General features: G+C 36.8%; 3 protein-coding genes and 1 pseudogene across 3 annotated transcripts; 3 read left to right on the plus strand and 1 right to left on the minus strand.

Moving 5' to 3' along the window:
- Positions 1-1,568: 1,568 nt before the first annotated feature.
- LOC103444843 (UBP1-associated protein 2A-like) lies at positions 1,569-2,150 on the minus strand. Its single transcript, XM_017332023.2, has one exon. The coding sequence runs from the start codon at positions 2,148-2,150 to the stop codon at positions 1,569-1,571; it is 582 nt and encodes a 193-aa protein (XP_017187512.2).
- Positions 2,151-13,301: 11,151 nt separating this feature from the next.
- On the plus strand, positions 13,302-14,041 carry LOC103440231 (B-type cell cycle switch protein ccs52A-like; annotated as a pseudogene).
- Positions 14,042-26,025: 11,984 nt separating this feature from the next.
- Positions 26,026-27,800, plus strand: LOC103408654 (2-oxoglutarate-dependent dioxygenase 19-like). Its single transcript, XM_008347488.4, has 2 exons — positions 26,026-26,410; positions 26,681-27,800. The coding sequence occupies exons 1-2, from the start codon at positions 26,162-26,164 to the stop codon at positions 27,491-27,493; spliced, it is 1,062 nt and encodes a 353-aa protein (XP_008345710.1). The 5' UTR covers positions 26,026-26,161; the 3' UTR covers positions 27,494-27,800.
- Positions 27,801-29,216: 1,416 nt separating this feature from the next.
- Positions 29,217-40,118, plus strand: LOC139189350 (uncharacterized). The gene is made up of 2 exons (XM_070808216.1): positions 29,217-34,050; positions 38,951-40,118. Exons 1-2 carry the CDS (start codon positions 32,121-32,123, stop codon positions 39,022-39,024), a joined length of 2,004 nt encoding a protein of 667 aa, XP_070664317.1. The 5' UTR covers positions 29,217-32,120; the 3' UTR covers positions 39,025-40,118.
- Positions 40,119-61,448: the final 21,330 nt, after the last annotated feature.

Below are 61,448 nucleotides of genomic sequence, written 5' to 3' on the forward strand. Positions count from 1 at the left end.
ATCAAAGAGGTAAATCCGGTGGCAGATACACTTGCCGACTCAGGGCTTACAATAGGTTTCAAGTAATGAAAATATAACCATATTCAATCTTGTAGGTGGTGGCCACTATTCGATTGGGTCGTTCTTTCTTCTTTAGTATCAAAATTATGATGATGATACATCAATATTAGCCTTAGTTCTTTCTCCCATTCTTTGTGAGTCTTCCTCTTTTATCACCTTAACAAATTTAACTCACCTTAAGACTTAGTATTTTCTAACCACCAAGTAGAGTATAAAGGTTGGGATGAAGTTTCAGTGATCGTAGGTTGAGCTTGGATGAAGTTTTGGTGATCGTAGGTTGAGCTTGGAGGTGGCAGGGATTGATATTTCTCGGTTTTCATCTTCATGCCTTTTTGAAGTTATTTTTATTATTATTTGTGCCCAAATAAGCTAAAGTAGGCACATTGTTGCCACAGGTACATTTAACACAAAAATTAACTTGGATTTAATGGAGGTGACATTTTTGGAATTGAATTACTAGGGTTGTGGACCCTACAATTGACCTTTGATCGACGGTTGACTTTTTAGTCAACGTGTCCCAAATTAGCCTAGGGTGTTGTTTATTTTTAGAATGTTGTTGAGGCTTGATGGAGCTTAGTTGGCTCATCATGATGACATGTCGTTCCCGGTTACCATTCATCTCAATTTACGTACAAGTGGCACTATGCCTCGCTTTGCATGCTGATCTGACTAAGTTTTCTAAGTGGGGTATTGTGTATTGTATTAGGTTCCTTGGAGCAGTGCCGCTGAATCTAGAAGTGCGAATGACTCTAGGTATCAGAGCCAATCCCTAGTCGAAAGTGTGCCGATGAGGACATCGGGCCCCTAAGGGGGTGGATTGTTAGATCCCACATCACCTAGGGGAGTGGATCCTCTATGCCTTATATGTACATGCCCACCTCCATTAGCACGAGATCTTTTGGGAGCTCACTAGCTTTGGGTTCCGTAGGAACTCCGAAGTTAAGCGAGAATGGGCCAGAGCATTGCTAGGATGGGTGACCTACCGGGAAGTTCTGCTCACGTGAGTTCCTAGAAACAAAACCGTGAGGGCGTGGTCGGGGTCCAAAGCAAACAATATCGTGTTACGGCGGAGTCGAGCCCAGGATGTGGTGGAGCCCAAGTCGGGATGTGACACCAGGTGAGTGACTTTAATCTTATGTGAAAGGGTCATTACCCATGAGAACTTCCTTGTTATATACTATGTGGATATAATTTGAATTTTCAAATGATTTTATGGAAACGGGTGATGCTATGCTATATTTACTTGATGGTGGTCAAGGTCTTAAATATCGATATTATCGGCGAAATATATTTACTTGATGGTGGTCAAGGTCTTAAATATCGATATTATCGGCGATATTTCGCCGATAATATCGTTTTTTTGAGAGGCCGATATTTTCACACTTATCCACTTAATTATCGTCAATATATCGATATTTTTGTCAATATTATTGCAATAATATTGGAGACGATATTTTCAGCATTTTAATACATTATTTGGGCAATATATCACGATATTATCGATAATATCATGAGATGAAACCCAAAAATACTTGAAAAATGGACTTACCAAAGACCTTATCGCAAACAGCTTTGCAATCCTCAATCTCACCGTATTCCTTAAACACACAGGTTAGGGTTTCGGTGTTGGTGTCCCATCCGAGACCATGGACGAAGATCTTGCGGTGGATTGGGTCCTCATCCACAACCTTCCAGATTCGATCTGCCACGTCGTCGTGGTTATCGGCAGCTTCGAGGAGCAAGGAGATAAGTTGTTCCTTGGTGAATGGTTCTAGAAGATTCTGGATTGGCTCATCCTCATCATCACCTGCACCGGCTTGATCCAAAGCGGCTGAGGCGGACATCGTGGTTATGTTACCGGTTTCCTTATACTCACCGCCTAGCCCCACTTCGTCCTCTCCCTCTTCCTCTTCCTCTTCGTTGGCTCCTTCATCTTCCTCCTCCTCCTCTTCTTCGACTTCTTCTTCTTCCTCTTCGACTACTTCCTCTGCTGGTTCGTTTTGGGGTTTGGGTTCCTCAACTACGACATGTTGTTGCTTTTTGGTGGGTTTGGAGGGCTCGAAGGAGCTAATCTTTTGTTTTTTCGCCATTAAAGGAGGGGTGCAAGCGTCGTGGATAGAGAGATTTAAAGGTTAGGGTTAGGGTTTCTTTGAAGAACTGCTGCCAGCACCCAAGTGAAAACGCAGGAACTGATTGGGAATCGAGAGAGATGCAGGGTAAAAGTATCCTTATCTGTTTAGGTTAGGGGTACTTTCGTATTTCAACCTAACATTTTACACTTACTCTACACCAAGGGGATTCAAACCCCTCCCATTTTACACTTACTCTACACATAGAGATGATGAAGATAGTGAAAATTTTGAACCTCATAGGAACTCTATGTGGTACTAAGTCACTCATGTATCTTACCATGCAATGTATAAAGTCTAAAATATTGTACTAATTCATCATATATAAATGATTATGGTGTGTTTAAACTTCTTTCATTTATTACTACATATTGTCTAAACTCACAATGTTTGCCAGCTTGCTATATAATCAATTTAAATCAGTTAAATCCATCATGCAATGCATTTCCTTCCAAATTTTTGTGATAAACTAATAGATAATTGACTAAATAAACATCCTGCAAAGTTTCAATAAAAATTTCCAAGTTTTTCTTACAATTTCCGTGGTTTTTATTCAATTTTTATCGATATCGATAATATCCCGATATTTTCATCGAAATTTCCGTGTTTTTGGACTACCGATATTTCCGATATCATCGATATTTTAGACCTTGACGGTGGTACAAAAAAAATAATAAATATATATATATATGCTATATTCCAAATGAATGAGGCTTATGGTGGTTATTCTAAAATATGTGTCTATTGGATCCTTATGATCATTCGAAAAAAATGATGAAAGGCGAGTGGTGAGCCACAATCTAATGAGAATGATGGAATGATAATGACGGTGATCAAAATGACAGATGTGTACATAGCCACTGCTTTTACATTTAATCATTTTATTTTGCTTATATTCACATATGTTGTATTATTGTCACTCACATGAGCTTCACATCTTATCTAGGTTTTGCTTTGCCTGGTGTGTCATTCCCACGGCGTAGGGTTGTTTTGCAAAGTAACATGTAGTGGTTAGAGATGAGATCTAAATTGGTATAGTCGTGTGAACAGTTATTTTTTTATTTTTTTCTATTGATATCTAAAGAAACTGTGAAAAGATTTTGGGGGATCTCTAGCATAAAAGTGAAATCATTTCGATAGATCTCTACCATATGCAGCTATTTTATTTGGTATCTACCGAAGTTTCTAAACAATAGTTTTAGTAACTTGTTGAAACATTGCTTCTGTAGAACTGTGTTGAAAATTCTAAACAATTATGACAAAGCTATCCTAGAACTTTGCGTGCTTTCATTGAACTTACTGGCTGTTTAAAATACTAGGGAGTATGAGGTGCTAGGGTAATCTGAGTAAGTTAAGTGTGTCTATCAAGATAATTATTTGTCTCAAAAGTAGATATGAGGTGTTTCCAGTAAGTGGAGTGTATTCAACAAATTGTAAACCACAAAAAAAAAAAAATAATAAAATAATAAAAATAAAAAAGTAATATACAATCCATACATTCTATACTATATGACTTCGAATGATAGCTTTAGTGTTTTTAGCTCACCAAAAAGATTATTAATTCTAGAAATACTTTTATAAACGGTAAATAAAATACTTTCTGTTGTAAAGGAAAATAGTTTGATAGAAAATGATAGAATTTTATTGGAGAATTTCTTAGTGTTACAGTATGACGCATAGCCACCTTTATATTGTAGTGTGACTATCCTCTCAAATTACAAATATTCATATTGCAATGGGGAGAATCAATTGCCTAATCAATTGAGGAATGAATGACCTATTCATTTGAGGAATCAATGGCTCGATGGTTACCCCAATTAGTGGACGAACATAAATATCCTGCAACACTCCCCCATGGACGTTCATGAATTGCTTAGCTATGTAATCAGTGAAACTTGTAACACCCCAAAAATTTAATCAGAAGCTAAGCTCGGTGATAGGCCAAAAATAAGATCTTGGTTAATCACTACTATTAACCACAATTAATTTCTTGAAATTTGCCATTTACTTACAACATTTATTTCATTCCTTTTATGGCTGCATCTAACTCCTGTTAGACTGCCTACGTATCCTCGAACGGGATCAAGCCTTCCATAGTTCATAATTCATTTTTAAACGGTTTTCTAAAATACTCAAGTGGCGGACAAATATGTAACTAGATCCACACGATTGAATCACATCAAATGATTATCACACATGGATTTAGAACAACGAAATTAACTTTAAAATGCAAAGTTGGCCCGCTAGCTACGTGCCACTTAGGCCTGGCAAACGGGTCGTGTCTGTCATATTCGTGTCGTTTTCGTGTAACACCTGTTATCTTAATGGGTCTTGTCGTGTCACACCTGTTATCTTAACGGGTCCTTAACAGGTCGGGTCACTTTACCCAACGGGTAAAGTGACCCGACCCGTTAAGAAAAATATATTTTTTTCTTAAATTTGCACATATCACACATTACCACATAAATATTACTTCTAAACATTAAAACATATTTGTCATTAAGTACTCCATCTACACTCGAAAATAAGAGCCTAATAAAAAACAAGTTTGACGGTTGGATTGTTAAAATTAGTTTCATATAATTCGTATCCCATCAAAACAATAGATTCACTAACACTTAGAGTTTATTTATACTTTCATTAAGTATAACATAAGATTTTGTGGTATCCACTTGTGTGAATATTTTAAATTGATGATCAAATTCATTCATTGTATTCGTATAGGGTCAAGGAGTGTAGTTGGAAAAAATCATCAAAATCAGAGTTAAAATAACCGTTAAATCGTGATTTTTTGTTTTATAACCGTCCAAAAGTTTTGTCTCATTACTTGATCTTTGAATGTTTGTTTTTTGTGATTTTTGGCGTATGCGATCTCGAACCATATACAAACAAGTTTGGCGGTTGGATCATTAAAATTAGTTTCATAGAATTCGTATCCCATTAAAACGATAGATTCATTAACACTTAGAGTTTATTTATACTTTCATTAAGTATAACATAAGATTTTGTGGTATCCACTTGTGTACATATTTTAAATTGACGATCACATTCATACATTGTATTCGCATAGGATTAAAGAGTGTAGTTGTAAAAAATCATCGAAATCAGAGTTAAAATAACCGTTAAATCGTGATTTTTTTATAACCGTCGAAACTTTTTATCTCATTACTGGATCTCTGAATGTTTGTTTTTTGTAATTTTTGGCGTATGCGATCTTGAAGCATATACAAACAAGTTTGACGGTTGCATCGTTAAAATTAGTTTCGTAAAATTTGTATCCCATCAAAACAATAGATTCACTAACACTTAGAGTTTATTTAGACTTTCATTAAGTATAACATAAGATTTTGTGGTATCCACTTGTGTAAATATTTTAAATTGACGATTAAATTCATTCATTGTATTCGTCTAGGGTCAAGGAGTGTAGCTGTAAAAAATCATCAAAATCAGAGTTAAAATAACTGTTAAATAGTGATTTTTTGTTTTATAACCGTCGAAAAGTTTTGTCTCATTACTTGATCTCTGAATGTTTGTTTTTTGTGATTTTTGGCACATGCGATCTCGAAGCATATACAAACAAGTTTGGTGGTTGGATCGTTAAAATTAGATTCATAGAATTCGTATCCCATCAAAATGATAGATTCACTAACACTTAGAGTTTATTTATACTTTCATTAAGTATAACATAAGATTTTATGGTATCCACTTGTGTAAATATTTTAAATTGACGATCAAATTCATTCACTGTATTCGTATAGGGTCAAGGAGTGTAGTTGTAAAAAATCATCAAAATCAGAGTTAAAATAACCGTTAAATCGTGATTTTTTTTATAACCGTCGAAAAGTTTTATCTCATTACTGAATCTCTGAATGTTTGTTTTTTGTAATTTTTGGCGTATGCGATCTCGAAGCGTATACAAACAAGTTTGACGGTTGGATCATTAAAATTAGTTTCATAGAATTCGTATCCCATCAAAACAATAGATTCACTAACACTTAGAGTTTATTTAAACTTTCATTAAGTATAACATAAGATTTTGTGGTATCCACTTGTGTAAATATTTTAAATTGACGATCAAATTCATTCATTGTATTTGTATAGGGTCAAGGAGAGTAGTTGTAAAAAAATCATCAAAATTGGAGTTAAAATAACCGTTAAATCGTGATTTTTTTTATAACCGTCGAAAAGTTTTATCTCATTACTGGATCTCTGAATGTTTGTTTTTTGTAATTTTTGGCGTATGCGATCTCGAAGCATATACAAACAAGTTTGACGGTTGGATCGTTAAAATTAGTTTCATAGAATTCGTATCCCATCAAAACCATAGATTCACTAACACTTAGAGTTTATTTAGACTTTCATTAAGTATAACATAAGATTTTGTGGTATCCACTTGTGTAAATATTTTAAATTGACGATCAAATTGATTCATTGTATTCGTATAGGGTCAAGGAGTGTAGTTGTAAAAAATCATCAAAATCTGAGTTAAAATAACCGTTAAATATTGATTTTTTGTTTTATAACCGTCGAAAAGTTTTGTCTCATTACTTGATCTCCGAATGTTTGCTTTTTCTGATTTTTGGCACATGCGATCTCGAAGCATATACAAACAAGTTTGACAATTGGATCGTTAAAATTAGTTTCATAGAATTCGTATCCCATCAAAACGATAAATTCACTAACACTTGGAGTTTATTTATATTTTCATTAAGTATAACATAAGATTTTGTGGTATCCACTTGTGTAAATATTTTAAATTGACGATCAAATTCATTCATTGTATTCGTATATGGTCAAGGAGTGTAGTTGTAAAAAATCATCAAAATCGGAGTTAACATAACCGTTAAATCGTGATTTTTTGTTTTATAACCGTCGAATAGTTTTATGTCCTTACTGGATCTCTGAATGTTTGTTTTTTTTAATTTTTGGCGTATGCGATCTCAAAGTATATACAAACAAGTTTGACGGTTGGATCGTTAAAATTAGTTTCATAGAATTCGTATCCCATCAAAATGATAGATTCACTAACACTTAGAGTTTATTTATACTTTTATTAAGTATAACATAAGATTTTGTGGTATCCACTTGTGTAAATATTTTAAATTGACGATCAAATTCATTCATTGTATTTGTATAGGGTCAAGGAGTGTAGTTGTAAAAAATCATCAAAATCGGAGTTAAAATAACCGATAAATCGTGATTTTTTTTATAACCGTCGAAAAGTTTTATCTCATTACTGGATCTCTGAATGTTTGTTTTTTGTAATTTTTGGCGTATGTGATCTCGAAGCATATACAAACAAGTTTGATGGTTGGATCGTTAAAATTAGTTTCATAGAATTCGTATCCCATCAAAACGATAGATTCACTAACACTTAGAGTTTATTTAGACTTTCATTAAGTATAACATAAGATTTTGTGGTATCCACTTGTGTAAATATTTTAAATTGACGATCAAATTCATTCATTGTATTCATATAGGGTCAAGGAGTGTAGTTGTAAAAAATCATCAAAATCGGAGTTAAAATAACCGTTAAATCGTGATTTTTTGTTTTATAATCGTCGAAAAGTTTTGTCTCATTACTTGATCTCTTAATGTTTGTTTTTTGTGATTTTTGGCATATGCGATCTCGAAGCATATACAAACAAATTTGACGGTTGATCGTTAAAATTAGTTTCATAGAATTCGTATCCCATCAAAACGATAGATTCACTAATACTTAGAGTTTATTTATGCTTTGATCAAGTATTACATAAGATTTTGTGGTATCCACTTCTGTAAATATTTTAAATTGACGATCAAATTCATTCATTGTATTTGTATAGGGTCAAGGAGTGTAGTTGTAAAAAATCATCAAAATCGGAGTTAAAATAACCGTTAAATCGTGATTTTTTGTTTTATAACCGTCGAAATTTTTTGATCATTACTTGATCTCTGTATGTTTGTTTTTTTGTGATTTTTGGCGTATGCGATCTCGAAGCATATACAAACAAGTTTGACGGTTGGATCGTTGAAATTAGTTTCATAGAATTTGTATCTCATCAAAACGATAGATTCACTAACACTTAGAGTTTATTTATACTTTCATTAAGTATAACATAAGATTTTGTTGTATCCATTAGTGTAAATATTTTAAATTGAAAATCGAATTCATTCATTGTATTCATATAGGGTCAACAAGTGTAGCTGTAAAAAATCATCAAAATCAGAGTTAAAATAACCGTTAAATCGTGATTTTTTGTTTTATAACCGTCGAAAAGTTTTGTCCCGTTACTTGATCTCTGAATGTTTGTTTTTTTCGATTTTTTGTTGATGCGATCTCGAAGCATATACAAACAAGTTTGACGGTTGGATCGTTGAAATTAGTTTCGTGTATCCCATCAAGTTCAATGGTGTATATATATATATATTATGTAAATTTAAATCTATTTTGTTTTGTACGTATAATTATTATAGTTTTTAGGGGTATAAATTTAATTTAAAACTTAATATATATATATATATAATTATTATAGTTAATATTTTGGGGGTATAATTATTATAATATATATAATTATTATAATTATTTTAGTTAATATTTTCGGGGTATAATTATTTTCGTTAATATTTTGGGGGTATAATTATTATAGTATATATAATTATTATAGTTAATTAAATATAAATATAAATATAAATATATATATATATATATATAATTATTATAGTTTTAATCTTTTTAGGGGTATAAAATTGTTAAATTAATATATATAATTATTATAGTATTTTTTAGGTTATAAAATTATTAAATTAATATTCTGCTTATCGTGTATCGTGTTACCCACGTGTATACCCGAACCAACCCGTTATCTTAACAAGTGCTTATCGGGTTACCCGATAACACCTGATTAGTTATCGTGTCGACCCGAACACCTGTTAATTTCGTGTCGTGTCGTGTCGGGTTATCGGGTCGTGTTAGGAATTGCCAGGCCTAGTGCCACTGCCGCCAGGTTTCCGATGAATGAAAACTCAATTTTCCAACTAACTCCAAAAATTACCAAACTTCAGAGGATTGTAGAGCACATCAAGGGGAAGAACTTTCATACCTGGGCCAAAGTCCAATTCCGCCCAAAAATACCTAAAATTGCCCTCGATCCATCGGAAACCCTAAAAATGGGTGTTCCTAGTTCGACACCAAAACGAACTCTAACGCCTCAACCAACGCATGGGCTTTGTTCCTGAGGTTGAAGGGAAACTATTGATGGTGATAATCGATAGGAATAGTTGTAGGAATGGCGGATCTCTGCCGTGCACCCACGAAACCGTACGATTTCGTTCTTCGCGATTTAGGGATCAAACGAAGTGGGATTTAGGTGTAAATGGGAAAGGGAAGGTCGTGGAGTTATTTCCATATGGTGGCTTACCTTAATTCACTAGAGAAAAAATGAAAAGCAGTGGGATTTCATTGTTATCGTTCGGGTCGGGTCGTAGAAGGAAACCGGGTCAAAAGGGATCCGCCCAGTTCCCTATTTCTCTCTTATCTCCTTTCCATCATTTCTCTCCTTCACCATTCGCCCACTTACTCTCTCCTTTCTCTCATTTCTCCTCTCCTTTGTTCATCAGAGCCACACACGTGGCATCACAGATGGTTGCTCCGCAAAGCTGGAGCTTTCCAGAGAAGTGGTCAAATGACCATTTTGCCCTTGCCTTTGTTCGTTTATATCTCATTCGTTATAAATTCGTTTTGCGAATTGTTTTCGTCTACACGCTCGTAGGATCAACCTATATCCAAATATGTCAAGAAATACGACGAAGCATATAAGGATAAAATACATCCCCGAATAATCCGGTTTAACAACCTAGGGGCAATTTCATCTTTTCCACTTATTAAATAATTATATGACATAAATAATAATAAATTCTGAGAACAGAATTTCATTTTCTCCCATTCAAATTTCATAACCATAAATCGATTTATTTTCTGATTCCCTCCACATAATCATAAACATAAATAACTAATTCTTATATTTAATTTTTTTCAGGGTATTATAAAACTCCATGCCAATACCTTGTCTTCGTATTTCTCAATAATGAAATATATGATCTTCATGGGGACAACCCAAAAACCGAAGTGGGAGAAAAACTAGTAGTATGCATTGTTGAAACTAAGTAACTCTAAGGATTTCTCCCCTTGAGAATGACAAAACTTCTTAGGAGAACTTCTATGACTTCAAGCATGGCTCAAGTGACGGATGACCATTATTGTCCGGTTGAAATACCCAAATTAGTGCCTCATTAAAACTTTTCTAAGTAAAACTTGTACGATAAAAACTTAGCAAATGAAAAAAGAGTATGCAGGCCAAAGCGTCTCGAGATGTCTCCCCCTAACTAGCACACGACTGGGTGTTTTCCTTGAATATAGATATCGATGAGACACTTTACGCTAACTCCAAAGCCTACGTAACCTAGTACCTTTAACGTGCTTTTAAACTGAGCTCTTAGGTAAGGATTTGGTAAATAGGTTAGCATGGTTATCCTGGGAACCCATATGACGGACCTCAATCTTATTCTCTTACAATGATTCATGTGAGATAAAACCTAGCTTTATGTGTTTGGTGGCATCATCCTTGATAAAACCTAGCTTTAAATGGTTGGTACATGCAATGTTGTCATCATAGGTAATCGATATGTCATCGGTAGCAGAGGTTAACTTACATGTACTTTGAATATGCTTGACCATAACTCGTAGTTAGTGTAGCTTCATAAAAGGCTATGAGTACGGCATGATTAGTCAAGGTAGCAACTAAAGTTTGTTTTGTAGACGGTAAATGCCTAACCTGTCTGGGAACATACCTTGTGCAAGTCTAACAGTACTTAGCATCAGCAAACATAGCAAATACTGCATCAAACGTCTTGGAAAGTAGGTATAGAATAAGGCTATATCCATTATACTATTAAGGAATCAAAATATGTCTTTGATGCCATTTAAGTGAGGGCATATTGGCACGAAATTGTATCTCACCAGGAGATTCACAGCAAATGAGATTTCTAGTCTAATACACTGGTTAAGTACAACAAAGCTCCAATCATACTGAGATAAGGGAATTATGGTCCCACAATCGATCTCTTCGGCATCTTTCTTAGGATTTAAATATCCAAATATCGAAGAACTGTGGGAGTAATAGATGACTTGCTTCGAGGAAGTTAAATCGATGTAACACTTTGTGAGTGTAGTTCGATTGGTGGACTAAGATCTCGTTTTTATGGTTCTCTGTAGACCGATACAAAACATAGTCTTACCTAGATACTTCACCTCAAATTCCTTCTTCATGTGCATAGTAGACATTTGGATTTTTTCAAGAGTTCCAATAAGGTTCATGTCAATTATCGCAAAACCAGAGTTGGTGGTCTTAATGGACATGCACTAGCACAATTCTTCGTTCTCATATTCCATTCTCATATCAAGTACTCGGTTAAGCATTTGTACCACATCCTTTCGGATTGTTTCAAACCATATAACGAAAGCTTTAACCTAATTGAAAGTGTGTTTCGTGGTAGAGAACCCATTAATATGGGTATAATTGTATCTAGTTCCGCATAAAGATATGCAGTGACCAAGCTGTTAAGCTCATACTCAGTTTTTTTGGAAACTACTAAACTAATTAAGTAGCAAAATGTAATTACGTCCATTATGGGAAAGTACGTCTCCTTGTAATCAATACCAAGGCATTGTGACAAACCTTGCACCACGAAGCAAGCCTTATACCATATGACCTCATTATTCTCGTTGTTCGATGTCGTTGCTCTTTACTATTTTAGCAACCACCATATAGGCAAACACATCATCAATAATGATCTCGTTTTGTTTCCACATGTCTTCTAGACAAGTATAGTTTACAGATGTCTCAAAGTTCTAAGGATCGAGATTCCTAGGTCTTGCGCCCAGGATATTGTGGAATGAGCAAGGTAGTGACAGAAAGATCAAGACTTGGGATGACTAACCCTGTCTTTTCATGTGTCCCTGTTCTCCACCTTGGGGGAAGCTTGTCTTTCAAACCAGTAATTTACCTCACTTCAGGGAGGGATACTAGATTGGTTAGCCGCCAATATCATTCTTTGATCGTCAACAACTTGTTCTTTAGGAGCACGACGTCTGACTGGGATCAATTTAAGAACATTAATTCTTGTAGGGACATTTGTAGCATGAAAGTCTAATCTTGTGGGTATCATTATATCAATAAAGGCATGTTATGGGTTCCAAATAATGGATAATGGAAAAGGACACGTAACTGAAATAAATCCATTTCCTTCGTTGAAGCCTCTTTGAAACGTTATGGGGGTGCAATGGACATATGTACAACACACACAAACATGTGCAAGTACGTGACATTTGGCTTCTATCCATTCACCAAATGTTCTGCATAAAAGGGTTGGGTGGCAGTAGGCTTCATACTAACCAAATTATTTGCGTGTATTGTTGTATATAACCCCAAGTAGAAATCGGAAGCTTGGACCTCATCTAAATGATCAAGCAAGAAGTCTTACAAAAATGCAACATTTCTTGTGGACAATAGGGCGGTGTGGGACTATCAAGTCGATGCATCAACCAAAACCATAAACCAGTGGAAAGGTCTACATAGTGGTTCGATCGATCCAAAAGTATCTACTTGGATCCTTTCCAAAAAAATGAAGGGGCAAATATGTAATAAGTGAGGAGCACTTATTCTATAAAAGAACTTCTCACTCTCCTCATTAGGAGAGGTCAAGGTTTAGGCCATGGGAAGAGAGACAAACACAAAAAATAGGCTAGAGAGCACACTACCTCTAGCCTTCTTGTATATTCACCATTCAGAGTGAAACAATATCAACATCAGTGTGGACGTAGCCCAAACATTGAGGTGAACCACGATACATCTTGTGTTCTTTACTTTCTTGTAGATTCACGATCGAATTTATGTTGTTTTAAGACCCCTCCGGTTTTGTTTCCGGTTTTGTGCATCAACATTTAACGCCGTCTGTGGGAGTCGATACGAAAAGCTATGTCGGTTCTCTTTCATTTTTTCATCTCACCACCGTGAAAACTTCACAACCTCCACCTTGAATCTGCACAAACACACACCCACACACTGATCTTTTATGGACGATCCCACGGCGCCACCGAGAACCCCATCATCGTCTTCCTCCCAGCTCAATACGCCTCCAACACTGCTCCGCACTCCTCAGGCCCTCTAATCGCTAACCCTATCTCAACACATCGACCGCCTAATCAACTTCAACTACCACCAATCGTCGTCCAAGACCATCTACTCCAATAGGTTCATCCCCAGTAGATCCGGCTCCAACTTCCCCCTTTTCGACATCTCTAATACTCAATCAGAGAGTCGCGATAACTCATCAAGTGCCTACAGCACTCTCCTACGCGCTGCCCTTTTTGGCCCTGACGCCGGTGGTGTCATCCCTCCTGCGACGCCTGAGAAAATGAGCGTAATTCAGATGAACCCCCTAGTCCCAACATCTTTCGGTTCAAGACCGAGACTTACCGGTCAATGCACTCGCTTTCCCTTTTCAGGTTCTACGATGTGGTCACCGGGGTTCACCATAGCCCAATCAAGGCTCTTTGGAAGGTTCCTCGGTCGCCTTACAAGGTTTTGGATGCACTTGCTTTGCAAGATGATTTCTATTTGAATCTTGTCGACAAGTCTTTGCACAATGTGCTTGCCGTTGGGTTGGGAAATTGTGTTTATTTATGGAATGCTTGTAGTAGCAAGGTAACTAAGTTATGTGACTTGGGGATTGATGATAGTGTCTATTTCGTTGGCTGGGCTCAGCGTGGAACTCATCTTGCAGTTGGAACTAGCAATGGAAAAGTCCAATAGCAGGCGAGGAAGAACAGGAGAGGACCGAGGTCTCGGAACTCTCAATATATAAGGGTCACTTTCTACAGAACATGCAGGAAATGAAGTGGGAAACAAAAGCAAAAGCAAAGCAGAAAAACCGAGAAAAAGCAGAAAGCAAAAGTAAGGAATAAAAGGAGGTTTTCCTCTGCGAAAGCACATGAGGGACACTGCAAAAGCAAGGAATAAACATCCACATGCAAAAGCAAGGAATAAATGGAGGCTTTCTTTTGCGAGAGCACACGGGGGACATCGCAAAAGCAAGGAATAAAGGGAGCAGACCATAATTTCGTCAAAAATAAAGAAAAGAACTTTATTATCAGGCAAAATGGCTTTTGTCGACCACCAAGGAAGATGCCCACTCCATTGTCTAAAACGATAAGTTTATATTGGGCCTTGTTACTTAGGCTTCCAGACATTGAGCCCATGATTTATGTAAAATGGAAGGAGCCCTTAATTTATAAAAGGGCTTCATCACCCTCACATACAGAAGCCACAAGGCTCACAACCACAGTCCCTGCTCTCAAACTCTCTCTTTCTCTGGGGGACTCCCCCTCTTATCTTGTAATCATAAATAAAGAAAGAATGAAGCATGCCAAAAAAAAAAAAAAAGGCAAGCCCAAAATAATGGGTTAGAATGTTATGTGGATGGCGAAGGCCCATATGCCCAAAAGAGTCAGGCTCTATGGCTTCAAACTCCAACCTTCATCCCTCCACTTAAGGTTCACCCTCTATTATCACCAACCATGTGATCAAAAGTACATCCAGTACTCCAAAATTATTTAGCAGCCTACCATTATTATCATCAACCAAGTGATCAAAAGTATAACCTGTCAACCAAAAAATCATACATGAGCATCACTCATGACAATCACCACCATACATGAGCATCACTCATGACAATCACCACCATACATGAGCATCACTCATGTCAATCATACATAAACATTCATGAGCATCACTCATGTCAACATTCATGAGCATCACTCATGTCAACAACCATGAGCATCACTCATGTCAATCAACATTAACATTCATGAGCATTACTCATGTCAATCAGCTTCAAAAGCTTCATTTATAAAGCTCTAGCTTCGAAAGCTTCATTTACATAGCTCTAGCTTCGAAAGCTTCATTTACAGAGCTCCAGCTTCGAAAGCTTCATTTACAGAGCTCCAGCTTCGAAAGCTTCATTTACATAGCTCTAGCTTCGAAAGCTTTATTTACAAAAACTCCAGCTTTGAAAGCTTCATTTACAAAAGCTCCAGCTTCGAAAGCTTCATGTACAAAGCTCCGACTTCAAAGCTTCATTTACAAAAGCTCCAGCTTCAAAGCTTCACTTTCAAAGCCTCACCTATAAAACTTCACTTTCAAAGCTTCACATACAAAGCTTCAGTGCATGGTATACAAAGACTGCCTCCGAACAACCGCCACTTCGGCCTATACTTGGATTGAATTTGAAGTTTCCAGCCAACAGACTCTATTGACTGAAGACTTGGGGAACTACACTATGTACCATATATTTAGGGCCTCCGCAACTGCGCCTCATGAAAAATACTTGGGGGACTTAGCCCATTATTTATGTACTGAGGAGCAAACCCTTATTCTATAAAAGGGACTCCCTCACTTTCATTAGAGAGCACCCATTATTCATGTATTGAGGAGTGAAACCTTATTCTATAAAAAGGACTCCCTCACTTTCATTAGAGAGCAACCATTATTTATGTATTGAGGAGCGAGCCCTTATTCTATAAAAGGAACTTCCTCACCATCATTAAAGAGCATTGCCGCCTGCTGAGCAACCGCCTCACCGCGAGCATCACTCTAGCCCATCATTTATGTATTGAGAAACGGGACCTTATTCTATAAAAGGGACTCCCTCACCTTCAACGCCACAAGCCGAGCCAACCAAGGTAACATAAGCCACAAGCCGAGCAGCCTCATAACATGTGCTACTTCTAGTTGAGCATCATTTCACATTGAGCACCGCCTCATATCGAGTATTCAGTTATAGACGACATCTAGTTACTTCGGCCCACACATGGACTAAATTTCAAGTCTCCAGCCAAAAGACTCTCTTGACTGAAGACTTGGGGGACTACTGTTTGTACCATATTTAAGGCCTTCGTGTTTAGAGCTCGTACAAATACTTAGGGGACTCAAATGTAATTATGTAATAAATGAAGGAGCAAATATGTAATAAGTAAGGAGCCCTTATTCTATAAAAGGACTCCTCATTCTCCTCATTAGGATAGGTCAATGTTTAGGCCATGGGAAGAGAGACAAACACAGAAAATAGGCTAGAGAGCACATTGCCTCTAGCCTTCTTGTATATTCACCATTTAGAGTGAAACAATATCAATATCAGTGTGGACGTAGCCCAAACATTGGGGTGAACCACGATACATCTTGTGTTCTTTACTTTCTTGCAAATTCACGGTCAGATTTATGTTGTTTTAAGACCCTTCCGGTTTTGTGCATCAACATATTTCATCTTTCTCAATGGATGACCATGTGATGCACAAAGTATACGACACATCATATTCCTTCCTAGGTGTCCAAGACGGTGGTGCCAGAGTTAGAAAATGCTCAAGTTAATTTGCTTTAGCAAAATGACTAGGTTTTCCTCGATCTTTCAGATATTTGTCTTATAGAGACTCGACGAGAATGCTTTCAACTTCTCTAAGATGTGATTTCGGGTGTATGAAGTGAAAGTGATGCAAAGATATTCAACACCATTTTTTTTAAGGTTTGTCATGCCCTTCTATCGGTGGTGTCAAGCCACTGATTGTTGTCATCGAGGATTCAGTAGGCGCGAAGTTAAGGAAATAAACGCAGTTACGTAAAATAATGTGTGTGGTAGCACTGTCCTCTAGACAACTGTCCTCTAGACAATCAACTTCCTATAACATACCAATGAAAATTAAGTCAAGTCTTTCAAAAAGTTTTCAACTTTATTAACGTAAATTATTCGAGAACAAAAATTCCAAAAGAATTAAAACAATAACCATGCGGGCTTAAGAAACCATTAGGTTCCCATAATGGCCTAATAATCTAAAAATAAAAGAAAAATCATCCATATAACAAACGGAAAATTCCAAGTGGCGGCATGCCAACATCCATTAGTAGTCATCTAGCTCAATGAAATGAAACAAATAAAGCCATGTCATTCGGGATAGCTTAGGTTCCCATGTTATTATGCTCGACGAGGTTGCTTTCTCTCTGATGACAATTGTGATAACTATCAACAACATCAGAAGGTGCACGACAAGTTCAAATCCAGTGATTAGTTCCATTATAACAGAAGGAAAATTAGGCTTATTCTTTGGTTAAGGGCACTACTAATCTTATTGATGTTGTTCCTAGACTTCTTGTGAAATCTAACCACAAAACTTCAAAATTGACAGGATTCGACAGACTTTGGAGACATACTCGTTGACAGTTTTAAAGTCATGTGATAGGAGCATATTTATGCGACTTAGTTAGTTTGTTATCTTGCATTTTCATAGTTTGTTTGTGTTTATTATTGTGTTTTAAGCTATTTCGTGTGTTGTAGGTCAAAATGACAAAGTTGGCAAGAAAGTGCAATTTGGAGCATTTTGAAGCAGTTTTGGGCATCAATTGGATAGCTTATGAGTGGAGCAAGATGGATGGACGAATTTGAAGTTCAAGAGGCTAGGAATGTGCTGAAAAGATGAAGAAAATAAATCCAAGACAAAGAAGATAAGGAATCAGCTCAAAAGAAGGAACATTATCCAAAACCTTATCCAACCTTATCTTATCTAAACTAACCTTATCTTATCTTATCCTATCCCAATCTTATCATGCCTTAAATCCAACTGCAAGGGGGACTCTTTATCACATTAGAATGCCTAATATCTGATTCTAGAAGCCCTGAAATAATGCAAATAACCTGATCCTTCTTCCCCCTAGAAATCTGACGAATTTCCTACTCCTTTTCATCCTTGGAATCTGATGAGAATTGTCCTTGTTCTTTGCTGATTTGGAGTCCTAATTCAACCCTTTTTGGCTGTGCCTTTTCTCCCTATAAATACATATTTTCTGCCACAATTCAAACAACCACCCTCTACCATCCAATCACCACACCATCCACCACAATTTCGTGCACCACACATACAAGAGCCAAAACATCAGAAAATACATACTTGTGCGCAGATTTGCAAGGAAGAAAGGAGAGGAGACAATTAGAGTCGTGCCCTGCCATTCAAGCTTGGATTGCTAGACATTCCTAGGTGTATTTTATCCTTAGTTTTAGTTCAATGTTTGTTTTAATTTGGTTTTATGTTTTCAAAGACATGAGGACCTAATTTCTTTTTAGTTAGAGGTGAATTCGAAGCCGTGATTATATGCTTTATATGAATTGATTACATCCAGTTATTGTTTCTTGAGTCTTGAATGTGATTTGCTTATCTAAGTTATTAAAACTTGTTTATGTATGTTAATTAAGGGTCGACACTTAATTTGCATGCATGAATTTGATGCTAGAGTATAAGGGAGTTTCACCTAATCGTTATGAACTTATATTCACAAGTAGTAGAGGTTGCTAGTCACAATGGTGTTAAGTAAATCCTTGGCAAGAGTATCATGCTTTTCATAGTTACGAATGCCTCGTCAATGCTTATGATTTTCAAAGAACTTAATGACCTTTGATATGTTTTCTATCATGCTTTTCATAGTTAGGGGACTTGAGAAGGATAATTTGGTTGTGATGCGTATCCTGTCCAATTCAATGAAGTAAGGAAAATTTGATGGTTAATTTGTGTTGTCACGGTTAACTTGGGGTGTTGTCATTCATGGTTTAAAGGAACAATATTGGAAATTGGTTTATGTTTGCATATGTCATGTGTGGAGAAGGACCTTTTAACTAGCCTTTCACCCTTTTCAATTCACCAAATTCGTCCAGAGTATTTAGAGTCTTTAATTTTGTTTTGTTTTACTTTAAATTCGTCAAAAACCCAATCCCCTTTACTTTGTTGAGTCAAGTTAGTTAGAATCTGTCCAATTTGTGTTTTTAAGTGTTTTTAAGTATTTTGAGTCAAGTTAAAATCAATTTTCGTCTAATTCACCCTCTAGTGTCTAATTTTAGTCTATTTGATTGTTTTGTGTTGTTTTGAGTCTTTTTAGTTTGTTTTGAGTTCTTTGAGTCTCGCTAAGTGTTTTTAAGTCTAGTTTTGTGTTTTTGAGTCATATTTGTGTAGATTAGCAGCCCTAGTTAATCCCCAGCCTAGAACGATCCCTACTTTCATAGACTACAACTATCTTAATAGGGTTTAATTTGTGTGTTAGAATATTTCACATCATCATGGAAGAAGAGATTGTGCCAATCGTTTCTTGCTTGAGGAAAGAATATTAACTTCTGATGATTAAAGCGGTCCACTTAGGCTTCCCATAAGGACTTCAAGTCATCCTTAGCCAGAAACCCGGTTTGTAGGGCTTCAGCCATTCGCTTTCGAATAAAAATGAGGGTCTTAGCTTTTTGGGACTCATTGGCAACATCATCTAGGATTGCGTCTAGCATCTTCCTTGCCTTGAGGTACATCTTGACATCTTGGGCCTACTTGAGGTAGTTAGTGCCAAAGATATCAAGTGAACTCTAACTTGTCCAAGTTTGACATCTTTTATGCTGGAAAAGAGGTGGATTAATACTTCAGATTTAATCAAAATGGCTGTAAAATCTTTAAAGATTCGTTTTGCAAGAAAACTTTGAGGTTCTATTTGGTGAATAAGAGTTTAAGGGTGTGAGCTTGGACCAAAGATGTCGACTCATAGTGAGGCATGTGTTAGTCGATCTAATTAAGCTCATGTTTTGTTGCTTCTTGACTTAGAAAATTTCAAAAGTCAAGTGAGCTTGAAACTCAAAAACAAATTAATTCAATTAATGCTTCTTGAATGAATTACTTGGGCTCTTATTCGAATATTCTGCTTGAATTTGGAATTGGGCTTCGACTGGAAGTGAATTGGGTTATCCACTGGAAAGCAAAAAATAGCGCAGTCGACTGGAATGCAGGTTTGTATCGATTGGAATACTAAATTTGCATTTGACTGAATATGAGTTGGGTTTTTGACTGAAAGACCAATATGGGCTTTCGCCTAGAATGCATGGGGACACACTTTTGGGAGTCGGGTTAGGTTTACTTCTAGAAGCCAACTAACAACAAAGTTAATAGGAATTTGTAGCAATGGAGATTGAGGCATCATAGGGCTTTGCAAAATTACAAAAGTAATAAGAAAAATATGATAATGGGGTTCATGCTTCATGAGATGTGTAAACACATAATTATGAGTTTGGCATGAACTTGAAATCATGAAACAAAATATTTACTTCAACACAAAAATGATCCTACTTTAAAAATTCAGAAAAAAACTGAAAGTTTGTTGCCAAAAGTGAGAAAAACCAATCTGCATGTTTTTGCCACGCAAAATTGGTCGAGAATATCTTTAGTAGCGGCTGGACAAAAGTGCAATATCAAAGGGCTTTCGCGATGGTAGGGAAAAGACTGGAGCAACATGGATTCTGAGGTGGTTGGATTCTGCAAGGAAAGAGACTTTTCACCATGAATTCATTTGCTGCAATAGGATCTTTGCGACAACCTTGAAGGTTTTCTGAATTTTTTCTTTTTGCTACTAGTATGGCTGCAAAAGAATGTCTAGTGTTTTGGGAGCATATTTTCTAGTGGTTTTTTATTCCGTCAAGTACAAAAGTTTTGAAACCTGTTTTAGTGGACTAACTAAGGGTGGTTTGGTATGGGATCCTAAACCTAAAATAGATCTCAAATCCCAAATCGAAAATTTTGTGGACGAGAATTTGAAGACCAATTCCGAACCGAAATTTTGGTATTCCTAAAATGTTTTTAGTGTTTCAGGATTGGATTTTGGGTTTTAGGCTTTTGGGCTAAACTTTGAAATTTTTGAACTGATAGCTAAAATTTGGGCAATTGGCCTAAAATTGTGTTGCCCAATTTCAATTGTGATTTAGGCCTTTTACCTCATACCAATTTGAAATTTCATAATAATTGAAATACCAATTCATTCATATCAAGTCAAATTGATGTTCCAAAGTTTCAAACTACTTAATTTCATACTTCTATTTCTAATATAGTCTACTATCAAACTACTTAAATTCAACATTCAACATGCATGCAACCGAAATAAACATATACACATTTTGGTTTGGTTCAGGATTCCCTAACCATTTAATATGTAATCCCGATTCCCGTACCGAAAGTTTGGGATTGGTTCGGTTTGGAGTCCCCAAAATTTCGGTATTATCGGTTCGGGAATTTTTTGGTATGGGATCGGGACTTTTTGGTGTGGTTTGAGATTTTCATGAAAAATTCCAGCCCTAGGTCTGACCATCTTAGCAAATTACACAAATATCCCTAATTTATTTGTAAGTGAGAGGTCTTAGATTCGATTCTCACCAAAGACGAATTTGACCACATTATTGCTAACCCCTTGTAAGGTTTAGTTCACTCCCTATATCCCTTTAGTGTAAATAATAGCGTTTGTTCAAAAATAAAAATTAGGAGGACTAAATGGCTAATCAATTGAAGGATGGATATTTGAGTCACCATTCACTCAACGGTTACACTAACTAGTGATGGACATAAATATCCTGCAATACTTTCTAAATGTCATATATTTTTTAATTTTAGAAAGAATTTTTTTTTTAGTACAAATTTCTAGAGGATTATTTATTTATTTTTTAAACCAAGTAGCTGGATTCGATCAGGCGGGATGAATGTATAATATTAGAAAAAATCATATTCATATATTCCAATGTTGGTGGGCTGTTAAGTTTGACTGTACTTCCTTGCTTAATTTCCTTCCCTCGATCGTGTACCTGCAGGAATCCCACGGCAAAGAAATGATGAAACAGCGAAATTGTAGACTCACGCTTAGCTAGCCAGCCATTCTAGAAGTCCTCGCAAGTCGCAACCACGGTTCCACCCACATGTCAAAATTGTATTCATATATTCCAATGTTGGTGGGCTCTTAAGCTCTCGCAATAAAGTTAAGAGAAATTTCAATGCCACATGCATCACCAAATTATATCACTTTTAAAAAAGAATAAAAAAAAATTACTATGAATACCTTTGTATTCTTTAGTATTAAAAAATTAGACAATTGACTAAAATGATGAAAAACTTAATCTAAATTGTCAGATTGATCGGATAGACTTGTCATTTCATTTTTATAGACCCATCATTTTAAAGTTGGTTAGTTCACCACTTAGATGTTGTCATTAATCAGAACATATAATTTCCAAGAAAAAAAATTTACTACTTTCTTTTTGTATTAGCCCGGCCACCTAACATAAACCCTAACCTTAATTTAGTCTACATGATTGAGAAAAAATTCAATGTTTTATTCTCTTGATGGGGTATGAGTATTATTGGACACCCATCGACAAAATAAATAGTGATTTTTAAAGCTTACTTCCCACCCACTAGGAAAAAAAAAATCTGAATATGGAAGAATGAAACAAATTAGGGTTTCAGGGAAGCATTACCATAGTTGGCACTATCCTTTCCACAGGTCCCATAACGCCATAAGTTCTGAATTAGTGAGAGGGAACTAGAACTAGCTAACCAACAAAGGAAGGCAGTTGTCCTCAAAGTCCATAAAAATTGCTTCAAAACTATCAAATTAAAGTGCACAGTGACTTTTTAAAGTTTCAATAGCAGAACTCTTAAAATATGTAATTTTTGCACTTTGTTTATACGTTGGAATCCATACATTTTCTGTTTCGGGTTAAGTTAGTCATGCAAAAGTTTTGTATGGTGGGCTGAGATTAAACAAAGGTAGCTCGAAGATAATTATAGATATTTTTCTCAGTCCGTTGATTTTAATACGACGTATTATGACCACGTGAAACTTGATGAGAAACGTCCGAGCTTCTCAGTGTCTAGCTCTATAGAAAGGAACCATTTCTTCCATTTATCATCACAACCATACTCACTCAACAGTTTTCTATTTCCTCTTCATCGATCGACTTACATATTATTCTTTTCACTTATCCTCTTCTGAGATCTTCACAATGTGGATTTTGTATAAAAATAAATAAATGAAAAAACATTAGGACGAGCAAAGAGTAGGAAAGTACATATGTCTAACCATCATAACCAACTTTAAAAAATAGTCATACCTTTCCTAAATATCAACAAAATATCCCTAATATGTCTAAACATCATAATATCAACAAAAAGTTAGTCATTCCTATCCATCATGTTGTCATCTAATCAGTCATTAGATTTATAATATGTTGAAACTAAATTCGCGCACTGCCGTGAGTGGTGAAGATGCATGAATCCGAGTGACCTGTAAAATAGTAAACAACTGTGAGCAAGCCTCACACCGAGGGAAGGGGGAGGGGGTGTGGCGGCGGCGGGGGTGTGTGTAGGCCAAAAGCTCTTTGACGGTGAAGTTAGTAAGCAATTATAAGACTCAATCAGTGGGCAAAGGAATTAGAGTATAAAGATTGCGTTACCAAAACGAGCCTAGATAGGTGTATTTATACCAACTGGGAAATAAACCTTTTTAGGATAAAATCTTTAATCTAAGTCAAAAAATTCCAAGCAGATATTTAGAAGTAAATACCTCATCCTCCATTTTGAGCTCTTATATATATATATATATATATATAGAGAGAGAGAGAGAGAGAGAGAGAGAGAGAGAGAGAGAGAGAGAGAGAGAGAGAGAGAGAGCTAGCTTAAGGGGAGGGATCCCCATTTTTTGAAAAAAATGGGGATTAGGTGTGGGGCCCACTTCACATCAAATTTCAACGATCCGAACCGTCTATTTTGTTAGTCTCGATTCATAGATCATCCTTGCAAAAATTCAATTCAATCCGAAACAATTTGCCTATTTAATTATCAATATCAAATTTCATATTTTCTTATATAACAAAGTATTCGTTCATTTCCTTGAACCCAATTAGATGTCTTAAACATTTCCAATTTAGCTAATATTTTGCAAAGATGATCTATGAATCGAGACTAACAAAATAGACTATTCGGATCGTTGAAATTCGATGTGGAGTGGGCCCCACACCTAATCCCCAATTTTTTCAAAAAATGGGGATCCCTCCCCTAAAGCTCTCTGTGTATATATATATATAGTTTGGTACTTGTTTCAAGGAAGAGAGAGTTGACCATTCTTCCACAATTCAAAAGTTGTATGCTGCCCATTAATAGTATTAAACTTTTCATTGTAATTTGAAATCGAATTTTCCAAAAGATCTCACATTAAAGTTATGAGAAATTTAAATGTCATGGGCATCACCTAATTATGTTGCTTTTAAAAAACAATACAAAAAATTACTAAGATTACCTTTGAATTTTTTTAGTATTAAAAAAATGACAATCGACTAAAATGATGAAAAATTTAATCTTTATCACCAAATTGATCGAATACTCTTATAGACTCGTCATTTTCATTTTTATAGACCCATCATTTTAAAATTGGTTAGTTCAGCACTTAGATATTAAAATCATCAGTTAGAACAGATAATTTCCAAAAGAAAATTGCTACTTAATTCCTTTTGTATTAGCCCAGCCACCTAACATAAACCTTACTTAGTCTATATAATTGAGAAAAAAATTCTGTTTTGTTGTATTTATGTCAAAGTTAGAGAGATAACCTTTTAGTGAATGGAGCGAGGCAGGTTAAAATGTCACACTGAAACGATAGCACAAGAGGATAACAAATAAAAGATGGAGGAAGAGATGATATTATTGATCTTCCTTTTCTTCTGTATATTCTCTCTATATCTTTTGAAAGCATACGGAGTGCTCTATTTATAGAGCAACACCGAACTAATGCATTAACTGCACTTTGAAATTTACATCACCCATTTTGACAATACCATCTCTTGCATCTCCAAATTCCATTTCACTTTGCATGGACATTGAAAACTTTTACCAAAGTACTGTGGGCATTCACTACCCACCAGCATTTTCAACACTCCCCCTTGAATGCCCACATATCAACATCAGTTGCCTTGTTAAAACCTTGCTTGAAAAAACCCAATGGGAAAAAACCATAGCGAAGGAAAAAAAAGTACAACTTTACCTGGATTGTTGATATAGTGTTAAGTATGCTTATGTTGCCTCGTTAACACCTTGATAGGAAAAACTAGTGGAAAAAATCTTAATCGAAGAAAAAAGAGTACAACATGCATGTATTATGGATGCTCCCCCTCATATGTATCTCCCACTTATTCCGCATTCTCCAAATTGGAGGAAGAGATGATATTATTAATCTTTCTTTTCTTCTGTATATTCTCTCTATATCTTTTGAAAGCATACGCAGTGGAAGGGATACTGCCAAGTATTGTAATGCTTCCCTGAAACCCTAATTTGTATCATTCTTCCCTATTTCTGATTTTCTTTTCTTTTTTCTTGGTGGGTGAGAAGTAAGCTTTAAAATCACTATTTATTTTGGCGATGGGTGGCCAATAATGTCATACCCGTTAAGAGAATGAAACATGTTGAAAATGCTGGTGGGTAGTGAATGCACACAGTACTTTGGCAGAAGTTTTCAATTATTTATACGTTGGAATGTAGACATGTTCTGTTTGGGGTTGATTTAGTCATGCAAAAGTTTTGTATGGTGGGCTGGAGATTAAACAAAGGTAGCTCGAAGGTACTTTTTGGATACAAGTATATATTTTACACTAAGAGAATGAGAAAGTTCGTTAAGCCACACAATGAATAACTTGATTTGGGATTGAATTTGTCATCTACGAGATTCGAACCTAACCTCTTACTTACAAGTGAAGAAGAATATCACCAGACCGTAATACTGAGTGGCAGTTCGCAGGTATTTAATTCTATATATTTTTCTTACGCCATCCATATGTCGGTTGATTTTAATACGATGTATTATGACCACGTGAAAATTGATGAGATGTCCTAGCTTCTCAGTGTCGAGTTCTATAAAAAGGAACCATTTCTTCCATTTATCATCACAACCATACTCACTCCACAGTCTTCCTATTTCCTCTCCATCGATCGACTTACATATTATTCTTTTCACTTATCCAGTTCTGATATATATAATACTCTCTGTCCTTGAAAAGCTATGGCTCAAGTTGCTGCTCAAACCATGGATGTAACAAGCATCAAATCGCTTGCTGAATCACCTGCTCTCAGCTCTGTTCCTTCTGCTTATGCCTTCAACATGAACCGAAATGATGAAGCAGATCCAAACGATCCTGAATTCGCAATCCCCATAGTTGATATGTCTCTTCTCACCTCCGAATCTCCTGATCAACGGTCCAAAATCATCCAAGACCTCGTCAAAATTTGCCAAGAATGGGGTTTCTTCATTGTATGTACTTCAACTCAATAATGATTAATTTACTAGATGTTAAATTATGTTTTAGAGTTCCCTCAAGTAACTAGATGGTATTTATTATATGCAAAACACATAGTAGACCACTTTTCAAATTTAAGTGAGTTCCACATAAATAAATGGGGTCCATTTCTATTAGAAAGGCGGTCAACAAGAGAATCCGTAGATACAGTGAAAATAATGTTATTCTAATAAAATACAAAAACATAGATCAGATTAATCATGATCATGATGAATTCAATGCAGGCGATTAACCACGGAGTCCCAGAGAGCCTAATGAAGGCGATGATTGATGCGTGCCATGGATTTTTCAGCCTCCCAGACGAAGAGAAGGAGGAGTTCAAATCCGGAAACGATGTGCTGGAGATGTTCAAGTACGGAACCAGCTACAATCTTGCATTGGACAAGGTTCTTCTCTGGAGGGACTTCTTCAAGGTGAGAGTACATCCTGAGTTCTACTCCCTCTACAAACCGGCTTGCTTCAGTGAGGTCTCAATGGAGTTTAGCAAGAGAACAAGAGAAGTAGCATTGGAGATAATACGCGCAATCTCAGAAAGCTTGGGATTGGAGCCCAACTACATACACGACGCAATGAACATGGATCGCGGCATACAAATGCTCGCCGCCAACTACTATCCGCCTTGCCCTCAGCCAGAACATGCAATTGGTATACCACATCACACTGATCATGGCCTTGTCACTCTGCTCATCCAGAATGAGATGAATGGCCTCCAGGTTGAACACAACGGCAAATGGCTCACCGTCAATGGCCCTGCTAACGGTTTCTTTGTCAACCTAGCCGACCAAATGCAAATTCTTACTAATGGCAAATACAAGAGTGTGATGCATCGGGCCACGGTGAACAACAAAGCTACAAGGATATCTATTGCCGTACCACATGGACCATCTGTTGATACAATTATCGCACCGGCGCCGGAGTTGCTGGAAAAAGAATGCCAAGCTCCGAAATACATTGGAATGAACTATAAGGAGTATATACAGCTTCAGCAAAGCAGCAAGAACTACATGAAATCCACCTTTGATCATATCCTAGCCTAACTAATTAAGCTTTATACAGAGTCCCATGGCTTTGTCGCACGACAAAGGATCTCAACCACATTGAAAGAGCTGCAGCTTCCTTTTGGTTTCTTTTTCTTCGAACTGTTTTTTATCAAAATTTCTCTTCTTTTTTCTGAATGATCATGTCATATTCGGTGTCTGATGCGTTATTAGCGCCAAACTGCTTTGTGGTTCAATAATATTTGGTAGGATAACATGTTTGCAGACGTGAAGCACATAGCTCATCCCTTGTGAATAACGTATTTTTATTGTATAATTTTATAATTGGAATTGTTCGATTTCTTTATCTTTATTTGAGACTATTCCTACAAAAAAAATCATTAAATCAGAGAACGTTTGATTACCCAAATGTATCAAATAAAAAGGCAATTCATCATACATACGTTACTTGGTAGTCACATTGTCGAAATACATGTTGTGTGCCTCTTTTAAGAAGCAATTCAAGTGTTTTTTCAGGAAACACTTGCATTTGGTTGAAAAGTTTCAATGTGCTTTTAATAAAAACGTTTTAAGTGAAAGTATTTCTGAGTAATTAAAATAATTTTTGGCAAAAAGAAGTTTTAAAGAAGCCATATTTTTTTTTTCCACTTGTGAGTTTGAACTGAATTATCTTTATTTTGCATGTTATTTGAATTGGACATCCGTCAGGCACCTTCTAGATGTATTATACGTTATCTACCCCCATTATAAATTATAATCAAATACATCCTGTGACTTCATTTCGATCTAAATGAGTCAATGAAGAAAACGAGCATGTTTCTCTTTTCTTGTTTTCAGTTTTCCATTAGAAATGAAGAAAACGTCTAACTATTTTTTAACTATTGCAGTTTTGCGTTGGCACAATATATTTTTCTTTTTCATTATCAAACTTATGTTTGCATTGGTTTTTTTCAAGGGATGCTAATGGGATTGTATATCGTCTAACCCGATTTAGCCTACAATGTCTCGAGTGGGTGTATACTAGTATGTCGTGGCTTATGGACCTTATCCATGCCAAGTCTGTAGTGGAGGTCTAAGTTTAATGTGCGTGTGAGGCCTCTTTTCCTTCGTCGAGCTTTTTCCTATTCGATTTTGTTTGTCAAGTTTTTTCAGAAGCCATCTATTTGTTTTTCATATGCTTGTCTTTGTATGACTTGGTTACCATGAATAGAATTCTCTTTTACCCTCACAAAAATAAAATTAAATAAATAAATAAAAACTGAACTCAACAAACACATTTTTCACCATTTATTATTTTGGAAGTAAAAAAAATGGATTACGACCTAAACCTTTCATACAGCTCACCAACAATTAAATTCGGAAAGAAATTTAGAAAAAAATCCGGTGAGCTTTAATTATAGGGAACTTTAACGAAAAGCACCCGGTACTGTTCACTTTAACGAAAAACCACATTTTTTCACTAAAAAGTCAATCCTGGTACTATTCACTTTACCCTTAAAACTCAAAGTTTTCAAACCATTTTCATTAGTTTTACTTTTATATTAGGTTTCGCGGAATGACTTCCCCGGGAATTACTTACCGAGAACTTCGAATCGAAGTATACAAAGTTGAGTTAAAAGAAAAGGTTATATATGCAATAAAAAGTTACCATGTACTTGCCCTATTTGAGTTATTTTCTATGTCATTGTCTCTGTTGGTGGGCTGTCTGTTTGACTATACTTTTTAACTAGCTATTGTGGAAGTCCTTGCAAGCCAATGATTGCAGCACCCAACATTTCAAAATATATGTGGAAACATAAAAACCGACCAAATAATTTTATGTTACGGAGACGGCTTTCAACCAAACCCTAGCCGTCTACATTTCAAAAACAAACAAGTGTACGAAAAAGGGTTGGAGGCTCTCGTCTCTCCCAAAAAGCTCTCCCTCTTTCAACCAAACCCTAGCTGTCAACCCCTTTGCCGCCAGCCTCTGACTATGGCTGGAGCCGGTGGCAGCCTATCCCCTCCCTTTCCTAGCTCTTCCTCCCTTCCTCTTCCCCCATTTTCCCCATCTCAACCATCCTCCACCCCTCGCCATTCTTGTTTCTTCCCACCTCCTCACGCCGACCCCTCATTCTCGACCTTTGCCTTCCTCCTCTCCTCTCCCTTGCTTCTTTCCCACCATTTTGGGTGCAGATATCCATGGATCTATGCCCTATACCCCGACCCGAGCCATACCCTTTCAAGATTTTCTTCAATTTGGTGCTCGCTTTCCTGGTATGGGGTTTAGATCTGTGCTGCAGGTGGGTTGGATCCCCCCTCGTCAACTCGGTTCCATGGTGGTGTCACTGATAGGAGCATATTTATGCGACTTAGTTGGCTTGTTCTTGTGCATTTATGTCGTGTTTCCTTAGTTATTTTAATGTTTAAAGTCATTTTCGTGTGTTTTCAGACTCTAAGTACAAAGTATGCAAGAAGATGCATTTTGGAGGCCTTTGGAGCATGTTTCGGGCTTGGAATGGATAGCAAATGCATGGGCCAAGTGGATGGACGAATTTGAGAACTAAAGAGGCCAAGAATATGAAGAATTATGGTCCAAAAGATGAAGAAAACAGCCCAAAAATCTGTCACCCCAACTTGCATTCCTTGCCATGCAAACCACATAGAATTCCCTTTGGATTCCATGCCATGCTTGATCACTCTTGTCCTCTACATAATTTCTAATTTCATGCTTCAACTCATTTAATTATTACACTCAATTGCTTGATACCTCTTGTTCCCTTCACTCATTAGATTTTAGACAACATTTACATCCATTACATGCACCAATTGATGCTCCATCATTCACATTTGGAATCCCATGCCTTGTGTACCACATGTTGCTGCACCTTTGACCCATTTATTGACACATTTTCACCTCCCTTTCCATCTCTATGCAATGTACACAATCATTCATGCTCCCTAGCTTCAAGACCACTCCATTTTACCCTTCACACTTTGCATCATCACTTCATTTTCACCCTTGGACCATTGCACACCACACACACAAATTACCATGCTTTTCATCCTTAACCTAACCTGATTTTCTAAGGTTTTTGGGGCCTATAAATACATGTTTACACCCCTTGGCCAAAGAACAATCCCCCATATTCATCATTTTATCACAGAAATTCGTCCATACACACCCTAGGAAGCAAAACACCCCAAAAACACCATTCTAGTGCCTAGAAAACATAAAAGCCACTCCACCTTCTTCCACCCTCTTTGCCTAGTTCTCTACCACTCCCCAACCATCAAACACTCTTCCACTCTCACCCTAAACCCTTCCACAAAATTCCCCATCCATTCTACACCATAAATCCACCCAAAAATCTGTCCACAAGCTTCATGCCGCAAGCAAGGGAAAAGAGGAATCTTGGATGCACTTGCTACCAAGTTGAAGCATTTTAGGTGTTTTCTTTCCTTTGATTTTAATGTCTAATTTTATGTATCTTTGCTTTGTGAGTATGAGGAACTAAACCCCCCTTAGTTGGGGGGTGATTCGAAACCATGTACATGCTTGCAATATGATTTGATTACATTCAGTTGTTATTTCATAAGTTGCGGATTCAATTCGTTCATCTACTTGATTGATAACTTATTTGTGTATGTTGATTGAGAATGCACGCTTAGTTTTCATGCATGAATATGATGCTAGATTATGAGGGAGTTTCACCTAATAGTTACAATCTTATAATCACAAGTAGTGAAGGTCGCTTGAAAACGATCGCGTTGAATGAATTCTTGGCACTAGTTTCATGCTCATCATAGTAACGAATGCCTCGTCAACACTTATAGTTCTCATTGTGCTTCATGATTCTTGATTGTATCTTTATTGTGCTCATCACGTAAGGAACCTTTGAGGAATGCTTTGAATTGTTGTATGCGCTTTTCCATCCAATTCATTAACTTAAGGAGAACTTGAAGGTTAATTTAAGCGTATCTAATTAACTTGGGGTGTTGAGTTTCATAATTTATTGAAAGAACAACTGAAAATCATTTTGTTTGCAAGTGTGTCATGTGTGGAGAAGAACCTCCTAACTAGCCTTTTATCCATCCTTTTCATCCAAAAACGTTTTACAATCTGTTTTATTTTAAAGTTTCTGTTTTGTTTTCAATTTTCGTCCAAAACAAATCCCCCTTTATTTTGAAGTCTTAGATTAGTTAGAAAGTGTTTTGATTTGTGTTTCTAAGTGTTTTGATTCAAGTTTTCATCCAACTTCGTCCAAGTTCTTGTTAGGTTCTCAAAACTGCCCAGAAAGTGGTTTTTAGGCAGTTTTGAGTCATTAGGTTGCTGTTTTGAGTTTTATGTTTGTTTAAGTATTTTAAAGTATAGTTTTGCATTCTTTGAGTCTAGTTTAGTGTTTTAAATTTTGTTTTTATGTTTTTAAGTCAGTTTTCAAGTGTTTAGCAATCCCTCCTAATCCCCGGCCTAGAACGATCCCTACTTACATCTATACTACAATTGTCAAAAAGAGGGTTTAATTTGTGTGTCAAGTAATTTGCACATCAAATTTTGGCGCCGTTGCCGGGGATTAGCAACTTTGCTAATCTCTTGGATTGTTTTCTTTCGAATTATTGTATTTTGTTTAAGTTTCTGTTTAAGTTGCTGATTTGTTTTGTTTTCTTTGTTTTTAGGTACTAGTTTATGACCCGTAGCTCACAACCTGTTCGCGAGCATATCTCCGACTTTGACGGTGATTTTGAGAGGACTTTGAGAAGGAAAAAGAAATTGCAAGAGTCTAATCCTCCTAGTCCCGAGCCTGAATTAGAAGAGCAAGAAGTTGAGGTTGAAGAGAAGGCCACGACACAAGTGGGTGGAGAAGAGCAAGGTATAGCCATGGACAACCGTACGCTCAAGGAGCTTGCCGCCTCGGGTTTGGATAATGCCGCACCATTGTGTATCCAATATCCCATGGCTGCTCAAGGTAAAACCGAAGAGTTCGAATTAAAGTCAAGTTTGCTCCACCACATTCCAAAGTTCCATGGGCTGTCCATGGAGGATCCGAACAAACATTTGAAAGAATTTGAAGTGGTGTGCTCAAGTATGACTCCGGTTACAGTTGACGGAAGTATTTTAAAGATGAAGGCTTTTCCATTCTCTTTAATGGACAAAGCCAAGGATTGGTTATACGAGTTGGCTCTCGGTACAGTTACATCTTGGGAGAGTATGAAGAGGGCGTTTCTGGAGAAGTTTTTCCCAACTTCTCGCATCATTCTTCTTCGTAAAAAAATAAGTGGAATTCAGCAAAGCCAAGGTGAATCTTTCCCATCTTATTATGAACGATTTAAATCACTTGTTGCTTCTTGTCCACAGCATCAGATGAAGGAGGAGCTACTTCTTCAATACTTTTACGAAGGTCTTTTACCACTTGAACGGCAAATGTTGGATGCTTCCGCAGGAGGAGCTCTAGTGGATAAGACACCTAGGGATGCCAAAACCCTCATTGCGAATCGAGCACTCAATGCACAACAATATGAAGGTGTTGGGCAAAGAGACACCCCACGGCCACATCATGTCAATGAGGTAAGTTCTATTTCTGAGTTACAATCCCAAATGGCTAACCTTACGTTTATGTTATCGCAGTTGGTTGAAGGCCCCAAAACGCAAGGAACTACAATCTGTGGTGTATGCTCCATTCAAGGACACCAATCTGATCAATGCCCTCAATTAATTGAGAATGGAGGATGGGAATCGGCCAATGCTGTAGGTTATGGGAATCAAAACCAACCAAGGAATGATCCTTTCTCCAATACATACAACCCGGGATGGCGTGACCAACCCAATTTCAGATGGAGAGATGCACCACAATATGGCCAACAAAGTGGATTCCGACAACCCCCGGGTTTCTTTCCAAGGCCAATGGAACCACAACCACCTCCTCAGGCACAATCTTCCCAAACTAACCCAGGTACGTCTATGAATGATGATAAAACATATCAGCTACTAACCACCATGGCGCAGGGAATGCAGAACCAAGCAAAGGAGGTTAATGAGCTGAAGAAGCAAATGGGCCAAATGGTCGAATTTTTGGGGCAATTCCGTGAAAATGGTAAGTTACCAAGCACTACGGTGGTCAATCCAAAGGGTGGCTTCGAATCTGCAAAGGCTATCACATTACGAAGTGGAAAAGAGGTGAGAAACAAGGAAGATGAGAAGATACAACTCGAAGAAGATGAGAACACCTACCCCACGGCAAGGGTACCATCACCCATGCCGCAGCTATCTAAGACATCCCATCCGTCCACCTCAGGTAAGAATGTTCCAAATTTTGTGATTTCGAACACTAATCTGCCCAATGTCCCCTTTCCTAGCAGATTTTTGCAATCAAAGAACGAAGAGGAGGAAAAAGATGTTCTAGAGACATTTAGAAAGGTGCATGTCAACATTCCCCTCCTTGATGCCATAAAGCAAATCCCGAAGTATGCCAAGTGTTTAAAGAAGCTTTGCACAACAAAGAAACGTGTCCGGGAGAAAGAGGTGGTACATGTAAGCGAGAATGTCTCCGCCATCTTGCAACATAAACTACCTCCCAAATGCAAAGATCCGGGAAGTTTTACAATTCCGTGTGTCATTGGTAATACCCGTTTCAAATCTGCCATGCTTGATTTAGGTGCTTCTATAAATGTTATGCCATATTCCATTTATGCATCTATGAACTTAGGAGCATTGAAAAATGATGGTGTAATCATACAATTGGCCGATAGATCTAACGCTTATCCAAAGGGAGTTTTGGAAGACGTTTTAGTGCAGGTTGATCATTTAATCTTCCCAGCAGATTTCTATGTCCTCGAAATGGATGAATCGGACCATGCCCCTTCATTGCCCATCCTCCTTGGAAGGCCATTCATGAAAACGGCTCAAACGAAGATTGATGTGGCCAAAGGATTAGTCACTATGGCATTTGGTGGTGACATGATTAGTTTCAAAATTTCTGAATCCATTGAGACTCCTAATGTTGTTCATTCTTGTTGTGCCATTGATAAAATTGAAAAGATAGGACTGGACCGTTCAGCACCAGGCACAAAGGATGCATCAAGAACCATGCAAGACGAGGGAATTGGAGTGGCGCACAAGGACCATACGACCACTGCTCTCAAAATGCTCAAATTGGCCGAACGCACCATGGGGAAGAATGTTCACATTGCTGCCACTTCATCACAACACATAGGTAAGCCACCTAATCCAAATCCAATTTCCATTAAAGTTGATAGGTGGTTCCCTTCTTTGGTGCAGGTACCCAAGCAAATCCCCGATGGTGGGCGTATGAACATGAACCTTAGGCAACACAACGCACCCATCAACAAACATCACTATCCATTTCCGTTCAAGGATGTAATCTACGAGAACTTTGTGGAGCATGTTGTGGAGGAGATCCCACTGCATGTCGTGGGTTCCAAGGAGAAGTGAAGGTGTTCATCGTCCGGCTGGAAGACGTTAAAGCAAGCGCTTTAAGGGAGGCAACCCATTTATTCTGCTTGATTGTCAATTTTATTACGTGTTTAATTATTTTTGGTTATGATTTTCTATTTTGAAATATTAACAAATATGCAAGGGATTTTTTACATTAAACTTCATGAAATGAACAGGAATCTGGGAAATAAAGAAACATAACATAATACAAGAGGAAGAGCCTTCACAAAGGCTGCTTGGGAGAGGTCGCAGTAGTCGGCGGAGTTGCAGTAGTCGGCGGAGTCTCAGCAGTCGGTGGGGCCACGGAAGGAGGAGGTATCGGAGGTTGATCAGTTGGAGCTTCACTACGCGGTGCCACCCCAGAAGACGAAGGCAGATGCGGTTGGAACAAACCCACAAACCTCTGGTGATCAAGTAAAATCTGACCATCAGTTTCTTGCAGCTGGTCAATTTTCCTCTTCATGTTTGTGGCATAATTGTGTGCAAGCTTGTGCAATTGTTTATTTTCATGCTTGAGTCCTCTAATCTCCTCTTTGAGACTCTGTATTTCAGCCACCAACGATTCAACGTGACGGGTTCGAGCAAATAGGCGTTGGGCCATGTTGGACACAGAACCCGCACACTGCACGCTAAGAGCCAGAGACTCCTTAACTGCCAATTCATCAGACCGTCTAGCGAGCAGTCTGTTATCTCTGGGGGTGACAAGGTTCCGGGCCACCACCGCAGCGGTCATGTCATTTTTCATCACCGAATCCCCAACGGTGAGAGGACCAGTAGGGGATATGAGGGACGGACGCCATATGTTGTCTGGAGAAGGAGGGGCTGCTCCTTCACTAAGGTTCAAGTCAAAACGACGGTCGGAAGGGCCAGACATTTTTCAGAGGTGTTAAAGAAAGAGGAGATCGGACAAGTCAAGATCGTAAAAGTGCAAAACGAGAGTTTTTTTTCAGGCAGAAATTCAAGTGTGCTTTGAACGTCCTGCATACCTCTATAAAAATCAGCACGCGATGGGATTTCAGAGATCGAAGAGGTGAGCTCAGAAATCGAAGAAGCCATTCGGAGATCGAAGAGGCGCCAGCTTTCTCAAAAGTTGGGCTTGCTCACAAACCACCAATTCCAGATACCGAAGAGTGTCAACTGTCTCAGCCTCGTCAGCACCCATCACACGCAACTCAGCTTTGCGAAAATCACGGGCAGTCTGTCGAAGCACCGATTTCAACCATCCGTCTCTCTCAGCCTCGTCAGCACTTGTCACATGCAATCTCTGCCCTCAACGAAGCTCAGAACTCGAAGCGTAAATTCCGGATATTAAAGAGACCTCTGCTTTATCGAGACGTGTTAGCATCTGTCAATTTGCACATCTGCGTTGCGTAAATCACGCGCAATCTGTCGAAATTTTTTGGAGAAGCGGAATGCACGTGGAAACTACTGTTAAATTATCCCAGGCTTGCCGACACGAGTAATGGAACAATGCCTTCCCAGCCATTAAGAAAATTCTATAAATGTTGAACTTCAAAGTGAAGCAGTCTCACCCAACTTTCAGCCTCACTTAACCCTTCATCCTCTCTGAAATGGCTTTCCAACAAACCCTCTCAAGTCAATCTGTATTTTTCATCCCCTGGGATACCCCTGCAAACAACCCATCCAGAGCACAAGTATTTCATATCATAAAGGTTGAGAGCACGAGTATCTCATATCATGCTTTCTCCCTGTCCTTTCTCCAGCCAGCACCTGCTCTCGAGTACTCATCATCTTATGCTTCCGCTTCGTCTCTCACGTATAAGGGAAGTGAAGATGATACCTCGAAGCATGTGGAGACAACGTGCTGATTCATCCTCAACTAAGGACAAGGAGAAAGAGAGCAAGAGGTGGGCACTTGGAAAGATTGAAGAAAGAAACAGACCAACACCTCTCCCTCGTGCCTGCCCGTTGTGCAGAAGAAACAAGCAGAGAAGAATGCAGCTCGTACAATCATCCCAGCGGAAGGAGTCCGAGCTGAAGAACTAGAGAAGCTGCCACATCTGCTTGGAAAACAAATAAGGAACTGCAACATCACCAAAGAGCAAAGCTTCGCCGTACAATTCCAATCCAGTTCAAGATCAAAGCTGTGGAAAGTCAACAAGATCAACTATCTCCAAAACCAGATTTGCGTTCTTAAACTCTACTCTGTCTGGTTTTTACTTTGCCATATTTGTCATGTTTATTTGTCGTTTGTTATTTGCTTGTTTTTGGTGTGAGTATATGCTTGAAACATTGAGGACAATGTTTGATTTAAGTGTGGGGGGGTAACCATTGTTTTGCATGAAATTCGTAGAAATTTATCACCCATTACTTCTAGTGTTGTTCCTTGCTGTTTTAAGTATTTTTAAGCTGTTTTGGAGTGTTTCAGTGTGTTTTGACATAAAAATCCGAAAATTCATAAAAATTTGAAAAATTGTTTTGAAAATCCAAAAAAGAGTTGTTTTTGTGTGCTTATTTGTGTCTTAGGGTACCTTCCAACACAATGATGAGGATTCGTTTTGTAATTGCATGACTATTAAAGAGAGTTATAAACATGGATGAAAGTTTGATTTACTCTTTATTTATGCGTGGTTGTGGTTATAACTTATGAAATCACATGTAATCATAAAAGAAAAAAAATTAGTTTTTGTAACATGCTTGAAGGAAAGAACTCAAACTAACGCTACAACCTTGTGAGACTTGAGCCTAAACGTTATTTGGAGAGTTGATAATCTGTGCATTATTGTTTTCTAAAGTCGTTGCATGATCTCATTTTTCTTTGCTTGGTTACTACTTAGAAGGCGTTTCATCATTTAGTTCCAAATGCTAGAACTCATGCCCATTTCATTCAAAGCATGATATTGATTTGCATAACACATATTCAAGATGAAGTTGTGTAGTTACCACCACCAAAGCCAAACTGCCATGTATCCCATATCGTTATATGTTTAAGTTAACCCCATTGAGCCTTGATAGCCTACATTCTTTGTTAAACCACATTATCCTTACCTAGCCTAGTTTAGGACCATCCATACCCTTGTTCTTGAAGCATAGTAAAACACGATTCAAATTGAATTTCTTTTGATTAATGTATGGCAGAAAACAAGTGTGGGGGAAGTGTGAGTTATTATGCTTGTTGAAAAGAAAAGAAGAGTTGAAAAAAAAAAAAAAAAAAAAAAAAAAAAAAGAGTTGAAAAATATGCGAAAAAGAGTTTTAAAGTGCTGCTTGTTGAAGAAAGGGTCCAAAACATAGAATTCGGCCCTAATTATTGCTTGAATTTTCCTTTCGTGTCTAAAAGCTGATTTCTGCAATTTAAGTGAATTCTAAGTTTCAATTTCATTACTTTACTTGCTATTGCTTTAAGAACGATTGTTATCCTTATCCTTCATTTGTTAGCCATCACCCCAAGCCCCGTTACAACCCTTAACTTCATCTTGAGTGTCATGCGTTTCAATATGTGGAGTTTGAATTTGGTATGAGCATATGGTGTCACTGGTTCTCGCATCTAAGTAGTAGCATTCCATTCATGAGATCATATCTAAACATGCTTATTAACTCCAGAAATTGCTTTCTTTATGATACATATATGTGAGCGTTCGTTTTCATATCTACATCAATCTTCTCACATATAACTAGTATAGGGTGTGTAGTTAGAAAATCTGAGTGAAAATTGAGTGCATACCTTGTAAGGAATTGAGTGATTTCTCTAAGGCATGTTACTACATCAAAAACATTGTTTTAATTGATTAATTGTGAACTCGTAAGTGGTGACTATGATTAAGTATGTGCTTAAGTGTAAAGATGACTCAAATCTGTGGGGATAATGATTTTTAACATGTCATGTGCATTGGAAATCCCTGAGGCAAATGTTGGAAGGTTTAGGTTGTGTTTTATTTGTTTTGTTTCGTTTTATTTCTTTGTTTTGCTCGAGGACTAGCAAAAGCTAAGTGTGGGGGAATTTGATAGGAGCATATTTATGCGACTTAGTTGGCTTGTTCTTGTGCATTTATGTCGTGTTTCCTTAGTTATTTTAATGTTTAAAGTCATTTTCGTGTGTTTTCAGACTCTAAGTACAAAGTATGCAAGAAGATGCATTTTGGAGGCCTTTGGAGCATGTTTCGGGCTTGGAATGGATAGCAAATGCATGGGCCAAGTGGATGGACGAATTTGAGAACTAAAGAGGCCAAGAATATGAAGAATTATGGTCCAAAAGATGAAGAAAACAGCCCAAAAATCTGTCACCCCAACTTGCATTCCTTGCCATGCAAACCACATAGAATTCCCTTTGGATTCCATGCCATGCTTGATCACTCTTGTCCTCTACATAATTTCTAATTTCATGCTTCAACTCATTTAATTATTACACTCAATTGCTTGATACCTCTTGTTCCCTTCACTCATTAGATTTTAGACAACATTTACATCCATTACATGCACCAATTGATGCTCCATCATTCACATTTGGAATCCCATGCCTTGTGTACCACATGTTGCTGCACCTTTGACCCATTTATTGACACATTTTCACCTCCCTTTCCATCTCTATGCAATGTACACAATCATTCATGCTCCCTAGCTTCAAGACCACTCCATTTTACCCTTCACACTTTGCATCATCACTTCATTTTCACCCTTGGACCATTGCACACCACACACACAAATTACCATGCTTTTCATCCTTAACCTAACCTGATTTTCTAAGGTTTTTGGGGCCTATAAATACATGTTTACACCCCTTGGCCAAAGAACAATCCCCCATATTCATCATTTTATCACAGAAATTCGTCCATACACACCCTAGGAAGCAAAACACCCCAAAAACACCATTCTAGTGCCTAGAAAACATAAAAGCCACTCCACCTTCTTCCACCCTCTTTGCCTAGTTCTCTACCACTCCCCAACCATCAAACACTCTTCCACTCTCACCCTAAACCCTTCCACAAAATTCCCCATCCATTCTACACCATAAATCCACCCAAAAATCTGTCCACAAGCTTCATGCCGCAAGCAAGGGAAAAGAGGAATCTTGGATGCACTTGCTACCAAGTTGAAGCATTTTAGGTGTTTTCTTTCCTTTGATTTTAATGTCTAATTTTATGTATCTTTGCTTTGTGAGTATGAGGAACTAAACCCCCCTTAGTTGGGGGGTGATTCGAAACCATGTACATGCTTGCAATATGATTTGATTACATTCAGTTGTTATTTCATAAGTTGCGGATTCAATTCGTTCATCTACTTGATTGATAACTTATTTGTGTATGTTGATTGAGAGTGCACGCTTAGTTTTCATGCATGAATATGATGCTAGATTATGAGGGAGTTTCACCTAATAGTTACAATCTTATAATCACAAGTAGTGAAGGTCGCTTGAAAACGATCGCGTTGAATGAATTCTTGGCACTAGTTTCATGCTCATCATAGTAACGAATGCCTCGTCAACACTTATAGTTCTCATTGTGCTTCATGATTCTTGATTGTATCTTTATTGTGCTCATCACGTAAGGAACCTTTGAGGAATGCTTTGAATTGTTGTATGCGCTTTTCCATCCAATTCATTAACTTAAGGAGAACTTGAAGGTTAATTTAAGCGTATCTAATTAACTTGGGGTGTTGAGTTTCATAATTTATTGAAAGAACAACTGAAAATCATTTTGTTTGCAAGTGTGTCATGTGTGGAGAAGAACCTCCTAACTAGCCTTTTATCCATCCTTTTCATCCAAAAACGTTTTACAATCTGTTTTATTTTAAAGTTTCTGTTTTGTTTTCAATTTTCGTCCAAAACAAATCCCCCTTTATTTTGAAGTCTTAGATTAGTTAGAAAGTGTTTTGATTTGTGTTTCTAAGTGTTTTGATTCAAGTTTTCATCCAACTTCGTCCAAGTTCTTGTTAGGTTCTCAAAACTGCCCAGAAAGTGGTTTTTAGGCAGTTTTGAGTCATTAGGTTGCTGTTTTGAGTTTTATGTTTGTTTAAGTATTTTAAAGTATAGTTTTGCATTCTTTGAGTCTAGTTTAGTGTTTTAAATTTTGTTTTTATGTTTTTAAGTCAGTTTTCAAGTGTTTAGCAATCCCTCCTAATCCCCGGCCTAGAACGATCCCTACTTACATCTATACTACAATTGTCAAAAAGAGGGTTTAATTTGTGTGTCAAGTAATTTGCACATCAGTCACCCTCCTCGATGGCTTCGGTGCTCTCAGCTCTAGAAAATGGGCTTGGTCTGGGAGCTTTGCCTGTACATCTCGTTGCGGTTCGGCTCGGCTTGTGTGTGGATGTCGGCGTCCCACTGTCCGGAAGTTGTAGGTGCCCTTGGCATGAGTGCCTCGTTCCCCCTATTATGAGTTGTACATCGAATCCCTTCTCAGTGTATTGTAGTTCCTCTCGCCCTTGTGCACCGCAGTGGCACTGGTGTTTTGGCTAATTTGGTCTTTGCCTTTGTGCATTGTGTATTGTGAGTCTCGTCCACTAACGATGACTTTGATGTGATCTCGCACTTTCGCGATGACTTTTTGTGGCATCGCTATTCAGCGATGACCGTTGTGTCTGCCGGTATCTCTCTGTTGCGACTATCGTTTATTGTGATAGATATGTACTGGTAGTTCTTGTGCGCATGGCGATTGTGTGGTTTGTGGGTGTCTACTAAGGGTTTACTGTTATTTGTCTGTTTTGTGCAAATTCATTCCAGATCAATTTATTGGTCACTGGAATTATGTACCCAATGACACTCTGTAATTGTTTGGTGTTGATTAATGAAAGACTATGCTATCGTTTCTTGTCAAAAAAAAAAAAAAAAAAACAGCCATAGTTTTGTTGAAACTGCGTTAAATCATTTTAGTGTCAATTGACTATAATTGTAAATTAGTAGAGGAGCCAGCATGGAGTCATTGATTGTTCTTAATTTCAACAACTTCAAAACTCCATGTATATTTGTTTGTATATTGTATTTGACCCTTCTAAACAACTAAGGAAAACTAAATTACAACATTTTCCTCATGCTTCTATTTTCTTCTATCATATTTGTCTTTCTTTTCTTTCTTCTTGTGTGCGACTTTTATTGTGCGCGACTGTATTGTGCCACAATGTGCTCAATGAAATACCTTAGTTGAAAAGCCTTAGCAGTGTTCAACGTTACTCCACATAATTTTGCATCCACCCTTAACAAGCGTTTACAAATAATAGTGCTTGTTGACATATGTTGGCATAAACTTCGAGCATATGTTGGCATGAATTGGTAGATGCTTACTAGATGCTCGATAAAATGGTTTAGTGAAGTTTTCTTTTGTTGGTATTCTGACCCAATTACGTACAATTCCTGGCTAGGCCCACTGTTGTAAAGGATATTTTTTCTATATGTATATTAGTTATTTAGCATACAGGTCTAGGTCTAGGTATATATACGTACATACACAAATATGCATATATAGAGCAATAGTATCTTACCAGATGACATAATATATATGTTTGGTTATTAGATTCTACTGTTATCGTGAATATTTATATAAATAGATCACCGAAAGAAGACATATCTGAAGGACTTAGCAGAGCAGCCAGGATAGTACCTCAAACTAGTTTGAGAATCATGCGATCTTCTTTAAACTCTCAAGCCTTGATACAACAACTCAATGGGGAGTGTAGAGTTCTGTCCGTAAAAGAAATGGAACTTTAACGAAAAGCTTCCGGTACTGTTCATTTTAACGAAAAACTACATTTTAGCTCTAAAATATCAATCATGGTACTATTCACTTGCAACACATTTTTGTCTTTTTCGTTAAAACTCAAAGTTTTCAAGTTCTTTTCATTAGTTTTCCTTAAAAGAAACCCCTAACCCTAAGGCCATCCTTATTCCCACAAGATAATAATCATATCCGTATAATATTAGGAATTCCTTTTAGCCTTCACTTACAAGTAACGACACCAATAAAGGCCATACTTAAGGTTGGATCATATTGAATAATTTCCAGCATCTACATCATAATGGAGCAAGATCAGGTAAATTCGAATGAAGACTTGCACGTTGTTTAACACATATTATATAATGGTATTTGTTTCTTTCCTGGAATGGAGACTTACCCATTGTTCAATCCGTAACAGAAAATTGTACGTGTAAGATCATCTTCAACACTGAGATGAAAACTTTAATTGTAAAAACTATGTTTACGATCTATTTACATCTAATAGAGATATAATGTGAGAACTACTTGAACTAGTGGGACCCACCTTAAGATAAGTCCACCCATTTTTTCTTGGCAAAATGGGGGCCTGGGCAAATACTACAATGGATATAACTACGGATAATTCTCGATGGTTAATTTATGGTTATTGATATGATTAATTTTTGTGGTTATAAGAATAGATATGACACTTACATCCCTAAACCAAACTATTGTCATCCCTATTGACAATCTAGTTTTTAGGCAAACAAAGATATGAAAGAAAAAAATTTGTATGGAGTTTTGGCGTAGAGAATGAGGACGATGGTTAAATATTTATAGGAAACAAAGTCATAATTTTTTTTTTTTTAGGATTTAGAAGAAAAAAACAATCTGAAAGTTTATAATTTTTTCTATAATTTTTCAACGAATTATTTTTTTTAAATTTTTAGTTATTGTTTTTAATTTTTAATAGGAAATAAATGGGATTGTTAGATTAGAGTATGAAAAGTGTACCAGATCGAGCCACATGTACCTTTGCTCCCACTCACATAGTGCATGTAAACACAAAAAAAAAAAAAAGATTATATTCACACACTTGAAATTACTTTTTTCACATCTTTTTAATTTTTTAATATTTTTCTATCAAGTGTTAGTGGTGTGTATAAAATATTAAAAAACTAAAAAGATATATAAAAAATAATTTAAGATGTGTAAATATAATCTTTCAAAAAACAAAATATATATATATATATATGGCTAACGTCAACGTGTTGTCATCTTGCCTTTTGGCAAGCCCTTAGACCATCTCCAATGGTGACTTATAACCTAAATTTTCCCCTTCCCCCCCCTAAATCCACTCCAACCCAAAACCTAAACCAAACCTAAAACCTAAAACTTAAAATGAAGGCAAATATAGGTCACAAATTTAGCCCACAAAAGCTGCTGGGACCCACAGATGAGAGTGAAAAGTGGGCATTGTCCTATAGCCAACGGCTACTTTTCTTCATCGGGTGGTGTTGGTAATTGGACCGTTGGTTAATCCAAAGGTCCACATTCAATTTTTGTTTTGTTTTATATTTATATATTATTGAATCCAACGGCTTAAATCGAATATAATCAAATCTAACGGTAAAAAAAAGATCTAACGGTCTAAATGTAAATCCAATGGCTAGAATAATCTTAAAATTTATCGGAATTTAAATATTTTTTTTCCAACGGTTAGAATAATATTTTTTTTTAAGTTTATGTGGTTTATCATGATTTTTATGTATTGATTTAGTGATTTTTCAAAATTTATCTGAATTTAAATATTTTTAGGTTAAAATGTTCATAAAATTAATTTAGGATAGTCTACATAATTTTTTTTAAAAAGTTAATTTAAAAAAAAATTAGCCTTAATTCATTTTTTGATAATCTGAGGCTAAAATTTTAGGCCAAAAGGGTTGGAGTAAAAAAGCTGTTTCTGGGCTAAAACCTAAATTTTCTGGGCTAAATATTTTTAGGTTTTAGGTCAGGATTGGAGATGGTCTTAGGCTAGGATTTTGCCTTTGCACGGCCGGACTCTTTTGACCAAGATTTTGAAGCAATAAACAAAGCTCGTGACAATTATTGTATTACCAATAGATCCTCTCCGGATCCTTTGGGTAAGGATTCTGAGAATCTGTAAATCGTATATGTTCATTATATATCGTGCGCCATTTTTTATCAAGTACTATTTATGTTTATTTTTAAATAAAAATATTTAAAATAATCTCTAATCGCACAATGTGCGATGAACGGACACGATTTACAAATTCCTGAAATCCTCATAAAGAAAATTCAACGAGAATCCGGACTCATTGTCATATGCTTGAATGCATTAAGTGCTTGCACTAGATTCTTATTACCACCAATTCCTCCCTTTCTGGTCACGATGAATCACCAACATCATGTAATTGGGGGAATTATATCGGTTTTCCACAATTTCTTGTAGATGGTGATAAGGAAGTTAAGGTCGTGTTGCAAGGGAAATATCAAACTTGTGGCTACCGCATTCCAGAAAGATCGTGTCAATATAAGTGTCCCTTGAAATTGTTAAAGTTGTAACCGATGATATGAAAGAAAAAATGAATTTTATTTGAACTCATCTAATATATTTCTACACTCAACTTATTTTTTATATTCATATTATTTTTAGTTAAAGAATTAATATCTCTTTAAACCCAAATTTACTATCTAAACTACCCTAACAAACCCAATTTAAAATGTAAATTTATCTTTACACCATTTAGAAAATAAAAGCCCAAATGAATAATTTGGTGAAGTTTGTACTTATTTATGAGAATAAAAGCTTTATGGAGTTCGAATTTTATGGACAAGTTGAATAATTTGGTGAAATTTCTACTTGTTTATGAATATTCCATATACATAACAGTTCGATATCTTGTTTTCTTGATATCCATGTCCCCATAGTTTTAGTTGCATAAACATAAAGTCCCATGCTTACATATGCCTGCTTTCATATTTTATATGGGTCTTGCAACATTCCTGCTTGTAACTGATAGAGTGCAAAAGCCATATCTGCTGTTCAGTCCAAATACATGGGGTCTCATCACCGGCATAAGAGGATACTTGACATCTGCTTTCTTTACCACGGGATTCAAGGTCATGGCTCTTCTGTTTGCTGTGTATGTAACCTGGCCAATGCTTGGCTTTCCGCCCTTGGTTTCTGTCATTCCCTTTCTAGTTGGCTGTGTTGCTTAACTTGCATTTGAGACCGGTCTTGAAAAGCATCAGTCATCTTGCTGGCCTCTAGTTCCCATTATTTTTTAGGTAGTTATAGTGTTTCTAGATTCGTCAATGTTCTTTGTTTTGGAGTTGGATCCAAGGCTTTTGGCATCTATTGGAATTCTTCTTTTGTCAAGCTTGAAGATTGAACTTTACATCCTCGAAATCAACGACCAAAATTCAAGGAAGATTAATGATTTGCACAAGCTTATCAAGATAGGACCAAAGAATCTCTAATGCCTAAAACGAATGTAGTTTAGAAGTAAAGATGTAATTCAAAGGAACATTCATAGGGCACATAAATATAAGAAACTCTACTATCACCGAATTTTTGTTCCTAAACTTAAAAAAAAAATTGAAATCAAGCGAAAAATACTTGCATAAATCGATTCATACTTTAGTTTGAGGATTTAAAACTTCAAATTACCATCCATTGATAAAAGAGCTTGTTTTTTTCTATGAGAGCTCTTAAAGTTTTAGCCATAATTAAAGTAGGATAAAGATTGTGTGATGGTAGGATTTGATTATTGGGTGTGGGTTTATTGATAAATTTTAGTTTTATTGTTGTTTCATCTTGTACTGGATGGTAATTATGCAATAGGGTAAAGGAGACAATTCACATTTAAATTTTAAGTTGAGTGTAGAAAGAGGTTACATGGATTTAATTAAAATTTCCCAAAGAAAAATTATTTTCTATATTGTTGAAGAATCCTATGATATTTCAATAAAGGAGCTTATGGAGGTAGTGCTTCGTTATGTGGGCAAGGGGCAAGTAATTGAAAGGTTTTTTGGAGGGAACCAGATTCTCTCTGGATCCTTGTAAACTGAGCCTCTTGATTAAGAGATTCAGACAGTTGAAATTTGATTTAACCGCTACAATTATTATAACTTTTAGAGGGGCCCCCTATTTGTAGCCATTAGATCAAATTTTAACAATCCAGATCCCTTAGTCAGGAGGCTCAGTTTCAAAGGGTCCGGAGGGGATCCGCTTCCTTTTAGGAGTTCAATATGTCAGTTACACCACTTCCAAGTCACAAAAAAGTGTCATTGGTCAATTGTTTTCTACATCTAAATTGAGCATGTTTATGTTATGTGGGTAAGCTTATGATGGAGCAACTATTATGAAAGGTGGGTTCAATGGTCTCAAAAGTATCATTTGAGAGAACACTCGTGTGCATTAATTTTATGTTTGTTGTTTTGTACATCAACTTCAACTAGTACTTGTGGTTGTAGCAAACCAAATGGTAAGATAGTCGCTTTTTTCACATAGTCTAATGGTTTGGTCAATGCTACTGGAGTACTGTGTAGGCGTCTTGAAACACTTAGATATACGATATTTCAAATACTCTTGAGAATGATTGTCTTACAACGGTTCGAGGCTCATAAAAAAAACTTGTCTCAAGTAACCCAATGATACACATTGGGGACCACGTTATGGTACATTGATTAGTATCATTTCTATGTTCAAATCCGTTGCGAAGGTGCTAGAGTTGATTATCCAAGGTGATAATATTGATATGGGTGAAATGATTAGGACATTGGAACACATCCAAACTTTTGAGTTTGCCTTCCTCTTCTTTTTTATGAGATCTATATTAGGAGTCACAAATATTACAAGGAAAAGATCAAGACCTTGGAATTTATAATTTATTTTATTTTTTTATTTTTATATAGAACGACATATTTATGGTGAGAGCATGGGAGTAAATTGGTTTTGAGCTCGCCATTTACGAGATTCAAACTTATAACCTCTCACACACAACTTACAAGAAAAAGAATACCATTAATTTGAAGTGTACCTTGCTCAGGCTTGGGCTGGTTTCTCTCATTTTCTCTTCTTTCCTCCTGGCCCTTTCCCCATCCCCATCCCATAGCCACCTTCCCCCTCCCCCGACTGGATTTTTTTTTCCTGATTTTTTTTCTTTTTTCTTTCTTTTTCTTCTCTCTTCCTCTCCCCCACTTTCTTGTTGGCTTCCACCACTCTCGGGGTTCCTTTTTGCCCTATGCTTGTGACCTGCCCTTCTGCTACCTCTGGTTGTCGGATTGTGAGGTCATGGCATCTTTTGCTGATTCAAAGTGTTTTCATCGTTTTCCCGACATTTTTCGTCGTTTTCCCATTTCTCTCCCATCCAATTTTCTCTCCCTCTTTCCTGCATCTTACTTCTCACCCAACCATAAGCTTGTTCTTGAAATGCTTGACCTGATTGGTTCCCTGGATCTACATCCCATAACCCCTTGTCGTACCAGCATATGCCGAAAATTTTGGGCAAAGTGTGGAACGATTTAGATCGTAATAAGGAATTTTACACACCTCTTTCGACCCTTCCATTTTTTTTTTTTTTTCGTTTGGTCACTTGGTTCTCTTTGCAAATATTGATGTCAGCGTTTTAGATTGAAGGAAATTTTGTGAAAAACATGTTCATTTGAGCAACATCTAAGGCATGCAATTAACAATTAAAGGCGGAATCATGCTTGTATGCACTCAAAACAAAACATTACCCATGAAATTCAAAGCCTAGTAGAAAGGTGAACCAAGACTCAACTCAAGAACAAAGTGAGTTGAGAGATTTTATACCTTTGTTGATTCCTCTTTGCATAAGCAAAGGCTAATCACCCAAGGAGAGGGCCTTCATTCCTTGCTTCTTAGATCCATGGGTTTCTTGGATGAGGATGGTTGAAAGGATTCTCCAAGTTCCCAAAGTTGAGAACCTCTAATTTTTCCACACCAAGGATGGACTTGAAGAAGAGATAAGTGACCTTGGAGGATGAGAGATTGCTAGCTAATCTCCTCCAAGGGGGCCGGCCTCTTAGAGAGAAAAATGGAGCTTGTGTTCTCATCTTTTCTCTAAAAGAAACCCTAATGAAGAAAAGGCTATAAAGTCATATTTATACCTACCTTCAGTGGAGTGGCAAACTTGTAATAAGTCCAAAACCCACTCCTTTATCAATATGGCCGGCCATAGGGTGTTATTGGGCTGTTTGGACCTTTGTGAATATTTAGTCATTAAGTTGTCATACAACTTAAGTCAATGGGCTTGACGTTCGAAGCCCATTGGGCCTTGAGGCCCAAAACTAACCTGAGGTCTTTAACGAACTTTATTCGTTTGATTAATTAACATATTAATTAATCCTTGCCACAAATAATTAAACCATTTAATTATCCTTACTCATCTCCGGTTTTTCTTCAATCTCTACCTTACACGGTGTACGATCCATTAGGTTCCTTTTAGCGAGGCAGTGGGCGATTAGAACTCTTTCAAATCGATTGTGAATTGAAACTTACTTTCAATTCTCCCCTTAGTGATTATACACGTTTAGGACTTCCACAAACCATGAGTGACACCTAGCAGTATATCATGGTTACCCAAGCTAATCAGAAGAGGTGGAGAACCTATTCAGTTTAGGATTACAATGCAATACGATCTTTCTCTAGTACAATACTCTTGACCACATTGTTTGGTTTGATAGTTTAATCATGTCTACTATCCTAAATCTCATTCATACTCTGGCCAGAGATTCTTAATCATATTATAGAGTATTCTCCCTCAAACGGTTTGAAGGTTAGAGATCCCTTGTTGCGCATTCACTTGCCTCCATGGCTAAGTGACTTAACCCCAACTATGCCGTGGACACCCTCTGACATAGTGACTTTGACATAGTCAAAGATCAAAGACCTAACCATAAGACAACTATGATGCCTCAGGTCAAAGGACTACTTTGCATTATCCCAACCATGAGTTCTCATGTGACATGAGTATGAGAACTCCTCGTTGATCGTGTTCAGTGGACTCATTCTCTATTGAGCACCTACATGCTTGTCTTAGTGTCAATCACACCAATGACTCGAGACCAATCACTCTTCTTGAGAGAAGACACATCACGTACTAATCTTAACGGACTGTCAATGCCCAATTGGCAATCCTATGATCAGGAACGTTTAGGATATGTATACAAAAGAGAATGGTTTCATGAATCTAACTTCCTTAAATTACATTCTCCTAATTACATATTCCTTGGACTTATCGTTTAAGCATATAACATTTATATGAGACGGCTTAAAACAATAATCTTTACCCTTGATATTAAACTAGATTAGTTTAACATGTGAAATGTCCGTAAAGTATCATCATATGATTGGTTTTAGGGCACATTTCTAACAATCTCCCACTTGCACTAGAGCCAATCAGCTTGGTCATCAATGATGATACCTCTTCTGTAGTCATTTCAAAAAATGGCTGAGTAGCAGGCCTAGGCAATGGATATCTATATGTTATCCATAGAAGCAACCTTGAGAATAACGACGTCACCATTATACATGATTCTCAATCATGTGGTTCAGTCTCTCATTTGAGTTCTGATCTTGATGAGACCGTGATTTCCTGGCTTGAGCTATCGCCTCATTAGTGTCGTAGTGTCGGTACACTGGAGACACTTTCTGGTTGGAACCGAATAAAGAGTTCATAAATGAACTTTCCCATCCAAACAACATTGTTGTAAGCTTCTATATGGCAATATATTTTGCATTCATAATGGAACACTCTAAAGTCATTACTTTTAATGTTTCCATCCAAATATCTCTTTAGTTATAATAAAGAGATATCTGATTATCTCTTCATTCATAATGAAGAAACATCCAATAATAGATTAGATTCATAATCTAATACATTTACGCTTCCATTACGTTACTCTAATTCTTCCTCATTCTTGAGGAATCCATCCTTTATTATTTCTCAAATACTTAAGGATTCACTTGACAGTTGTCATGGTTCTGATCCTGGGCTTGCATTGATATAGTCTTGTACCGATTTTGGTACAACTCATATCAACGTTTTTCATACAATATGAAATACATAAATCACCTTTTGCGTATACATAAAGGATTCTATTTACGCATTATTTATTTGGGAGTCAAAGGGTACGTTCCCTTTGAAAAGAGCTACCTCCTAGTCTCACTAGAGTTGTTCTTCTGATTGAAGTTTATCATCATATGAGAAACTTCCTAGCATCTTATGTCTATCATTAGGGCTTGATATAATCCAATTATATCCTGAAATCTATCATTATAGATTTCCATCCCATGTTTATAGACTATGTCTCCCATATACATTCTATCTTTATAGAATGTTTAAAGTCATAACTTTAACGAAGAAGTATTCTTTTCATTTCCAAAATTAATATATCATATATGTGTATATATATATATTCAAATTTAGGAACATGATTAACTCCCACTAATCTTTTGTAAACCTAGTAAACAAAAGATTCATTTACATCTTTATGAGAAATCAAACGATTTGATCTTTTCTCTCATAAGACGCTTATAGCTCCCACTAGCTTGCTAAGATTCATGATGGATGGATCTTTACAACTTACATGTCTTGTGATTCATAGTTTTAGACATACATTATCAAGACTATCTTAATAATGGTTTCGGAAACCCATATTATGTCCAAACATTGAATCACCATTTAGTTGTAGCTAGCAATCTTCAAATTAATTGAAACCAAGACTACGTTAAAGATGGTTTCTTCAAAGTCAACCAATCTCTTTGATTGTAGTCACCTTAAGCTACCAATTAGCTATAAAGGTTCATTATTTCGGGTCAAATGGTACTTTACCATTTCCTTGAGTATATGTCGTATATACACTCAATGTAGTCATAAGGATTTTCATTCTTATTTCTTTCGAATTAAGAGGTGTAACTCTATGACATAATCATAAAGTTCAAACCATTCAACTGAGACAATTTATAAATCCTTCTTGACTACCTTGGAGCTTGTGGTATAGGAACTAGGTTGTTATATTTGTTGATCACTATCTTGTATCTTAAAGAACCCATTCTTTGAGTTCTATCCCTCGTTCATTTGCTCTATCTTAGGCAAATCCTAGTGTAGGATTACAATGAGCTACCCAACAAACAACATTTGTTAGTTGGTTTATAGAAGTGATATCCAAATGTTAATTTAAGAATACCCACAAGATAATTCTTTAAACAACTATTGCTTATTAGCACACAACCCCAAATCTTAACATGATTAAGATTTGTCTTTTTTTCCAACTACATCCTATGGAGTCATGAAAGTTTTGGAAGATCTTCTAATTGACAATCATATTGTCTTAGAAGTGTATATCTTATATATGGGTAATTGATAACATCCAACGAACTAAATCTTATTTGAGTTCGTTCTTCTCTCAATGGAGAAATCCATTATCTTATGATGCTTCTTTCCTTGATATCTTTCAAGGAAACTGTTCTAAAGTGTTACCTTTCCTTGGATCAAATCCAAGGAGGTAAATACTTTAGACATCTTACTCATCGACTTATGATGCGTAAAATATAAGCAGACAAATTAAACCCTATTTGTGACAATTGTAGTAATGATGTAAGTAGGGATCGTTCTAACCGGGGATTAACTAGGGGTGCTAAACACTTGACTCAAATAAATAAAACTAACTTTTAAAACACTAAGACAAACCAAAAGACTCAAAACAAGTTCAAAAGACTCCAAATACTTAAAAGCATAAAATAAGATAGATTTGAACGACTAAGACTTTAACAAAATATGGGGAGGGGGAATTGAGTTGTTTTTGACGAGATTAAATTAAATGGACAGATTATAATTAAGGGCAAAATGTAAATATAAATGCGATGAAAAATATGGATGATGGAATAGCTTAAGGGGTTCTTCTCCACACATGTCACACTTGCAATACAAGATCGATTCTCAGTTGGTCTTTCGATAAATTATGAAACTCAACACCCTAGGTTAATTAGGTCCGCTTAAATTAACCGTCAAGTTCTCCTTAAGTTAATGAATTGGATGGGTTTGCGCAACGCAATTCACAACATTCTCCAAAAGTCCTTTACGTGAAAAGCACAATAAAGATACAATCAAAGATCATTAAGCATCATGAAAACTATAAGTGTTGACGAGGCATTCGTTACTATGAAAAGCATGAAACTAGTGCCAAGAATTCATTTAACGCGATTGTTTATAAGCAACCTCCACTACTTGTGAATATAAGTTCATAACGATTAGGTGAAACTCACTTATATTCTAGTGTCATGTTTATGCATGAAAATTAAGCGTGCACTCTCAATAAACATACATAAATAAGTTATCAATCAAATGGTTAAACAAATTGAATCCACAACTTATGAAATTCCAACCAAAGGTAATCAATTCATATTGCAAGCATAAACATAGTTTCGAATCACCCCCTAGCTAAAGGGTTTAGTTCCTCATACTTGCAATTAAACAAAAACAATTGATATTAAACATAGAGAAACAAAGTAGAATACACCTAGAATGCTCCAACAACTCCAATGGAATGGCTAGCACAACTCCAAGCACTCCTCCTTCTTTGCAAGCCTTGGAACTAATGGAAATGTGTATGAATTTCTGTGTGTCTTCCTTGAAGGCTGAATGGTGCTTATATAGAGGTTGGAAATGAAAAGAATTGCAAGGCAATGGACATGACAACTCACGGCAAAGAAGAAAGGATGCTGCCAGCTTTGTTTTTGCATGTGTGTGTGCTGTTTTTGTGCTCTTTCCACCTAGAAACAATCATTCCAAAGCCACCCAAAGTTATAAGTGGAAGACCAACCAGAAATCCACCTCATAGTGGTCCAATTTCTGCCATTCCTTGCTGTCCATTCACTACCAAAGTTGTAGAAATCTGCCAACTCCATTCCATTGCCGTGTGTGTGTGTTTGTGTTGTCATCATCACTTCCCACTCTTCCATGCTTTAATTTCTGATTCCTTGCTGCCCATGTGGTGTGTGTGTTGCTGTTTTCTTTCCTTCTTGCTGCCCATGTGGTGTTTATACTTGCACATGCATGTTCTTCATCCATTTAGCTAGCAATAAACACATTTTCTGCCATCACATGGCAGCTATGATGTTTGAAGTTGTAGGCCAACACTTTGCACACACACATGTAGATTTCTAGCCCATTGAATCATCAAATTCGTCCATCCTCATGTCTCCATGTTTGCACCATCCAATCTTGGCCCAAAAATGCTCCAAAGTGCTCCAAAATGCACCTTCTTGCATCCTTGGCCCAAAGAACCTACAAACACACAAAAATGGCTTAAACTACTAACATAACTAAGAACTAAGAACATAAATGCACGAAAACAAACATACTAAGTCGCATAAATATGCTCCTATCAAATTCCCCCACACTTAGCTTTTGCTAGTCCTCGAGCAAAACAAAGAGACAAAACATAAGAACAAAACAAAACCTAAACCTTCCAACAATTACCTTAGGGATTTTCAATGCAACATGACATGCAAAAGATCATCATAACCACAGATTTTTGCCTTCCCTACCCTTGAGCACATACTTAATCAAAGTCACCACATACTAGTTCACATATAACCAATTAAAACGATGTTTTGAATGTAGTAACATGCCTTAGAGAATTTGCTCAATTCCTTACAAGATACACTCTTATTTTCACTCTGATTTTCTGACTATTTACCCTACACTAGATGTATGTGAGAAGATTGATGTAAACATGAAAACGAACACTCACATATGTTTATAGCAAAGAAAGCAATTTCTGGAGTTATTAAGCATGTATAGATATGATCTCATGACTGGAATGCTACTACTTAGATGCGAGAACCAGGGACACCATATGCTCGTACCAATCCCAAACTCCACATATTGAAACACATAACACTCAAGATTGAAGTTAAGGGTTGTAACGGGGTTAGGGGTGATTGGCTAACAATGAAAGGTAGGGAAACAAACGTTTTTAAAGCATAATAAGCAAAGTAATGAAATTGATGCTTAGAATTCCCTTTGAATGCAGCAACTAACTTTAAACACAATGGGGTTATTCATTCAACTTTTTAGGGCCGATTTCAACTACAAACAAAACTTGTGAGCCTTTCCTCACTTATTTCAAACTCTTTTTCTTTTCTTTTTTTTTTCTTTTTCTTTTCTAACCCGTGCCTTATTACTTTCTTTTGGCACACAAAACACAAAAATCTCATTCCCCCACACTTGTTTTCTGCATAAGGACAATCAAAAGGAATTCATTTTAAGTCATGCTTCATTATGCTTTAAAAACAAGGGTATGGATAGTCCTAATCTAGGCTAGGTAAGGGAAATGTGGTTTAACAAAGAAAACAGGCTAAACAAGGCTCAACGGGGTTAAACTTAAACAAATATGCACGGGATAAGCTTTTTGGCTCTAGTTTACTACACAACTTCATCTTGAATATGTGTTATGCAAATCAATGTCATGCTTTGAATGGAACGGGCATAAGTTCTAGTATTTGGAACTAAATGATGAAACGCCTTCTAAGTAGCAACCAAGCAAACAATGATGAGATCATGCAACGACTTTAGAAAACAAAAATGCACAGATTAATAACTCTCCAAAGAACGTATTAGGCTCAAGTCTCTCAAGGTTGTAGTGTTAGTTTGAGTTCCTTCCTTCAAGCATGTTACAAAAACTGATTTTTTTTCTTTGTGATTACATGTGAATTCGTAAACTATAACTATAACCAAGCATAAATCAAGAGCATATCAAACTTCCATCCATGTTTATAACTTTCTTTAACAGTCATGCAATTAAAAACCAAATCCTCATTATTTGTGTTGGAAGGTACCCTAAGACACAAACAAACACACAAAAACAACTCTTTTTGGCTTTTTCAAAACAATTTTTTTTCAAATTTTTGTCAAATTTTCGGATTTTTATGTCAAAACATACTAACATGCTTAAAAACACACTAAAAACACTTAAAACAGCAAGAAACAACATTGTAAGTGATAGGTGAATAAAATCCCACGAAAATCATGCAACAGCAACTTGTTTACCCCCCCCACACTTAAATCTAACATTGTCCTCAATGTTTCAAACATAAACTCACACAAAAGCAAACAAACAAACAACGAGGAAACATGATAAACATGGCAAAGTAAAAGCAACAGAGAGGAGGGTTAAAGAACGCAAACACCTGGTTTTGGAGTCGGAAATTCCTAGGTCTTCTTTATTTCCATGGGTTGCCTCCATCACTAATGAGAACTCTAGGCATGCCAAACCTAGCAAAGATATTAGTTTTCACAAAATCTGCAACAACCTTTGAATCGTTAGTCCGGGTGGCTTTGGCTGCCACCCATTTGGAAACATAATCAACAGCTAGCAAGATATAAGTGAAACCAAAAGATGGATGCGTAAAATTACTTGACACACAAATTAAACCCTCTTTTTGACAATTGTAGTATAGATGTAAGTAGGGTATCGTTCTAGGCCGGGGATTAGGAGGGATTGCTAATCTATTCTAAATTAATTTAAAAAATATTAAACAAGACTCAAGTACACAAAACTAGGCTAAAAACTCTAATAACTCAAAACACACTTAGAATGACTCAAAATAATGAAAACAATCAAATTAGACACTAGGAACTGAAATGGACGGAAATTGAATTAAAAGACTAACAACAATGAAAACTAACTAAATAATATAATTTAATAATGGGGGGTGTTTGGTTTTGACGAGAAGTAAATTAAACTTAAATAAATTACAGAATTGACAAAAACATGAAATTAAGGTGAAAGGATAGGTGATGGATTAGCTAGAGGGTTCTTCTCTACACATGACACATATGCAACCTAAATTGATTTTCAGTTGTTCTTTCAATAAATTGTAAATCTCAACGCCCCAAATTAACCGTGAATTGCACTAATTAACCCTCAGTTTTTCCACAAGTTATTGGGTTGGATGATTGCATACGACAACCCAAAACATTCCCTACAAGTTCCCTACATGAAGTGCATAATAGAGATACAAGCAAGAATCATTAAGTTCTATGAAAAACATAAGCATTGACGAGGCACTCGTTACTATGATTTGCATGAAACTTATGCCAAGAATTTACTTAACGTGATTGTGACTAGCAACCTTCACTACTTGTGAATATAAGTTCATAACGATTAGGTGAAATTTACTTATATTCTAGCATCAAATTCATGCATGTAAATTAAGTATGCATCCTTAATCGACATACAAAAATAAGTTATCAATCAAGCAGTTAAGCAAATTAAATCACAACTCAGAAATCACAACTGAAGGTAATCAATTCATATTACAAATATATTCATGGCTTTGAATTAACCTCTAGCCAAAATAAATTTAGTTACACATTTTTATCAAATTAAACCAAAAGTAAAACATAAGTTTGGAAAGATTTAACCGAAAGATGAGTGAATTGGCGCTCCACAGGTTCTGCTCTCTGCATCACGCTGCCCAAGAGGCAGCACACCTCCCTTTCTTCGCGCGCCTGACCTTGCTGTCCTGACTGATCTCTGCTTCTGCTCTGCGCAGTAGCTGCTGCCTCTCTCCCCGCCACCTGTCTCTCACTCACCTCCCTTATATTTTCCGCATGGCAAGTCCCTGACTTGCTCTCCTGCCTTCACTCCCCTCTGACTTCTTCTCGCTGACCCCGTGCTGCCAAAGGCAGCTCCCTCTCTCGTCAGTCCTCTCCCGAGGCTCCCTTCTTATTCTTCTATTTTTCTTTGCTTTTTATTATCTGCCATGCCTCTTTGTACCAGTGACTGCATCATGATGTTGAGCAATTGCTAAAGCATCTGCCAACGAGTCCCTGTGTCTGCCTTCTTGTTTCTGTCGGTTCTCCCCTTATATTTTTCTTCTTTCCGTCTGTCAGTCCATGTGCCTTCTTTTCTTTCCAATCAGCCTTCCTCTCTCATGTTCTCGACATAGCAACTGAGCACGTGTACTTGATGACTGATGAGATTCTGCAGTAATGGAATGACTACACGCATGCGGTGATCATGTGTGTGGCTTTAGTGCTCTTTTCAAGGTATAAGCTGGAAAGTATTTTTGACAGCAAGATTCTTTTGTGCTATTTTTATTTTCTTTGCATAACAAATCCTAGAAACACAAAAATAACGTAAATAGCTAAAAAATATAAGGAACTAACTAAGAAAAGGCGAGTGAATTTGAAGTAAAAATATATATAAATATGATCCGATCAAATACCCCCATACTTAGCTTTTGCTAGTCCTCGAGCAAAACAAAGAAAACATGAAAAAGTACTAACATGAAAAACATTAGTTTCCCCCTATGTGACCCTCATAGAATTTCATTCGAGAAAACAAATCATCAAGAACCATAGCTAACACCAACAAACTAATCCAAGTTCATCTTCCTCATTCAAATATTAGCAGTAATCTTTAAATCATCCTTGAAGTGTAGTGTGTGAGATAGCCATGCTAATGCAATTTCAAGTTTTTATTTTTAAAATCATCATATGCAAACTAGCGACCTTCTCACGGGATATGCACTCAATCACACATGTGTTTAGTTTTAATGTGTTTCGCTCAAAGAAACAAATGTGAAATTTCTACCATAAGCTTGCATAAAGATCACTTCTCCACAGTCATAATTGCAAAACTTAAATCAAGAGGACTTTTATTGGATATAATGAGGCTTAGGGATAGGGTTATTGAAACGAAATAATAGGAAAACACAAGTTCCAAGCTACATTGCAAGCAATTCTTTTGTTTAGATTTATAAGAACTCAAGCTCTCCAACGATTCTTCTGATACCTCCAATCACACCCTTAAACTGAAACTTTAAAAACTTTTTATTTTCTTTTTATACAATCTTTCTTTTTTTTTTTTCTTTTTTTTTTTTTTTAATACAAACATGAAATACCCCCACACTTATTCTTTTGCCAAACACCTTCAAAGTACATCACAAACGTTTCTCATAAGACAATCTCGCATTGCTCGCTTGGAAAGGGTAAGGAAAAAATGTTTCAGGTATAAGGGTAGACATATCTGGTGATAAGAAATAAAAGGCTCAACAAATACGGCTCAAATTGGCAATCTAATGATATCATTTTTTTCTTTGGGATACATGGTTATTTGGGCCATGGTGGTAAACCTAATGCCTCTATCATTTCCAAGTTCATGCAATCAATGACAAACATTTCGAAAGATCGTTACGCAAGTTCTAGAGATGTATTTCACATAAGTTCATCACACATGAAAGAATAGGAGTGTATGAAAAATGCACACACTTTCAATCGGCTCAAAAACTCACATAGGGTGTATATGGTCACTAAATTCACATATGAAGCTTTAAGTCATACTTTAGTTTCACATTAACAAGGCTATGTGCATTTGGTTTTTCAAAGATGATCAAACATGTACAAAACTAACAAGAGAATTAGGAATTTCACAAAACACATGTTAACTAAGTTCTTGATGATCATGGTTCAAATTTGATCCAATTATATCATTGGGTCGGGAAACTAACAAAAATCTAATTCAAAACAATAAGGGAAACAAGACAATATTTTTTTTTTTTTAAATTTTCCGATTTTTAAATTTTTTTTTTTTTTTTTTAAATATTTTTTTTTTATGAAAACAAAAAGCAACAACATGGAAACAAATGAAACTCGTTCGTAGTTGAAGGTACAAAAAATTTCAATTTGGTCATTTTTTATACTCTTTACCCCCAAACTTAAACTGGACATTGTCCCCAATGTCAGAAAACACTATAACGCAAATAAAAATAAAATAAATAAATAATAAGAAACAAAATAAAACAATTGGACTGAAAACTTCCCTAATTTGCAGTAAAATCAAGCGATGACCCCCAAGCTAAAATTCTGCAATCAACTTCAAGGGTGGAAATAACCAAAAGTTCCTGCAAAGAAAAGAAATAATTCAGTTAAGTGACACAAGAAAATATAAAAAAAATTGCAAACGAAAAATTGAAAATCACGATAAAAGACAATGAATAGAACTAATAAGTGGTCATTGGTCGTGCTTGTTGACTTTCCACAGCTTTCCTCTTGAACGGGGTGACACTTAGCTTTTTACTTGCAAGTGATGATTTGATGATATTGTACGGCGAAGCTTTGCTCTTTGGTGATGTTGCAGTTCCCTATTTGTTCTCCAAGCAGATGTGGCAGCTTCTCTAGTTCCTCAGCTCGGACTCCTTCCGCTGGGATGATTGTGCAAGCTGCATTCTTCTCTGCTTGTTTCTTCTGTACGTTGTCTCCACATGCTGTTGGTATCATTTTCGCTTGCCTTATCTGTTCTTCAGGTAGATGTGGCAGCTTCTTTGGAAGTACATCAGCAGTGGAAGACGAGTACTCGAGAGCAATTTCTCCATGTCCTGCAGGTTAGAACAAAGACAAGGAAAAGGACATGGAGAATGCATGATATGAGATACTCTTGTTTTCAACCTTTATGATATGAAATACTTTTGCTCTGGATGGGTTGTTTGCAGGGGTATCCCAGGGAATGAGGAACACAGAGTAACTTATGAGGATTCTTTGGGAATGCATTCTCGGAGATGAAGAAGTGCTGAGAGGGTGTGCCTTTGCTGTGGAAGGCGAAGGTAAATACTTATAGGACTTTTCTTCACAACCGGAACTATTCTCTCACTCATTGTCGGCAGCCGGTGGATGGATGAATAGTACAAATTACGCGCTTTCTGACAAAGCTGCCCGTAATTTCCGCAAAGCAGATTCCTCATTGATATCTGGAATCGGCGCTTCGAGCTCTGAGCATCGTCGATTGTAGAGGTAGTATGTGACACGTGCGGATAAATCTGGAAAAGAAGATTTGCCCGTGGGTTGAAGCTCAGCTTTTGAGAAAGCTAGCGTGTCTTTGACTGTTGAATTTCCCTCTTCGATTTTTGAATTGGTGCTTCGACAAACTGCCCGAGAATTTCGCAAAGCAATTTGCGTGTGACAAGTGACGACACGTCTGGACAAATTGATCTTTTGAAATCCGGGGTTCGGCTCGTGGTTTCTGAGCAAGCCCAGCCTTTAAGAAATGAAACGCCTCTTTTGAGAAAAGAATCCGGCTTTTGAGAAAGGAAACTCCTCTTTTGAGAAAAGAATCAGGCACTTGAGAACGGAGCCCCGACTCTTCGATTTGCGAGAGGACGCTTCTTCAATTTCTGAGGAGCGCCTCTTTGATTTCTTCTTTTTATAGAGGTGTTAATTTTGTTCCACAACACACTTGAGCTCCCTCTTGTAAACACTCCCTTCTTGCAATTTCCAAAATCTTAATCTGTCCAATCTCTTCTTTCTCAACACCTTCAGAAAATGTCTGGCCCTTCCGATCGTCGTTTTGACTTGAACATTGGTGAAGAGGCAGCTCCGCCTTCACCAGACAACATATAGCGCCCATCTTTCATATCCCCTACTGGTCCCCTTACCGTGGGGGATTCGGTGATGAAAAATGATATGACAGCTGCGGTGGTGGCCCGGAACCTTGTCACCCCAAGAGATAATAGACTGCTCGCTAGACGGTCGGATGAATTGGCGGTTAAGGAGTCTCTGGCTCTTAGCGTGCAGTGTGCGGGTTCTGTGTCCAACATGGCCCAACGCCTATTTGCTCGAACTCGTCACGTTGAATCATTGGTGGCTAAAATTCTGCAATCAACTTCAAGGGTGGAAATAACCAAAAGTTCCTGCAAAGAAAAGAAATAATTCAGTTAAGTGACACAAGAAAATATAAAAAAAATTGCAAACGAAAAATTGAAAATCACGATAAAAGACAATGAATAGAACTAATAAGTGGTCATTGGTCGTGCTTGTTGACTTTCCACAGCTTTCCTCTTGAACGGGGTGACACTTA

Source organism: Malus domestica, chromosome 11 (assembly GCF_042453785.1).
Source record: "Malus domestica chromosome 11, GDT2T_hap1".
In the NCBI taxonomy this organism is placed as follows: domain Eukaryota; kingdom Viridiplantae; phylum Streptophyta; class Magnoliopsida; order Rosales; family Rosaceae; genus Malus; species Malus domestica.

Coding starts and splice junctions, on each gene's coding strand:
- LOC139189350 (XM_070808216.1), top strand. CDS start 32,121: ATGACCCGTAGCTCACAACCTGTTCGCGAGCATATCTCCGACTTTGAC. Junction 34,051..38,950: donor TACAATTCCGTGTGTCATTG/GTAATACCCGTT, acceptor GTGTGTTTTCAG/ACTCTAAGTACAAAGTATGC.
- LOC103408654 (XM_008347488.4), top strand. CDS start 26,162: ATGGCTCAAGTTGCTGCTCAAACCATGGATGTAACAAGCATCAAATCG. Junction 26,411..26,680: donor AAGAATGGGGTTTCTTCATT/GTATGTACTTCA, acceptor AATTCAATGCAG/GCGATTAACCACGGAGTCCC.
- LOC103444843 (XM_017332023.2), bottom strand. CDS start 2,150: ATGGCGAAAAAACAAAAGATTAGCTCCTTCGAGCCCTCCAAACCCACC.